This window comes from Trachypithecus francoisi, unplaced genomic scaffold (genome assembly GCF_009764315.1).
Source record: "Trachypithecus francoisi isolate TF-2019V2 unplaced genomic scaffold, Tfra_2.0 Lachesis_group1, whole genome shotgun sequence".
In the NCBI taxonomy this organism is placed as follows: domain Eukaryota; kingdom Metazoa; phylum Chordata; class Mammalia; order Primates; family Cercopithecidae; genus Trachypithecus; species Trachypithecus francoisi.
This window is the reverse complement of record NW_022681454.1, coordinates 38,147,356-38,219,444: the sequence shown is the minus strand read 5'-3', so window position 1 is coordinate 38,219,444 and position 72,089 is coordinate 38,147,356. Positions and strand designations below refer to the sequence as shown.

General features: G+C 41.2%; 1 protein-coding gene and 1 long non-coding RNA gene across 2 annotated transcripts; one reads left to right on the top strand and one right to left on the bottom strand.

Annotated features, from left to right (window-relative positions):
- Positions 1–3,377: 3,377 nt before the first annotated feature.
- Positions 3,378–5,055, top strand: LOC117085268 (annexin A5-like). Its single transcript, XM_033213965.1, has one exon. It carries the CDS (start codon positions 3,604–3,606, stop codon positions 4,564–4,566), a length of 963 nt encoding a protein of 320 aa, XP_033069856.1. The 5' UTR covers positions 3,378–3,603; the 3' UTR covers positions 4,567–5,055.
- A 48,689-nt stretch (positions 5,056–53,744) lies between these two features.
- LOC117086331 lies at positions 53,745–71,723 on the bottom strand. Its single transcript, XR_004438290.1, has 2 exons — positions 71,558–71,723; positions 53,745–54,121 (listed from the first exon to the last, which is right to left on the bottom strand). It is a non-coding gene; the product is annotated as an uncharacterized LOC117086331 (long non-coding RNA).
- Positions 71,724–72,089: the final 366 nt, after the last annotated feature.

Sequence of the window (72,089 nt, the reverse complement as noted above, 5' to 3'; positions counted from 1 at the left end):
CTGGGAAAATTGGCTAGCCATAAGTAGAAAGCTGAAACTGGATCCTTTCCTTACTCCTTATACGAAAATTAATTCAAGATGGATTAGAGACTTAAATGTTACACCTAAAACCATAAAAACCCTAGAACAAAACCTAGGCAATGCCATTCAGGACATAGGCATGGGCAAGGACTTCATGACTAAAACACCAAAAGCAATGGCAACAACAGCCAAAATTGACAAATGGGATCTAATTAAACTAAAGAGCTTCTGCACAGCAAAAGAAACTACCATCAGAGTGAACAGGTAACCTACAGAATGGGAGAAAATTTTTGCAGTCTACGCATCTGACAAAGGGCTAATATCCAGAACCTATGAAGAACTCAATCAAATTTACAAGAAAAAAACCCATCAAAAAGTGGGCAAAGGATATGAACAGACACTTCTCAAAAGAAGACATTCATACAGCCAACAGACACATGAAAAAATGCTCATCATCACTGGCCATCAGAGAAATGCAAATCAAAACAGCAATGAGATACCATCTCACACCAGTTAGAATGGCAATCTTTAAAAAATCAGAAAACAACAGGTGTTGGAGAGGATGTGGAGAAATAGGAACACTTTTACACTGTTGGTGGGACTGTAAACTAGTTCAACCATTGTGGAAAACAGTGTGGAGATTCCTCAAGGATCTAGAACTGGAAATACCATTTGACCCAGCCATCCCATTACTGGGGATATACCCAAAAGATTATAAATCATGCTGCTCTAAAGACACATGCACACATATGTTTATTGCAGCACTATTCACAATAGCAAAGACTTGGAATCAACCCACATGTCCATCAGTGACAAACTGGGTTAAGAAAATGTGGCACATATACACCAGGGAATACTATGCAGCCATAAAAAAGGATGAGTTTCTGTCCTTTGTAGGGACTTGGGTGCAGCTGGAAACCATCATTCTCAGCAAACTATTGCAAGAACAGAAAACCAAATACCACATATTCTCACTCATAGGTGGGAATTGAACAATGAGATCACTTGGACACAGGAAGTGGAGCATCACACAGCGGGTCCTATTGTGGAGAGTGGGTAGGGGGGAGGGATAGCATTAGAAGATATACCTAATGTAAATGATGAGTTAATGGGTGCAGCACACCAACATGGCACATGTATACATATGTAACAAACGTGCACATTGTGCATATGTGCCCTAGAACTTAAAGTATAATAAGAAAAAAAAAAGAGAAAGGAATAATGGTAGTTTGACATATGCTTAGAGTATATTGACAATAAAAATTTTTCCATAAGCTCTCAAAAAAAAAAAAAATGACAAAGGGGATATCACCACTGATGCCACAGAAATACAAACTACCAACAGAGAATACTATAAACACCTCTACACAAATAAACTAGAAAATCTAGAAGAAATAGATAAATTCCTGGACACATACACCCTCCCAAGACTAAACCAGGAAGAAGTTGAATCCCCAAATAGACCAATAACAAGTTCTGAAATCAAGGCAGTAATTAATAGCCTACCAACCAAAAAAAGCCCAGGGCCAGATGGATTCACAGCTGAATTCTATCAGAGGTACAAATTGGAGCTTGTACCATTCCTTCTGAAACTATTCCAAACAATAGAAAAAGAAGGAATCCTCCCTAACTCATTTTATGAGGCAAGCATCCTCCTGCTACCAAAACCTTGCAGAGACACAACATAAAAAGAAAATTTCAGGCCAGTATCCCTGATGAACATCAATGCAAAAATCCTCAGTAAAATACTGACAACCTGAATCCAGTAGCACATCAAAAAGCTTATCCACCACAATCAAGTCAGCTTCATCCCTGGGATGCAAAGCTGGTTCAACATACACAAACCAATAAACGTAATCCATCACATAAACAAAACCAATGACAAAAACCACCTGATTATCTCAATAGATGCAGAAAAGGCCTTCAATAAAATTCAACATCCCTTCATGCTAAAAACTCAATAAACTAGGTATTGATGGAACATGTCTCAGAGTAATAAGAGCTATTTATGACAAACCCATAGCCAATATTGTACTGAATGAGCAAAAGCTGGAAGCATTCCATTTGAAAACTGACATATGATAAGGATGCCTTTTTCACCACTCCTATTCAACATTGGATTCGAAGTTCTGGCCAAAGCAATCAAGAAAGAGAAAGAAATAAAGTATATTCAAACAGGAAGGGAAGAAGTCAAATTGTCTCTATTTGCAGATGACATGATTGTATATTTAGAAAACCCCACTGTCTCAGCCCCAAAACTCTTTAAGATGATAAGCAACTTCAGCAAAGCCTCGGGATACAAAATCAATGTGCCAAAATCACAAGCCTTCCTATACACCAACAATAGACAAGCATAGAGCCAAATCATGAGTGAGCTCCCATTCACACTTGCTACAAAGAGAATAAAATACCTAGGAATACAACTTACAAGGAACACAAAGGACCCCTTCAAGAATAACTACAAACCACTGCTCAAGGAAATAAAAGACGACACAAACAAATGGAAAAAATATTCCATGCTCGTGGATAGGAAGAATCAGTATCGTGAAAATGGCCATACTGCCCAAAGTAATTTATAGATTCAAGCCTATCCGCATCAAGCTACCATTGACTTTCTTTGCAGAATTGGAAGAAACTACTTTAAATTTCACACGGAACCAAAAATGAGCCCGAATATCCAAGACAATAATAAGCAAACAGAACAAAGCTGGAGGCATCATGCTACCTGACTTCAAACTATACTACAAGGCTGTAGTAACCAAAACAGCATGGTACTGGTACCAAAACAGATATATAGACCAACAGAACAGAATAGAGGCCTCAGAAGTAACACTACATATCTACAACCATCTGATCTTCTACAAAATTGATAAAAACAAGCAATAAGGAAAGGATTCACTATTTAATAAATGGTGCTGGGAAAACTGGCTCCCATATGCAGAAAACAGAAACTGGACCCCTTCCTAACACCTTATACAAAAATTAACTCAAGATGGATTAAAGACTTACGTGTAAAACCCAAAACCATACAAACCCTAGAAGAAAATCTAGGCAATACCAATCAGGACACAGGCACGGGCAAAGATATGACTAAAACACAAAAAGCAACTGCGACAAAGGCCAAAATTGACAAATAGGATCTAATCAAGCTAAATAGCTTTTGCACAACAAGAGAAACTATCATCAGAGTGAACAGGCAACCTACAGATGGAAGAAAATTTTTGCAATCTACCCATCTGACAAAGGTCTGATATCCAGAATCTACAAGGAACTTAAACAAATTTACAAGAAAAAAACCCTATCAAAAAGTGGGCAATGGATATGAACAGACACTTCTCTAAAGAAGACATTTGAGTCCCTGACGGGGGTGGGCCGGGCCAAGCCGGGCAGGGCCGGGGTGGGGCCGCTGGCCTTTCCGTTGCTTGGATCAGTCTCGGTGCAGCTGCCCGATCCTTCGGCATCCTCGTCCAGGCGTTGCCCAGCGTACCGTCGCCCGGCGCTCCGCCGCTTTCCCGGTGGTTCGGGGCACTTGGGTCCCACAGTCTGGTCTTGCTTCACCTTCCCCTGGCCTGACTCGTCGCCATGGCACAGGTTCTCAGAGGCACTGTGACTGACTTCCCTGGATTTGATGAGCGGGCTGATGCAGAAACTCTTCGGAAGGCCATGAAAGGCCTGGGCACAGATGAGGAGAGCATCCTGACTCTGTTGACATCCCGAAGTAACGCTCAGCGCCAGGAAATCTCTGCGGCTTTTAAGACTCTGTTTGGCAGGGATCTTCTGGATGACCTGAAATCAGAACTAACTGGAAAATTTGAAAAGTTAATTGTGGCTCTGATGAAACCCTCTCGGCTTTATGACACTGATGAACTGAAACATGCCTTGAAGGGAGCTGGAACAGATAAAAAAGTACTGACAGAAATTATTGCTTCAAGGACACCTGAAGAACTAAGAGCCATCAAAGAAGTTTATGAAGAAGAGTATGGCTCAAGCCTGGAAGATGACGTGGTGGGGGACACTTCAGGGTACTACCAGCGGATGTTGGTGGTTCTCCTTCAGGCTAACAGAGACCCTGATGCTGGAATTGATGAAGCTCAAGTTGAACAAGATGCTCAGGCTTTATTTCAGGCTGGAGAACTTAAATGGGGGACAGATGAAGAAAAGTTTATTACCATCTTTGGAACACGAAGTGTGTCCCATTTGAGAAAGGTGTTTGACAAGTACATGACTATATCAGGATTTCAAATTGAGGAAACCATTGACCGGGAGACTTCTGGCAATTTGGAGCAACTACTCCTTGCTGTCGTGAAATCTATTCGAAGTATCCCTGCCTACCTTGCAGAGACCCTCTATTATGCTATGAAGGGAGCTGGGACAGATGATCATACCCTCATCAGAGTCATGGTATCCAGGAGTGAGACTGATCTGCTTAACATCAGGAAGGAGTTTAGGAAGAATTTTGCCACCTCTCTTTATTCCATGATTAAGGGAGATACATCTGGGGACTATAAGAAAGCTCTTCTGCTGCTCTGTGGAGGAGAAGACTAATGTGTCACGGGGAAGAGCTCCCTGCTGTGTGTCTGCGCCGCCCCACTGCCTTCCTTCAGCACCTCTAGCTGCATTTGTATGCCAGGGCTTGACACATTGCCTTATTCATACTAGCATGCTCACGACCAACACATACGCATCATAGAAGAAAATAGTGGTGCTTCCTACTGATCTCTGATGGAGATCTCTTTGACTGCTCTAGTACTTAATTATACTTACGTTACTAAGTTTAATGCCTGGCCATTTTCCATTTATATATTTTTCTTTAAGAGGCCAGATTGCTTTTAGCCTTTTTAAAAAACTTCATTTATATTACATTTGTAACCATGATACCTTAATCAGAACCTTAGCCGTGAAATTGTGAACTCTTGGAAATGTTATTAGTCCAAGTTCGCAGCTAAACTAAACCTGTAAAATTATGGTGATTGTATTCAAAAGATTAATGAAAAATAAACATTTCTGTCCCCCTGAAAAAAAAAAAAAAAAGAAGACATTTATGAGGCCAACAAACATATGAAAAAAAGCTCATCATTACTGGTCATTAGAGAAATGCAAATCAAAACCACAATGAGATACTAGCTCACAGCAGTTAGAATGGTAATCATTAAAGTCAGGAAACAGCAGATGCTGGTGAGGATGTGGAGAAATAGGAACTCTTTTACATTGTTGGTGGGAGTATAAATTAGTTCAACCATTGTGGAGGACAGTGTGGTGATTCCTCAAGGATCTAGAACCAGAAATACCATTTGACCCAGCAATCCTATTACTGGGTATATACCAAAAGGATTAAAAATCATTCTACTGTAAAGACACGTGCACATATATGCTTATTGCAGCACTCTTTACAATAGCAAAGACTTGGAACCAACTCAAATGCCCATCAATGATAGACTGGATAAAGAAAATGTGGAACATATACACCATGGAATACTATGCAGCCATAAAAAAGAGTGAGTTTATGTCCTCTGGAGGGACGTGGATGAAACAGGACACCATCGTTCTCAGTAAACTGACACAGGAGCTGAAAACCAAACACCGCATGTTCTCACTCATAAGTGGGAGTTGAACAATGAGAACACATGGACACAGGGAGGGGAACATCATACACTGGAGCCTATCAGGGGTTGGGGGACAAGGGGAAGGAGAGCATTAGGACAAACACCTAACACATGCAGGACTTAAAACCTGAATGACGGGTTGATCGGTGCAGCAAACCATGGCACATGTATGCCTATATAACAAACCAGCATGTTCTGCACATATATCCCAGAACTTAAAGTAAGAAAAAAAAAAAAAAAGATAATTTAACCATTTGATACTTTGATACAAATGATGAAGTGAGCATTTACTGAGATCTTACTAAGTGCCACACATTGTATGATGGTTAATTTTATGTGTTACTTTGGCTGGGCCACCATCCACAAATATATGGTCAAATGTTATTCTAGATGTTTCTGGGAGGGGCTCTTGGATGAAACTTACATTTCAATCTTTTGATTTTGAATAAAGCAGATCATTTTCCATAATGTGGGTGTCCTCATCCAATCAACTGAAAGCCTGAAAAGAACAAAAAGCAGATCTTTCTTGAGCAAGAAGGATTCTCCAACAGACTGCCTTCAGACTTCATCTGTAGCATCGGCTCTTCCTGGTTCTGCAGTAAACTGTTCCTGGACTTGACTACAACTCTTTCTCGAGTCTCCAGACTGCTGGCTTCGTCTATGAGATTTTGTACTCACCAGGCATCCACAATCATAGCCAATTCCTTAAAATAAATCTCTTTCTATACAGATATGCAGCCTATTGGTTCTGTGTCTCTGAAGAACACTGACTAAATATACAGTGCGAGGAGTATTTTAAATGTATTGATGCATCTAATTTTCTCAACAATCCTATGAAGTCTGAACATGGTACTTTAAGAGGTGTTACTATTTCACAGGTAAAGGAATGGAGGCTTAATGAGATATGGCGCCCAAGGTCTTCCAACTGGTAGGTGGCAGAGCCATGATTATATTCCAAAGTTCAGAGACCAAACCTCTTTGCTTTGTTGCACTAACCCACCTTTGCTATTTCTTGGCGTTGATAATTCTGCATAGGCCTCTGCACCAGCCATTTGGAATCTGACTTTGACCAGACTCTTCCTTCCTGTCAGGGGACTCCTGAGAGACTACTTGGTGTCTGCCTTGGAACCAGAAACTCCTGACCACTCTCTGGCAAACTCAGGCTCGATTCTTTCCTTGCTAAGCCTCAGTTTCTTCATCTACAAAGGGAGGGTAAGTCACTTCACCAGCCTGTTGTGAGGGTTGAATATGAGTGTATATAGTGTCCATCTCCCCGCCTGCAGGCACTAGTCACTCAAATGCAAACACCCTCCCCTCCCACCATGCCTTAACATGCATCTAAATGACACAAGTTCACTGCAGCTGGATCTTATACACACCGAACTCCTTAGAGAGAGTCTTTCTGTATGCCATCTGTATTAGTCAGCCAGGGCTGCTGTAACAAAATACCACACACTGGGTGGCTTAAACAACAGAAGTTTATTTCTCATAATTCTGGAGGTTGGAAGTCCAAGGTTTGGTTTCTTCTGAAACCTCTCTCTTTGGCTTGCAGGTGGCTGCCATCTCCTCTGTGTGTGTGCATTCCTCATTTCTCTTTGTGTGTACAAATTTCCTCTCCTTATAAGGACACATACTGGATTAGGACCCTCTTTAATGGCTTCATTTTAACTTAATCACCACTTTAAAGGCCCTGCCTTTAAATACAGTCACATTCTAAACTGCAAGAGGTTAGAGCACATTCTGTCTATAACATCATCTTACCTCCCAGGTGCCAAGGACATGCTGCCTGGGAAACCCACTATGTCCCACCTTTCCTGCTTTTCTTTACTGAGATTGATGCACAGGACTTTTCAACATGGTTGTCCCTTCAAACTGTCCACCAATTTGGCACCATGTCTTCAGGCTTATGCTAAGAGACTAGCCAAGCTGATCAGAAATGAAAGGAAAGTGCTGCGGTTCCTTCAAATTCTATGAACTCGCCTTTGTCCATTGGTTATGGACAGTTGACCAGAACAAGTACCAGGTACTTTCATAGAAATTGCTTTAATTCTTAGTCAATAAAGTGCACAGCCTCTCCCCACTACCATCAAACACCCCCACAGCCTACTAAGAAAACTACTCCAGGGAGCAGGGAGGCATTGTGAAGTACATTTCAAACAATAGTTATAGTAAAGAACATGATCTCATGAAAACCGTTGCTCTTGACTCCAGGGACTCTTGCATTCTTTACATTGACTCCTATCTGCCTCTGAGGGAGCTATCCCTGCAAATGCCAAGGTGTCTGTTAATTCTGAATCTATGTTTCCGAGCCCTAGTGTTTTTGCTTTTGTTCTTCCTAACATCTGTTGGTTGACATCCAACATTCAACATGGAACACCCTTACTGATAAGAGTTCTAAGGCCAGGTACCTCATGGGCCACAAGCCTTCCTTAGGTCTAACCTGCTTCTGCCTGTCTTTGACTGAAGCACCCATACTAGGTCCATTCTGGGGTGCTTAGGGAAGTAGGGTCTCACTATACAAAGACAGTGTCTCATCTAGAAGAAACCCATGGGAGCAATTTCCGAGGAAGAGCATGTGGGCAGCCAGGCACCACACCTCTGCCCTCCCTCTGGGGCTCCCCGAGATCTGTTGTGCAGACTCATATCATATCAGCAGAGTTATGGCCATATTGGCAAATCTCATTTCCTTTTGCTGGTAGCCTTCTCCAAAATATTCCTGATCCATTTAGAGAATAAATGAGCTTCCCAACTCTAAGAGTTGAATTTTGTAAAACTGGATAAAACACGAACTTCTGTTTTTAAGTCATTGGAAATCATTTCAAATATATATAAAACCAAGTTTCTAATGGGTAAAACATGAGCAGAAAGGTAATTTGATATTCCAGGGGGAAAAGAAAACCTATAGGAAAAAGAAATCCAGAGTCAGAGAGTTAGAGTTGTCCCCACCATCCTTTCTTTCCTTTTTATCTTTTAAATAACACTTTAGATAGAGTATGAACTTCTATAGTTGAACCTAAACAAAGCAGAAAGAGAACAGGAAATCAATGGGAATCACATCTTAATGCAACCTTTTCTAAAACAGTTCAAGAATCCATAGGGGACTCATTCTGTATTGGATTTCTGAAAGGACTGGAGCTTGTAACCCAGTGATTGATGCCTGCCATCAGCAGCACGTCTCTCTCTTTCCTCCCTCGAAGGCTTAGACAAATTTTACCTCATTCAACAAGCTCTCAATCATATTCAGGAAATCAAGACTTCAAATGGGGCATGATTACAACTTTAATAGCTATTTCAGGTAGAACTGATTCGCATGATGTGGGATCTTGGCAGCAGTTTAATTACTTTAGGGTAATGATGCGAATCTCGATGAGGGGCCAATTTTGGCTTTACTGACTATTATGTGCGTTAATTAATATGATTAAATGTGCTGCTTTCCATGCTCTTTTATTCCCTTCTCTCTACTAATATTTGGGGCTTGTCCTCTGAACTGTTGTTGGTCAAAGTTTCCTTCCTCTCATTTTCATTGGTAGAGCAGGATGTATTCTTGAGAACACGAATGCATTTATTTATTGATAAAGAAAGTCTTCTGGAAACCTTTTGCAGAGACGAAGCAAAGGAGGGATTTTCTTGCCTTCTTCATCCTCTTTCTCTTGTCTCTTCTTCCTCTGCTTGCTTATTGTTTGTTTTTGCTGCATTTCCCACTTTATGTGATTTTATGGCTCTTCAAAATGAATTCACCTTTCTAAGCTTTGATGCAATTACTTAAGCCAATAATAACTTATGTTTGTTGATTGTTTACTGTCTACCAGAAATTTCTGTAAGTGCTTTCTTTGTCTTATTTCATTATATCAAAATAACAACATTATTCCTGTTTCCTGGCAAAAACAGCAAAGTGTGTACAAATTAGGCAACTTGCCTGAGATAACATCCTGGGTAAGTGATGGCACCAGCATTTTAATCCAGGTGGTCTGTGACTCCATAGTGGGAACTTTCCCATTATAATTCCTACTGAAATCTGGTAGTTGTGAAAATAATTTCTCTCTCTCAATATAACAGTCATTCCCACAACTAGTATTCCGCACATATACATGTTGGAGGTTTATGACATGCCAGAACCACTCTGGAGGCTCAGGGGTACAAGAAAATACTAGACAGAGCCCTTGCTCTTAAGGTAGCCATGCCTTTCTGGAGGTCATTAGTGTAGCATGTCATAACTGCTGTGGAGTGACGTCGCACAGAATGTCTTCTAAAATTATAGCAACATTGGTCATTCAGAAGGATTTGACATGTGCTGGGAAAATCTCAGTTAATTCTAGCCACTGGATTACTTCCTGCAAAAATGTAAAAAAACAAAAAATCCAAGAGGCAGGATGTAGATGACAACCTTACTATCATCAAATATTAGCAACAGCCAACTATATCCCATGGTCAGATGAAAAGCCTATGGATTTCGAAATCACATAGACCTGGCTTCAAATTTCTGCTGGGTTCCTTATTAGCTGTGTGACTTTGAGCAATTTACCCAAACTCTCTGAACTTCTGTTTGTTCACCTATACAAGCAGATGAAAAAGATCTCACCTCTTGTAGTTGCTTAGACCAGGGATTTGCCAACTTTTTCTTAAAGGAACAGATAGTAAGTATTTTAGTTTTTGCTCGCCTTACAGGCTGTCACAGCTACTCAGCTCTGCCATTGTAGCATAAAAGCAGCCATGGACAATATGCAAATGAGTAGGTGTGGCACTATTACAATACATTTTATTTACAAAACCAGACAGGCTGGATCTGACCCATGGGGTATAGCTTGCTACCGCTTGGTTTAGACCATTAAATGGGATATTAAAAGGAAAACGTGTATGAAGGTCTCTGATCTACCGTAGACAATGATTGTTTATTTTCCTTCCTTCCTGCAATTTATTTAATTAAGCTGATAGGACACAAAGGTGGACACAAACACTCTACCTCTCTCTTAAAGTGCTCATGGTCCACTTGAGGTGACAAGACATAGAAAAATATAGGGAACAATACAATTTTGGAATGGAATTGAGTGAATGGAATAATGGCCATAAGAAAAATGGTTAATGTCAAGTGAAGGAAGAAGAAAGGATTTCCAGGTAGGAAATCTAAAGGAGGAGGAAAGCTCTAAGTATTTAGAGGAAGCTCAGTGAAACCATTTGTCTGAAGAAGAGAGGGTGTACATAAGAAGAGTGAGTGGCAGTCAAGCTTAGCCACAGCAGTGTAGGGCTGATTGATGGGTTCAGGAGTTTACATCTTTACCTGCAGATATCATTCAATGTGCTACTGGGTTGTTGTTCTTTTAACAACATAGTAAGCACTCATCAGATATTTGTTGGGTGAATAAAGTCATCTGGAAGTGATTTGTGAGATGGTTGGGCAGAAAATGGCAGCTGAAAAATCACGGATTGATGGCAGCTAGCATCAGCCAGAAAGGACAGATCAAAAAGACACTGCACAGGAAGAAGGGACATGACTCAGTAACCAAACTGCAGGCAAGAGGGAGGTACTATTTAGAGATGATGCTGAGGTTTAAATCTGGCGACCAGAAAAATACTATTGTTGTTGATTACCTTAGTCTGTTTGTGCTGCTGTAACAAAATGCTTTAGATTGAGTAATGTGTGAACAATGGAGATGTATTTCTCAGAGTTCTGGAGGCTGGAAAGTCCAAGATCAAGGTGCTGGCATGTTTGGTGTCTGGTGAGAGCCTGGTCTTTGCTTACAAGATGACACCTCAAATGCTGTGTCCTCTGGAGGAGACAAATGCTGTGTCCTCATATAGCAGAATGTATAGGGGAGGAAAAAGGGTCCAGCTAGTTCCCTCTAGCCATTTTATAAGGCACTTATTCCATCCTTGAGGGTGGAGCCCCTATAACCTAACTGCCTCCTAAGGGCCCCATTTCCTGATACTGTTGCATTGGGTCTCAAATTTTGGAGGGTCACAGACATTCAAACCATAGCGGTGATAAAATGAAGGGTGTCACGGAAGTTGCTTTCTGGAGGAAACATTACGAATTTAGTCTCAAGCACTTGAATTTAGCATACTTGAGAACATCCAGGTGAACAAATTTGGTATGATAAGAGAGGCTCAAGAAAGAGACTGAACCTGGAAGCAGACAGAGATTTAGACATCAGCCTCATACATAGATGTCTCAGGAGAATGACTGAAGTCTTGATTCTGGCTGAGATTTATGGACCAAAATGAAGATCTTGTGTCGGGACTGACTCAGAGACAGGGGTTCTCCTTAGAAACCTCAAAGCAGCTCCCTAGTTCATCCTACGTATTATGGCAATAGAAGCGCTGAGAGATTGATAAGATCTCATAACATGTTTTAAAATGTAAAAACAAAGATCAGAAAAAGAATTAAATAAACCTTGGGATTCTGACGTCCAGAACCGTCTTCCATACAAACCCAAAGAAAAGACTCAGAGCGTGAACTTCTACACTATGTAAATTCAATAAGTACACCTGGTACAGAGTAATCCCATTGAGTTCAATTAATAGAAGACATGGAAATGTGTCACCAATAATAGTCATAAGACATTCTCAGCACTTTTCCACATGTGGCTAACGCAATCATAACTTAGCAAAGCTACTTTCAGATATACATCTGAATCTCTTGCTCTGTTAAATACAATTTTATGGCAAATCTTTTGCAATTTTCAGTAGATCTCAACTTGATCTACTTCTCTTGTCTTGCACCTGCTTCAATTTTCTTGCTACTACTGTGAGGGAGGGGTTTTCCGTTGACTAGAAAGAAGTGATTTATGGGGCAAGAGGCAAAAGAGATGGATCCATCTAGAATAGCATTTTTATTATATTTTCTCTAAGTAAAATCAGAAAAGTATTACCCAGAGGCATTATGATCTGGCCATGTTAGACTCCAGCTCCTTATTAAATTGGTGAGTTATGGAGAAGGTGTTACCATCTGAGACAGTTTTTGAAGGGGCTTTTCATTTTCCTCTTTCCATTTAGCTATTTCTTGAAGCTGATGAAATACATAGTACTTCGGTTATTGCAGGGTCAAGCAGAACATTCTTTTTAGGGAATACATAGCAGTGAAAGAATTGTAGGATTTTTAAATCTGGCATCAGAGCTTGCCAAGTTTAAACATCCAAATTTGTATAAAAAGGGAAAACTCTGATCCAGAGAGACTAAATGACTAAAAGACTCAGAGTGTGCTGCAGAACCAGGTCTGGAACCCTAGAATCCTGGCTCCCAGTCCATTACTGCAAGTACAAGGTTTTAGACATTCACATTGGCCACAAGCAGATTATCCTCCCATTGTAAAAGAGCATTTAGGCCACAACCAGCAGAAACACTAAGCTGCGGATTTCTGTTCATGATGCATCTACCGTGGTCATCTTCTGACATTTTCCAAGGACTGGGACAGCTTTGGAAAGCCCTCCTAGAGACCAGGTTATTTTAAGGTGGAAAACAGAAATCCTAACAAGCCCGGGCATATGCCCTTTTTTTTTTTTTTTTTTTTTTAATGGAAAAGCTGAGGGACCCAAGAGCCAACCCTGAAACCTTGATATTTAAAGCAGTTGTCTGTAGACATAATACCCTAGTTTGATCAAAGGGTTGGGCCACACAATCCCAGGGAACAGGAAGGCTGACAAGGGGGGAAGGGCTCTTTGTCCAGGAGGCCTGGAATCCGGATGCCCTGGCTGGCGGGGCTGCCGGGGAGGGGCTGAGGCCCAGTCTGTGCCCGCGTTCCTCCCCCTGCCCTTCTGGTCCCCACACCGAGAGATCAGACAGAGCCTGCTCTCTCCCCACACTCAGTATCCAATCGGTTTTCTTCAGGACATTAGTAAAATGCATGTATAGGGTTTGCTTGTATTTTTGTTGCTGTTTAATTCTACAATCAGAAAAGGTAAGCACCCCAGTTTAACTCTATGAGTCTTTCTCCCAGTATGTGGCTTCCTAAACAAATATTTCATCCATCGTTCAGGTCACATTCTTGACCTTGTTGTTTCAGGTGCCTGATAATTCTGGGCTAATGACGGCCTGGCGAGCACGTTGGTTGCCCCACCACCACCCCACCATTCTCCAGTGCGCCCCGCCCTCCCTCCTGTCCCCAGCAGCTTTCCCTGGGCCCATTTTCATACCAGCCTCTTCCCCATTAATTGCTTTTCCCTCGGTAGCCTTTCTTTTCTTTATCGAAGTGCTTGCTCTGAAGGCTTCTACTTCAGATTCCTGCCCCCAGTGCCCTTGGCCTGTTCATTATTTAATTTTGCTTTCAGTCCCCTGCCTGTCAGGCAATGTCTGCACCCTGTGATTGTTTTCATTTTTTAAAGTCTCCAAACAAAGATCACAGCCTTGTAGACACGCTTTTAAAATATTATAATGATTTCTGGTGTGCGCACACATGTGTGTGCACACAGAGATAAATTAGTTAGAAAAATGTGCTTTGGACCCACCTAGGTTCTCTGAAGCACAGAATTTGACTGATGAAAGGGCTTTATGCACTGCCCCCTGGCCCTGCTGACAACACTACCCCTAATGCCTGTCCTCCTGCTTTGTAAGTTGCTGAGATGGGTATTTTTCTCTAGTCAGTCAAACAAATACATAAAGTAACTTCTAGAGTTCTTTGTCATTGTACTAAGCTGGCTGATGGCATTTTAGAGATCCAATCTAATTGAGGGGCTTGCATTAACATGGAAGGAAGCAACACTATCTGATAGCAACTGACATAGGTCTAGTCATGCAGTAAAGCATTCAAAATAATCCGGAGAAAGGATAACAGATCGAGCCTTTGGGGATGAGTGATATCTGGATTCAGGAAAGTTCTTCTTCTGATTTTTCTTTTTGACCCCTAAACATCAGATGTGTTCAACATTATTATGGACTGAGTTCTATTCGCCCAAAAAGTGTATGTTGAATCCCTAACCCCCAGTGTCTCAGAATGTGACTGTATTTTGAGACAGGGTCTTTAAAGAGGTAATTAAGTTAAAATGCGTTCACTGGGGTGAGCCCTAATCTGATCTCTGGTGTCCTTGTAAGAAGAGATTTGGACAGACCTGCAAGGAGGGAAAGGTATGTGTGGCACTGGGAGCAGAAGGCCATCCTCAAGCTAAAAAGAGTGGTCTTAGAAGAAGCCAACCCTGGCAGCATTTTGAGTTGGGACTTGCAGCCTCTGGAACTATGAGGGAAGAAACTCCTGTTGTTTAAGCACCCACTGTGTGGTACCTTGTTATGGAAGCCCTGGCAGAATAATGCAAACATTGGTATTTCAAGACGGTGTTAGTTTTAGATGAACAATGAAATTAATCACAGAGCAATTTCCGGGCAGGAAGTGGCTTTTCTGCCCCTGTTTGGGTTTCCAGACATTTAATTCTTATTTGTGAACAAGTAGTAGATATTCAGCATGTGTTTATTGGGCACTTCCTTCATGCCACACACTGCACTAGGCCAAGGAACAGAGATTCAGAAACCTATGGCTGTATCTAGAGTCTAGATGAGTTGAGCTTCTCAAACTGGCAGTAGATACATGCTAATGACGGGTCCCCAAGGTAATCTTCTTCCTAGGACCTAATGGCCACGTTGTAATAAGACTTTTCTTCTTCAGTTACTAATTTGATTCCTAAAGTATTAGGTACATATAAAATAACCTTTTTGTGTAGATCAAAACGTTGAATTAAATGCAATATGGAATAGAATAAGATTAGATTGCATTCCGGAACAGAAAAAAGACATTAATGAAAAAACTGAGTAAATCCAAATGAAGTAGTTCAGCTAATAATAATGTGCCAATGTGAATATCTTAGTTTTTCTACATGTATCTGGGTTATTTCTATGGTTTGAATGTGTCCCCTAAAGTTCATGTGTTGGAAACATAATCCCCAGTGCAACGATGTTAGGAGATGAGTGATTAGGTCATGAGGGCTCTGACATCATGAATAGATTAATTTCATTACATGGAAGTGGGTTTGTTTGGTGAGAGTAGGTTTGCTAGAAAAGTGAGTTCAGGCCAGGCATGGTGTTTCACACCTATAATCCCAGTATTTTGGGAGTCTGAGGCAGGAGGATTGCTTGGGGCCAGGAGTTCCAGATCTGCCTGGATGACATAGTGAGACCCTGTCTCTACAAAGAACAAAAAAAAATTAGCCAGGTATGGTGTGGCATGGTGGCTCATGCCTGTAATCTCAGCACTTTGGGAGGCCAAGGCGGGTGGATTACAAGTTCAGGAGATCGAGACCATCCTGGCTAACATGGTGAAACCCGGTCTCTACTGAAAATACAAAAAATTAGCTGGGTGTGATGGTTGGGTGCCTGTAGTCCCAGCTACTTGGGAGGCTGAGGCAGGAGAATGGCGTGAACCCGGGAGGAAGAGCTTGAAGTGAGCAGAGATTGCACCACTGCACTTCAACCTGGGCAACAGAGCGAGACTCCGTCTCAAAAAACACTAAAGCAAAAGCAAACAAACAAAAATTAGGCAGGTACACACCTACAATCCTAGCTACTTGGGAGGCTGAGGTGGGAGGATTGCATGAGCCCAGGAGTTTGAAGCTGCAGTGAGGCATGATTGAACCACTGTACTCCAACCTGGGCAACAGAGAAAAACCCTGCCTCAAAACAAACAAACAACAACAACAACAAAACTGAGTTCAGACCCCTCCTGCTCTCGCACTCTCACTCTCATGCTCTCTTGCCCTTCTACCTTCAGCCATGTGATGACACTGCATGAAAACCCTCACCAGATGCTGGCCCCATGTCTTAGACTTTCCAGCCTTCACAACTATTAACAAAATAGACTTCTATTGTTTATAAATTACCCAGCTTCATGTGTTCTTTTATAGCAATATGAAATGAACTAAGACCATTGTGTAACATACTAACATTAGGGGAAATGAGGTAAAAGATGTATAGGAATTCTTTCTATAATTTTGGCAACTTTTCTATGAATTCCAAACATCTAAAATTATTCCAAAATTAAAAGTTTATTTTTAAAATGTTTGAATATTGGTGATTTTACATGGCTTAACCTAATAGGTAAAACCCGGATATTTAAATATAAAGCTGCCTGAAGCAACCTTTCGATGATACAGTAGTAGGATTTATGTTTGAAATTTAAGTATGTTTTAATTATAGATATTTTTAGATAATTGATAGGCTTTTGTGCCTTGGCAGCCCAGCTCCTGGACGCCTAGCCAGTTATATGTACAAGTAAGAACTAACTGAGCTTTCAAAGACAAAGGATGCTATAGTCATTACTGAGGGACAGCTTGGGCTGAGACTAGCTAATGGAACTTCTTTCACTTCTTTGACTAGGCAAGGATAAGCTGGGGACTCTGTGCTGATGGAATGACTGATTCCTTCTGTTCTTGGGAGTCAGTGGACACCCAACACAGCCTCATTCAAGGAGAACTGGTCACTTTCAACTCGTTTCTTCAGAAGAGGATCCTTCCTTCCTGCCCCACTGGGTCATGTAAGGACAGAAGGATTGTGCCATATCAGTTTTGGGGGATTCCACATTCTCATTTAGAGGAAAAAGAATCTGCTTCCAGTTTTACCCCTGGAACTAGAAAACTAATTTTTAATCAGACCAATACCATTTAAGAGACTTGTTTTGTTTGGCTGGCAAGTATTTGAGATTTTGAAGAATTATTTGCCACACTTCTAAATTGGGAAGTTTCACAGAAATACCTGGATATATGACTTCTCTTAAACAATCAGAATTTCCAGCAACAGTTCTAAGTATATTCCATCATAGAAAAGACTGATTAGAGCTGAACAGCTGTTGTGCCCGTTCAAAGGGTCATATGCTCTGTGTTTGCTCATAGTCTCCACACAGCCCTCTCCACTCACTCATCCAGCCACTTTCAGCATTTGAGTTTACAACCCCCAGTCTAGATCAGTGTTTTTCAAACTACAGTTCATCCCACTGTGGGAGTCATTAAATCAGTGTCTTGGATAACCAGTATGATATGGTTTGGCTCTGTGTCCCCACCCAAATCTCATCTTATAGTTCCCATAATTCCCACATGTTGTGAAAGGGACAGAATGATATGATTTGGCTGTGTCCCTAACCAAATCTCATCTTGTAGTTCCCATAATTCCCACATATTGTGGGAGAGACCTGGTGGGAGATGGTTGAATCATAGGGGTGGGTCTTTCCCATGCTGTTCTAGTGATAGTGAACGGGTCTCATGAGATCTGATGATTTTTAAAATGGGAGTTTCTCCTCACAAGCCCTCTTTTTGCCTGCTGCCATCCACATAAGATGTGACTTGCTTCTCCTTGCTGTCTGCCATGATTGTGAGGCCTCCCCAGCCACATGAAACTGTGAGCTCTCCATAAAACCTCTATCGTTTGTAAATTGCCCAGTCTCAGCAGCGTGAAAACAAACTAATACAGTAAATTGGTACCACTAGAGTCGGGCACTGCTGAAAAGATACCCCAAAATGTAGAAGCAACTTTGAAAGGTAACAGGCAGAGGGAACAGTTTGGAGGGCCCAGAAGAAGATGGGAAAATGCAGGAAAGTTTGGAACTCCCTAGAGACTTGTTGAATGACTTTGACCAAAATGCTGATAATAATATAGACAATGAAATCCAAGCTGAGGTGGTCTCAGGTGGAGATGAAGAACTTGTTGGGGACTGGAGCAAAGGTGACTCTTGCTATGTTTTAGCAAAGAGACTGGCAGCATTTTGTCCCTGCCGAAGAGATTTGTGGAACTTTGAAATTGAGAGAGATGATTTAGGGTACATTGCAGAAGAAATTTCTAAGCAGCAAAGCATTCAAGAGGTGACTTGGGTGCCATTAAAGGCATTCAGTTTTTTTTTTTTTTTTTTTTTTTTTTTTTTTTTTTTTTTGAGGCGGAGTCTCGCTCTGTCGCCCAGGCTGGAGTGCAGTGGCCGGATCTCAGCTCACTGCAAGCTCCGCCTCCCGGGTTCACGCCATTCTCCTGCCTCAGCCTCCCGAGTAGCTGGGACTACAGGCGCCCGCCACCTCGCCCGGCTAGTTTTTTGTATTTTTAGTAGAGACGGGGTTTCACAGTGTTCGCCAGGATGGTCTCGATCTCCTGACCTCGTGATCCGCCCGTCTCGGCCTCCCAAAGTGCTGGGATTACAGGCTTGAGCCACCACGCCCGGCCAAGGCATTCAGTTTTATAAGGGAAGCAGAGTGTAAAAGTAGACAAGAAAATCCCATTTTCCGAGGAGAAATTCAAGCCAGCTGCAGAAATTTGCGTAAGTAATGAGGAGCCAAATGTTAATCCATAAGACAATGGGGAAAATATCTCCATGGCATGTCAGAGGTCTTCACAGCAGCCTCTCCCATCACAGCCTGGAGGTCTAGGAGAAAAAAGTGGTTTCCTGGGCTGGGCCCAGGGTCCTTGTGCTGTGTGTGGTCTAGGGACTTAGTTTCCTGCATCCCAGCCTCTCCAGCTGTGGCTGAAAGGGGCCGATGTAGAGCTCAGGTCACGGCTTCAGTGGGTGCCCCAAGCCTCGGCAGCTTCCATGTGGTGCTGAGCCTGGGAGTGCACAGAAGTCAAGAACTGGGGTTTGGGAACCTCCACCTAGATTTCAGAGACTGTATGGAAATGCCTGGATGTCCAGGAGAAGTTTGCTACCAGGGTGTGGGGGCGGGGGGCTTTCATGGAGAACCTCTGCTAGGGCAGTACAGAAGGGAAATGTGGAGCTGGAGTCCCTACTGGGGCACCATCTAGTGGGGCTGTGAAAAGAGGGCTACCATTCTCCAGACCCCAGAATGGTAGATCCGCTGACAGGTTCTACTCTGTGCCTGGAAAAGCCACAGACACTCAACGCCAGCCTGTGAAGGTAGTAGGAGGGAGGCTGTACCCTGCAAAGCCACAGGGTCGGAGCTGCCCAAGACCATGGGAACCCACCTCTTGCATCAGGATGACCTGGATGTGAGACATGGAGTCAAAGGAGACCATTTTGGAGCTTTAAGATTTGACTGCCCTGCTGGATTTCAGACTTGCATGGGGCCTGTAGCCCCTTTGTTTTGGCCAATTTCTCCTGTTTGGAATGGCTGTATTTACTCAGTGACTGTACCCCCATTATATCTAGGAAGAAACTAACTTGCTTTTGATTTTACAGGCTCATAGATGGAAGAGACTTGTGTTGTCTTGGATGAGACTTTGGACAGTGGACTTTTGAGTTAATGATGAGTTGAGACTTTGGGGGACTGTTGGGAAGGCATGATTGGTTTTGAAATGTGAAGAGTTGAGGTTTGGGAGGGGCCAGGGGCAGAATGATATGGTTTGGCTCTGTGTCCTCACTCAAATCTCATCTTGTAGCTCCCATAATTCCCGTATAGTGTGGGAGAGACCTGGTGGGAGATGGTTGAATCATGCGGGCGGGTTTTTCCTGTGCTGTTCTAGTGATAGTGAATGGGTCTCATGAGATCTGATCGTTTAAAAAACAGGAGTTTCTCTGCATAAACACTCTTTTTGCCTGCTGCCATCCACATGAGATGTGACTTGCTCCTCCTGTCCTTCCGCCATGATTGTGAGGCTTCCCCAGCCATGTGGAATTGTGAGTTCTCCATTAAACCTCTATTGTTTGAAAATTGCCCAGTCTCAGATATGTCTTTATCAGCAGTGTGAAAACAGACTAATACACAATAGTACAAGGAGAAAAAGAAGGAGACAGAAGTGAAGAAAGATGAGGAAGAGGAGGAAATAGAAAATATCAGAATATTTACATGTGGTAAGGACTACTGTTACTTTGTGAAACCTTTGTTTCAATTGTGTTTATGTGTGCTCATACTGGGTTACCATATAAAATAAGTTTCTTTCTACGAGTTGCAATAAAATAAATTTGAAAGCCAAGACTAGTAAAAATTTAAATAATCCAACCTCTTGTTAGTCATTTAGTTTGACGTCTTTGCTTACTGTTTTTGTTTTGTTTTTCTTTAAATTACCTGCGAGGGTAGGTGTTTGTTGTATACGCATATCCATGGAATTCACACATGCATGATGTGGATCTCCATGAATGCCCATAGAAGCTTTTTGGTGTTTCTCAGACCTATGATTCATCCAATTACCAAGCTGTATAGTTATCCTTCAGTAAGTTAGATCATATTAAATAATAATCAGATGTATTTACATGGGTTATCTAGGGCAACTAATAGTCTAAAATAGACCAGCACTGTCTCATAGAACTTTCTGTGATGATGGAAGCATTCTATATCTGCAAATTCAATATGGTAGCCTCAAGCCACATGCAGCTCTTTAGTACTTGAAATGTACCTAATATGACAGAGGACCTATATTGTAAGTTTAAATTTCAATTAGTTAAACTTTAAGTAGCTGTACATAAGCAGTGGCTACCATGTTGGATAGCATAACTCTAAATTCTAGAATTAGTATTTTGAAAAACAGATGGCTATATTTCTTGTTTTTTGGACTAGACAGTCAATTGGTCTGATATAATTATTTTATTCAGGCATCACTCACTGAAGAGTGAGAAGAGCTAACATTCCATTGGCTGGGCACAGCTTACTTTTCTTGGTCCAGAGTATTACTACAGACAAATGGCCCAGCTTCTAAATGTAGAATTTATAAGTTTTTATCCCCATTGATTTCTGGTTTTTCATATTGAAAATTGGTTGAAGCAAATTATGTGTTTGAACTATATGGATTAAAACTATAATAATTATTATTTGATAACTATAATAGTAACTATAATAACAATAATATGGATCTGTGTCCTCACCCAATCTCATGTTGAAATGTAATCCCAGGTGCTGGAGGTAGAGTCTGTGGGAGGTGATTGGATCATGGGAGGAGAGTTCTCATGAATGGTTTAGCACCATCCCCTCTTGGTACTGTATAGTGAGTGAATTCTCATGAGACCTGGTTGTTTGAAAGTATGTAGCACCTTCCCCCTTCTTCTCTTCCTCCTGCTCCCAGTCATGTGAAGTGCTGGCTCCTGCTTTGCCTTCCGCCATGATTGTTTCCTGAGGCCTCCCCGGACGCAGAGGACATGCTGCCAGGCTTTCTGTACAGCCTGCAAAACTGTGAGTCAATTACACGCCTTTTCTTTATAAATTACCCTGTCTCAGGTATTTCTTTATAGAAGTGCAAGAAGAGACTAACACTAGAAATAATAAAAGTAATGAAAATAGTAGCAAGAATAGCAGACACTTAATAAGTGCTTACTATGTACCCGACACTGTGATAAGCCCTTTGTATGCCTTATTCCACTTATTCTTCACAATAATCCTATGAAATAAGAGAGATATTATCCTATATGAGGAAATTCTTGTTTATAAAGGTTAAGTAACTTACAAGGTCACTCAGGTAGTGACTGAATGAGCCAGAATATGAATTCCATTCTGTCTGGCTATAAGTCCCTTATGGTAACCACTATGGTGTTCTTACAGGGTGCAAATCAGTTCGTTTTTCCATCAATCCATTGTTTCCTTGATAAAAACATGTCCAAGATGAATTACTAGTGGCTGTGCTAGGACTAGGGCCTGGGTCCTGTGATTCTGATGTGGGTACTCCCCACTGCCACACTCTTATTATAAATTTATCATTAATGCTGTTTCGGCCACATTTGTGGAAGCATGTGCTGGTGGGCTTCATTGGAACCTAGGCATTTTTTACTCTGGGGGGGTCCTTCCTCCATAATATCAAAAATTCTATCTTCCTTTGTTGATATAAAGGCAAACATTCTGATCTTCTATATTAAACCCTTTTATTCTACCCCAAAGTTCAACTTTTTCTTTTGGTTTTGAAGAAATTGAAACATTTTCATGGGCTCTGTGGTAGGCAGTATAATGCCCCCTCCACCAAAGATAACCACATCTTAATCCCCATGAACACATGAACATGGTAACTTCTATGGTCAAAGGGACTTGGCAGATGTGATTCTATTAAGCATCTTGACCTGAGAGGGTTGTCTTGTGTTATTCCAGTGGGCCCAGTAGAATCACAAGGGTCCTCAAGGAGAGTCAGAGAAGGAGATACGATGGCAGAAGCCAGAGTCAGAGTGTGGCCTGAGCAAGACTCCACTGACAATTGCTCACTCTGAAGATGGAAAGAGCCACGAGCCAAGGACTGCAGGCAGCATAGTGCTTGGCATCATCAATGGGTAAGGAAAGAAAGAAAGTAATCAGGGGAATTCTCTTCACATTTCCAAGGAAATGCAGGATTAAAAGTGGCCATGAAAGAGACTTAAATTCAAAATTGAGTAGCCCCATGTATTGTCAGGGTTCTCTAGAAGGACAGAACTGATAGGATCGATGTATATATGAAGGGGAGTTTATTAAGGAGAATTGGCTCACACAATCACAAGGTAAAGTCCCAAGACAGGTCTTCTGCAAACTGAGGAACAAGGAAGCCAGTGGTAGATCCATTCAAGTCTCAAAACCTTAAAAGTAGGGAAGCTGATAGTGCAGCTTTCAGCCTGTGGCCAAAGGCCCGAGAGCCCCTGGCAAGCCACTGGTGTATATCTAATAGTCCAAAAGATGAAGAACTTGGAGTCTGATGTTCAAGGGCAAGAAGTATCCAGGGCATGAGAAAGATGAAGCCCAGAAGACTCAGAAAGTCTGCTTTTCCATCTTCTGCCTGCTTTATTCCAGCCACGCTGGCAGCTGATTAGCTGGTGCCCACCCAGATTGAGCGTGGATCTGCCTCTCCCAGTCCACTGACTCAAATGTTAATCTCCTTTGGCAACACTCACAGACACACCCAGGAACAATACTTTGCATCCTTTAATCCAATCACATTGACATTCAATATTAACCATCACTCCCCATGGCTGTCTAGGACCCCATTCCCCTCCCTGCCCCAAATACCTAGTAACAAGAAATTTTCAGTTGAAACCATTTGCTTTCCCTAGGCTTCGGGATTCTGTTCTGCAGAAGCTACATTTGGAAGAGGATGAGCAGCATCTGGAGAAGGTGCCCTGAACGAAAAGAGAAATGGGAACTCAGAGTAGAGAAAAACTGAAAAGGAGCAGCAAAAAATGAGCCTGGAAATACCAAGAAAGGGGGGATTTACTTATTTATTTATTTTATTTATTTATTTTGAGACGGAGTTTCACTCTTGTTGCCCAGGCTGGAGTGTAATGGCGCAATCTCCACCTCCCGGGTTCAAGCAATTTTCCTGGCTCATCCTCCCAAGTAGCTGGGATTACAGGCATGCGCCACCATGCCCAGCTAATTTTGTACTTTTAGTAGAGACAGCATTTCTCCATGTTAGTCAGGCAGTCTCGAACTCCCGACCTCAGGTGATCCACCCACCTCGGCCTCCCAAAGTGCTGGGATTAGAGGCGTGAGCCAATGCACCAGACCAAAGTGGGGAATTTTTAAAAAGAGAGAAATTACAAAAGTGAAAAGAGACATTGACAGAAGAGAAGTTGGAAGTAAGTAAGCAATTTGCAATTTTGAAGGGACCCAGGAAGAAAGGCAGGCCAAGTAGAGAAACAAAAAGCAAAACCAACGGTGGGCCTAAAAGTAAACTTCCTTTCTCTTTGTAACTGACGCTGGGTACAGAGCTGAACTCTACAGTCCAGAGGCCATCTAAGGCCATCAGTCCAAGCCCTGCACTGCTGCCATGGCCAGTGGGAGTGACACGCATGGGACGATGGCAGAATGCAGCCTGAGAAATGAGGGGTTCCTGTCTCAGCAAGGGCTGCATTTTCTCTGCTCTCTTTTCACAAAGCTGCTACTCACATCAAAGTGGCTCCCCGTGACCCATGATGCTCACAGCCTAAACTTGGAGCCCTCCCTCCCATCTCAGTCTCAGGCCTTTTTTGCAGTTGTTTCAACCGCTTATCTTTAGGGACTAGGTCTTATGCCCAAATTTGTAGATAATTTCTATGTTTATTAGAGTGTACATTATTTTCTGGTTTAATGCGTATAGCCAGTTGGCTCCAGCTGACGTTTTCACCTCTTAATATCTCATACTAAAGCACTTGAAAAAGAAAAAAAGGAGAAATTATTTTTAAAAATGTATATGCACACAAACATATATATGTAAGCACTGAATATGAATATATTGAATATAAAGATATTATGTAGGCGTACTTACATACACACATGCATACATGTATATGCACATAAGGCTTCTGTATTCAAATTTCTAGGAAATAATAACAAAGCATTGGAGGGTGATTTTTAATAAGTCCAGATTCCCTCTTTCATTTCCATTTTTATTTTTTTAAAGAGTACATCTCCCAAAAGATGCATTTCTGAGCTCTCTAACTGATTAACAAGGACCGCTCTTAGGTGAACCCTTCTCTCAGTTTTTAATTTCAGTTGACTTTTGCATATATAGTCACTTTTTTTCTGCAGGCTTTATCCAAAGAATTTTTTCAAAACAATGTTTCCCCATGCAGTTTTTCATTGTTCTAACCCCAAATTGTATTTAGTACATTGATATGCTCAGGGGATAGCGTTTTTGGCTTACACGGTTCTCTCTTCCTGGGCTGACACTGGGTGGTCTTTCAGCCATGTCTGGTTTTTAGGTATCACCAACAGCTCTGTTTTATGTTTTTCACACAGTTTCCTTTTCCATCCTGGTTTAGGGATGGAGATATTCTTCCTTGCTCTTTCTTTTTTAGTGGCTTGTTATTTTTCATGGGGGAGGGCATTTAAACGCTGTCACCCAGGGTATCAAATCTGTGCATAGATAAGCAGACAAGATGGTGAGTGATGTGACTTCTTCAACCTTATTTTAAAAATTAATTTCTATTTTTCCCTGCCCTGAAGTTGGAAGACAGAAGTGTTGACATGCTTTAATCTTTACTAAGACAATTTATTTAACAAGTACTTACACTGTGCTTATCATGTATCAGGTACTAGTGCTCAGTGATTTCCAAATTTTGACTGAATCAACAGAGCAACCTTCTGAGGATGGTGCTAGAACTCTTCATATTTTGTAGATGAGGAAATGGTGGCATGGAGAGGTAAGTAACTAGCACAAAGCCACACATCTGGTAGGTGGGGCTGGGGAGTGGGAGCAAGGATTCAAATCTAGACAATCAGGTTCATATCCAAGCTGTTAATCGATACATTAGAAAAAATAACGGGGCACTGACTTCCCACTTTAAGACTTCCTTAATGGGTCAATTCCATGTTGCCAGGACCGACACTGATTTTGTTTCTGTTCACATCAGATTCAGATTGCTTTTTTTTTTTCAAAGTATTATCTTAGCAGTACTTCAACTCGTAGGAAATGAGTCCTATTAACCTGCCCAGGTATTTTATTTGGCTCTTTCCCTGTTTTAGGCAGTCAGATGGGCTGAGTTCATGGTTCTGGGAAGTCTGATGGCATCTGCACCTCTTTTCACCAAGTTATTCCCATCACCCCCCTCTGGTAGCATTTCAAGAGTTTTTTCGTCAACATGTAAGGGTTGATTTATGTTTTGAGAGCCACACCTTTTTCAACAAAACACACACAGATGCCATACAGAAATAGAAAATGACCTTTACCCATGAAAAGAATTTTGATGAATTGCAGGAAGTAATATACTGTGCAAGGAAAATAGTCTTTTGATCTTTTCTTTTTAATGTAAATCACTTCCCATGAAGAACACTCTGAGTCTAATGAGGTTCTTTAAGTGGAGAGTACAAAGACCACCAGAGTATTAGAGAAGAATTTCACTGTGTTGGTGTCTGATCTACTCCTACTAATGGAATGTATATACTGGGGAGGGAGGAGGAAGTTGGGGACTGTTAGAGGGAATAACCAAAAGCATTTGGAGTATTCCATCAATATTTCTTGGTTATTGAACATGGGGGCTGGACTCTCTATAGCAATGTTTTCAAACTATGGACTGGGACTCATTAGTGGACTCTGAGACCATTGTTGAAAGAAATAGGAAAATTTTAAAAATAGAGGTGAATAATAAACATCAGAGTGTATGACACAGCATAAGGATAGACAGTGTTTTGTGAAATTTTTCTAAAGACATGTGTACACAGAATGTCCATACTAAGTTGCAATGTAAAATGTTCTTCTTACTGTGTATCATGTTCAAAAAAAGCTTTAAAAACACTACTAAATAGAACCAACCACAGGCATTCTTTCTGCCTTCTGAGAACTTAAACTACAAGGCAAAAATGACAATTCTTAAGGTTTTTTAAATGTTAGGGAAATTTTATGCAGGTGATTTGGAGAGTAGGAGTGAGGAGGTTGTCTCAGGAGTGCCAGGAGGGGGCTATTGCGTTAGGAACAAATGACTCTACACTTTTTGTTAATGAAGGTGAATTTTTGAGATAAAGTCAAAAAATCCTACAGGTAAAAGTCAAGAGTCTGGCAGATATGAAGCGGTGGTGGTTCCAACTTCATGGGCTGGCAGGAGAGGCCCAGGCATTTTAAATGATCCATCCAAAGTATGCTTTTGCCCACTACAATTTGGGAACCACTGACAGAGGGCTTTTTCTTTTAACAGATTAATTCCTACCATGTGTGCAAATGTGAATGTCTTCTGTTTTATTCAGTAAAACATAACATTGATCCTTCTTCTTCTTCTTCTCTCTTCTTCTTCTTCTTCCTCCTCCTCCTCCTCCTCCTCCTCCTCCTCCTCCTCCTTCTTCTTCTTCTCTCTTCTTCTTCTTCTTCTCTTCTTCTTCTTCTTCTTCTCCTTCTCCTTCTCCTTCTTCTTCTTCTTCCTCTTATTCTTCTTTTTTTAATAAAGAGATAGAGTCTCACTAGGTTCAATCGATCCTCCTGCCTTGGCCTTCCAAAGTGCTGGGATTACAGGTGTGCACCACTGTGCTTTGCCACATTGATTACAATTGATGCTTTAAGAAAAAGATTTATTTTACAGTTATCATGATATAGCTCCAGTAAAAAGGACATAAGATTTTTATACCTCTCAAAAGGGAGGCTGATAAGCCCTCCATCCACCTAAGTAAACAGAAACTCATAGAGGCTAAAAGAGTTGTCTAGGGTCACGCATCTGAGGCAAGAAGGCAGCTGTCCCCACCCCTGTCCTGGGCCCTTTCTCCCATGGATCATCTCCCGTAACACACTGAGGCATGGAGCGTTTGGTCTTGACTGCAGGAGGGACTAATAGAGTTGTACACAGGGACTTTGGTTCTCTGTTTGTGAGTCCATTCCCAGCTTTTAGGGACATTTTTACTTCCCTTGTCAGATGGGACACAGCCACACTTTCCAGGGGACTCTAGCACAAGTTTCAAGAGGTAGCTAGCCAGGACAGTACTGACTACCCCCAGGCCTGAGGTCCTGCCAGCTGTCTCCCGCACTCGTCTGACCCTATTACGGGTGCTGAATCCTTTGAAGCCAAACTGACTTTTTAAACGCTGACTTCCTGAAGTGAGGAATAATTATTTTCATATGTGAACCTGGAGAAATGTAGATAATGATGGCAATGAACAAATGCAGGTTAAAAAACAAAATTTTCTCACTGCCAAAAGAATTCTTTCAGGATTCTCTCATATTTTCCATACATTCACACAGCAAAAGAACTTAAGGCAAGGCAAGTTAACTAAGCTAGAAGAAACAACACTTAAGATTTGCTAAAATACAATGTCGAGCCCAAATCTGGTAATATGCAATACCTAAGAGTACTGAGCTTTCCTCTCAGGCCTCCTGGAATCTACGTTATGACCTTATAAGCTAAAGACGTTGTGTGTGTGTGTGTGTGTATGTGTATTATCTCTTACTGGGCTCAGAGATGTCCATTTAAAGATTGTACCTACACAAATGATACAGATATCTGTGCTTATCTGATTAATTTAGAATTGTCCAGCAATTCAAGACAAATGTTTCTCTAAGATCTGATTTGCCTCAACTGACTTTGGTCAAATAAACACAATCACTATCAGTTCTCCCTTGTCTAATGTGACATATGGACAGAGCTAGAAGTTGTCCTATCCACATATATCCGAACAGAATATTATCTGGAAAGTTATTTGTTGCTTCAGTTTAGATTTGCTCCACTTGGTTTTGTGCTGCTCACCCTATGGGGTACCGATAGTTGTAGACTGTAAGTAATAAGATTTATTTTTCTATAGCTTTTCCCCGTAGTGAAGGACTCTAACTGAAATCCACTTTTATTCTATCCTAATAACTTTATATGTCACTCCTTACTTTGCAACACACACACACACGCACTAAGTTCAAGATACTTCAGTGAGTCTGTGGTTGAAACAGGTTTCAATTCCCAAGATTTAGTCATAGAGCTTTTCAGGCAACTTATTATAATATCTATAGTAGTTGCAAGAAATGCCTCAAGGATGAGACAGGTCACATAAAGGAGTAGAGAAAGCAGGAGGAGAAAGCAATGAATAGTGGGGCCACAGGGTCTGACAGCAAAGTTGTCCGATTGAACTCTCTGTGATGATGGGCTTGGTCTAGACCTGTGCATCCAGTATGGTAGACACTAATTACATGTAACTATTGAATGCTTGAAGTGTGGCTACTGTAACGGAGGAACTGGATTTTAAATTTAATTTTAATTTAAAGAGCCAGCTGTGCTGCTGTCTCTCCCATGGGATAGCTTGGGAGAGAAGTTGTGCTCTTTGGCTCCAGCCTACTGTTGCCATGTGTGAGTGCTGGCTCAGAGGTGCCAGGTCTTCTGATTTTTCTAGAGAAATTGGAAATCCCAATTTTTATGGGAACTTCATAATTTTTTAAATATCAGACCAGTAAAATCTGACATGACTGTGGTTCAGTTTTGGTTGACAGGCATCGCTAATCAGTGTAGGTCCATTCTCCTCACCCCATTGCCTCTTGTTTCCTGTTCCTTATCCCCTACCAGGAGAACATTTTCTCCATCTACCTTCATCGGCCATTTGCAACTTGGCCCCTTGGCTGCTGCTCCTCCGCTGTCAAACACCACACTCTATTGTCAACATTGCTGACTTGTTTCCTGCCCTCTCATCGTCCTTCCCACCTCCCCTATCCCAGGGAAGCAATTCCAGTTTCTCCAACTGTGTTCCCAGAACCAAGCACAGTACCCAGTGAAGGGTGAGGAAAGGCCACATGAGAACAACATGGAGGCAAAAGGGCAGGGAGAAGGCAGAGTGGGGGTGGGGAGGACTCTTGCCCCTTGGCTAATTCCTCCTCTTCCTTCAGACTCAAAGGATGCTTTCTCAGAGAGCTCTTCCTTGTCCCTGAACTAAATTTTCCCAATTTTATTATTCTCCCAGAAAACCTTATTTTTTTCTATCATAACACATAGCAATTGGTAATTACAAGTTTATTGGGTTCCCTTCTTGCTTATTGTCTGTTTCTCCAACTGAATTATCAACGTCAAGGGGACAGGCATCTGTTCTGTGCTCCATTCAAAAGCCCAAACAATGCTTGTGGGCGCTCAGTCCATATTTATTAAACACATGAATGAATGGTGAAGTAAGCCTAGTAATTCCCATGGGCTGTGATTGCACATCCCTGCTGTAAGCAGAAGTTTTGATCACACCACTCACCCTTTCCCCCATCTCCCACCGGAGTGTTCCTACCGCCGTCAGGGAACTACCATGCCAGGTCAGAGTGACAGCTCTGATTGGTATTCCTGGGGACACCTGCCAACTGATATAAAAATAAAGTGTTTACTGGTTGACATAGGGTCTGAAAAAATGAGACCATAACCCCATATAGATGGAGATGGTTTTATCTCAATAATTCATTTTTTAATGAATTAATAATAATAATGGCCCTCATTTTTTAAGCCAAGTACGTGATGTTACCCAGTCTTTATGGAGCATGTACCATGTGCCCAACATTTAAAATTACTTCATGTATTATTTCATGTAAGCTTTGCAAAAACCTAAAGAGCTGTAGTTGTCACGTGACAGCTAAAACTGAGCTCAGGTAAGTTGCATCTTTTGCTCAAGGTTACACAAATGGTAAGTGGTCATGCAAGATCAAGGCTCTCTGTTGGCCCTCAAAACCCACTGATACATTTCCTGCCATCCATTCTCAAATCTGCCCTGAGGAGGAGGAAGAGGTACACTCATTCCTAGGTGGGAGGGATGAATAGTTCTCCCCTTCGTGGAGGTGAAAGAGGGTAGAGGTAAGAAAATGAATGTAGGTTAATTTCCTACTTTGTACCAGGCACATGTGACACTCATAGTCAGGAATTATAGTCTGTCTTTTTTTTAGGGGAGGAAAAAAAGCCCCACAGGAATCAAGTGACTATTTCTAAGGAGCAGATCCAGGCCTTCCTACATTCCCCTTTCACATGTGGATTTACCCTAATGTGAATCCCTGTGCCTAGCTCAGGTCTCAGACACTTTAGGGACAGTCCGGGCCTGAACCTTCTAGTCCCTTGCATGCTTCCTTTGATAGGGGCACCCTGCAGCAATGTGCCTGGGTATTGAACTCTGCTTAGCAAAGTGACCAAAATATATTACAGCTCCTACTCCATCTCTTAATTCTAGAGTAAATTCTTTGTTGTATCTCAAGGAAAGTTGCTATTATCCAAACATGTCCCAGAATATACAACTTTGGTAATGCTTTTGTTTCTCAGAAACCATGGAGGTGAGACAAGTACTGTTAGTTACAGGGGAGAAATCCTATTTGCTTTGCACGTATTATGTCCCTTAAAGTATGGACATTTTACATTGACATCATATCTTTCCTCTCTTTCTCTTTCCTCCCTCCCTCTTTTCCTTCTTCCCTCCTTTCTTTCCTCCCTTCTTCCCCTCCTTTCATCCTTCCTCTTTGTCTTTTTTTTTAAAAAGATATTATTAAAAGTTAGATATTGTTTGGAGAATATTTAACTTTGAACTGTCTTGACCTATTAAAAATAGTTATTGTTAAATTACTGATTTGACTATGTACTGAGAACTTTTGACAAGAGCTCTGGCTGAACTTAATTCTAGATGCACTTCCTTCTTTCTTTCTTTCTTTCTTTCTTTAGATGGAGTCTCACTCTGTCTTAATTCTAGATGCACTTCCTTCTTTCTTTCTTTCTTTCTTTCTTTCTTTCGATGGAGTCTCACTCTGTTGCCTGGGCTGAAGTGCAGTGGCACGGTCTTGTCTCACTGCAACCTCCGCCTCCCGGGTTCAAGCAATTCTCCTGCCTCAGCTTCCCAATTGGCTGGGATTGCAGGTGCCTACCACCATGCCCAGCTAATTTTTGTACTTTTATTAGAAATGGGGTTTCACCATCTTGGCCAGGCTGGTCTTGAACTCCTGACCTCGTGATCCATCCACCTCAGCCTCCCGAAGTGCTGGGATTACAGGTGTGAGCCACTGTGCATGGCCACACTTATTTCTTAATAAGGCCACTTGGCCTGCAGTCTAAGGTGGAGTTCTGAATGTGTCCCAGAATCATTCCAAAGAGTTTCTTCTCAATAATTTAACTTTTCAATGTTTCTGCAGAAAGTTCAGATGGGATATCTTATCTTTCTGCTCAAATATTTCACTGTGATTTCAGAGGGAACTCAAACCATGCAAGAGAAACAGCAGGAAGAACAGATCACCCAGATCTGTTAGTCTCAAGCTATTCCCACTATACCTTGTCCCCAACCCCCCATCTATCTCCCAAGCTTGATTTCTTTGCTGTGTTTCACCCAAGAGACAGATAATCAGCTGGTGAGCTTTCAGTCCTTTAGGTTTAACCTGGAAGCAAGGGACTAACTGCCCCTGAATTGGCAGCTAGCAAGAGAGATGAAAAGGGAAATAATGTCTATTTTATAAAACATTCACACCCCAGTTCACATGAATACTAATCTAAGCGTGCACAAATTCATAGCACATCATGTTTGAGAAAAAGATGTGAGTTATAATAGATCCCATTTCCATAATTCTAACATGCTGTAATTTCCATCTGATGAAATGTGACTATAAAATTAAAAGTGCCATTTTATGTGAGAACGTTCTAAACCTAGGCTAAAACCGGAGGAAGATATCTTTCAGAGTTTTGAATAGTGGTTAGAAATATGGCAGAAATATGAGATACTCTCTAAAATGTATCAAAAATTTAGATATAGTAAGAAAAGAAACCAAAACTTTTCGTGATCACAAAGAGAAAAAAAGTCTTTAAAGATGTTACCACGTCACTAACTCTTGCAACAGTGCCTGGCATATAGTAGGACGTCAGTATGTACTCAGTGAATGAATTCGTTGAGCACAAGTTGAAGAAGAAGGCAGGAGGGAAAGGACAGAGAGGTCTGAGAACCAGACTTTCTGAGAATCAACAGGAAAGGTCTTTTGGGGAACTGAAGAGGATATGAGAGGTGGACTTCAGAAGCAGGGTGGATTTATTAGTTTATCAGGGCTGCCATAATAAAATACTCTACTACAAATTGGATGACTTCAAAAAACAGAAATGTATTGTCTTATAGTTCTGGAGTCTACAAATAAAAAAATCAAGTAGGGCTATGCTCCTTCTGAAACCTATAGGGGAATACTTCCTTGCCTCTTGCTAGCTTCTGGTAGTTTGCTGGCAATCTTTGGCATTCCTGGGCTTACATCTGCATAACTCCAGGCTCTGCCCTTATTGTAACGTGGTGTTCTCCCTGTAGACAGAGGTCTTCAGATGCCATCTTCATGTAAGGACAGTAGTCATGTTGGATTAGGGGCCCGCTCTACTCCAGTATGACTTCATCTTAATTAAATACATCTGCAGCAACCTTATTTTCAATTAAGGCCACAATCTGAGGTACTGCAGGTTAGGACTTCTGTGTGTCTTCAACTATCTTTTTGCAAGCAACACAATTCAACTCATAATAGTGGGCACTAAAAAGTCAAAATGAGACCCACATTAGGATGACTATTATTTTTTTAAAAAGAAAATAACAAGTAATGGCAAGGATGTGAAGAAATTGGGAACCCTTGTGCACTGCTGGTGGGAATGTAAAATGTTGCAGCCACTGTGGAAAATAGAATGGTAATTCCTCAAAAAATTCAACTTAGGGCTGGGCACAGTGGCTCACAACTGTAATCCCAGCACTTTGGGAGGCTGAGGCGAGAGGACTGCTTGAGGCCAGGAGTTTCAGACCAGTCTGGGCAACACAGCAAGACCTGTCTACAAAAAATTTAAAAATTAGCCAAGTGTGGTTGTACATACCTATAGTCCTAACTACTCGGAAGGTGGGAGGGCTGCTTGAGCCCAGGAGGTCAAGCCTGAAGTAAGCTATGATCATGCCACAATACTCCATTCTGAGCAATGGAGTGAGACCCCATCTCAAAAAAAAAAAAAAAAAGGAAAAAAGAAACAAAGAAACAAACAAACAAAAAAAAACCAACAATTAAATGTAGAATGACCATATGATGCAGCAAGTCCACTTCTGGGTATATATTTGAGAAAGCTGAAAGCAGGGACTCTAACACATATTTGTGCACTCATGTTCACAGCAGCATGATTCACAGTAGCCAACAGTTGAAAGCAACCCAAGTGTCCATTGAACAATAGATGGAGAAACAAAATTTGGGACATACATACAATGAAATATTATTCAGCCTTGAAGACATTATGCTAAGTGAAATAAGCTGGTCACAAAGGGACAAATATTTTTTAGTTCTACTCACATGAGGTACTTAGAATAGTCAAATTCATAGAGACAGAAAGTAGAATGGTAGTTGCCAGGGTATGATGCAAGGGTGTATTAGTTCGTTTTCACACTGCTATGAAGAACTGCCTGAGACTGGGTAATTTATGAACAAAAGAGGTTTAATTGACTCACAGTTCCACATGGCTGGGGAGGCCTCAGGAAACTTATCATCATGGAGGAAGGTGAAAGGGAAGCAAAGCCTGTCTTACCCAGTGGCAGGAGAGAGAAAGAGAGTGAAGGGAGAAGTGACACTTCTAAGCCATCAGATCTTGTGAGAACTCACTCAGTATCACCAGAACAGCGTGGGGGAAATCACCCCCACGATTTAACCACCTCCCACCAGTTCCCTCCCTCTACACATGGAGATTACTATCCAAGATGGGATGTGGGCAGGGACACAGAGTCAAACCATATCAGAGGGGTACATGGGGAGTTAGTGTTTAATGGTACAGAGCTTCAATTGGGGAAGATGAAAAAGTTCTGGAAATGGATGGTGGTGATGATTGCACAAAAATATGAATGTCCTTATGCCATCAAACTATGTTTTAAAATGGTAAATTTTATGTTACACATATTTTTCTGGCCGAGCGTGGCAGCTCACGCCTGTAATCCCAGCACTTTGGGAGGCCGAGGCAGGGGATCACCTGAGGTCAGGAGTTTGAGACCGGCCTGGCCAACATGGCAAAACCCCATCTCTACTAAAAATACAAAAATTAGCCAGGCATGGTGGCATGTGTCTGTAGTCCCAACTACTCAGGAGGCTGAGGCAGGAGAATCACTTGAACCGGGAGGCGGAGGTTGCGGTGAGCCAAGATCACGCCACCGCACTCCAGCCTGGGTGACAGAGTGAGACTCCATCTCAAAAAGAAAAAAAAAGAAAAAATAAAATATATATATATACACACACAGACATATATATATATAAAACATCACAATTTTTAAAAATCAAAATAAGGATTCAATAAAGGGGTCCCTGAAGGCAAAGAATAGGGATTAGAAGAAACCTATGAAAGTGCTCTGAAAAAGTAAAGGAAAGGGCAGCAAAATAAGACAGTTAAATGATAATATGTTTCTTTAGTTTGGAACATAAGGAATTTTGGAGTCAAATTTCCCATGCATTGTAGTAGGTATTATTATCTGATGAGGAACTAGTCTCTAAAACCTGTGCCCTTCGGCTAGGCGCGGGTTCTCTGATTGAAAGTTGGACCACATGACTTTCAAGGTCACTTTTGATTCTTGGAGATTCTATCATTTTAGGGAACTTATCCAAGGCTGCACACACTAAGCCCAAACTGGATGTATTGTGGTTCATGGAAAGAGCCCAGGACTTACATCAGAGCCCTGGTTTGGGTCCATGCAGCAGTTTCTCTGCCTTTAATAACCCTGTGTTTCTCATCTGTGAAAGTACGCTAATAATTCTTAACTTCTCGGGGATTGTAGGGATGCAATGATATATATGAAAGCAATTTTTTACCAAATCAGGAAGCTATTTATTAGACCTTATTTGGGACTATTCATAACTCACCTCAAAAGTTCAGGATTTCTGGTAATATATAGCAAGGACAGCAATCTTACTTTACTGAGTGGCTGTAAAGGTAAAATCCATATAAATTATATGGTGAGAAGCACAGGCAAGCCCCAGCCCTCCACCAGAACCCAAAGCTCACATTAGGGGGCTTAGGCATCCTCACAGGTTTCTACCTTCATTCTACTTGTATGCCATGGATCTATAATTATTCTTTACAGCATATGGCTCAATAATACATTTTTGTTTTGCAAGAACAGAACAATGAATTTTCTTCCTAAATGAGTTTAGAGTAAGCAGTCAACACAATGCCTCATCACCTTCAGTGTTTGAGTGTGATTTTCTAAGAGGCAAGTACATGATCCTACATAATCACAACACAGCCTAAAAGTCAGAAAATTAACATTGATGAGTCACTACCATCTAATCCTCAGGCCCACTCAAGATTTGCCAGTTGTCTCAATAATGGCCTTTATAGCAAAAGAATTCAGCCCAGGATCACATATTATATTTAATTGTCACATCTCTTTAGTCTTCTTCCATTTGGAACGATTCCAAGGTCTTTCCTTAATTTTCATGACCTTAATACATTTAAACTTTTAAATAGGACAAATCCAGCCTGGTCACTCACCTTTGGAAATAAAATTGTATTGGAACACAGTCGTGTCCATTCATTTACACGTGGCTGCTTTTGTGGTACAACAGCAGAATTGAGTAGTTGTGACAGACACTGTAAGGCCCAAAAAGCCTAAAATATTTACTATAGGGACCTTTACAGAAAATGTATGTCAGAAATGAAAGGCATAAATGTTGGAAAGGAAGAAGACTGGCTTTAATTTGTTTTCTTGCTTAAGTCCTAGGAATCTATAAAATAACTATTAGAACACGTAAATAAATTTAGAAAAGTTGGAGGGCATAAAACCAGTATTTAAAATATCTATTTCATTTTTGTATGTATTAGCAACAAACATTTGGAAAGTAATATTTTTAAAATATCATTAAAATAGCATTAGAAAACATAAAATACTTAGAAATAAATTAATGAACAATGTATAGTACCTCTACACTGAAAACTAAAGAACATTGCTGGAAGAAATTAAAGGAGAGCTACATAAAGAGACACATCATGTTCACCTATTTGTCAAAATAGATAAGATACCAATTTTTCCCAAATTTATTACAGACTTAATGCCATCCCAGAGAAAATTCCAGCAAGATTTTTAAAAAAGACACTAACGAGCTAATTCTAAGATTTATGTGAAAATGCAAAGCAGTCAGGCATAGTGGTGTGCACCTCTAGTGCCAGCTACTTGGGAGGCTGAAGCAGGAAGATTGCTTGAGCCCAGGAGTTTGATGCTGCAGTGTGCTATGATAGCACCACTGCACTCCAGCCTGGGTGTCAGAGCCAAACTATCTTCAAAAAAAGAGAGAGAGAGAGAGAGAAAAGAAGGAAGGAAACGGATCTAGGGCAGCCAAAACTGTCTTAAAAAAGAAAAGCCAAGTCAGATGTCTTACACTACATGATTTCCAGACTGTGGTAGCCAACCTACAAGATGGCCCCAATGACTGATCTCCACTTACTGATATTCACATCCTTGTGTAATGCCTTTCCACACTGCATCAGGGTTGGTCTGTGTGAACAACAGACTATGGCAGAAGTGGTGGTATGTTGCTTCTGAGATTAAGTTATAAAAGACATGGTGACACCCATCTTTGCGTCTCTTTCTCTCTCTCATTCTCCCTTTCTGGTCACTGTTTGAGGAAAGCCACATGCTCCATCATAAATAGCCCTATGGAGAGGCCCATATGATGAGGAACTGAAGCCCCCGAACAATACTTGTCAAAGAATTGAGGCCTCTCCCAACAGCTCCATTAGAGGGCTTGAAAGCAGACCCTCCAGTTTCAGTCCAACGTTCAGATGACTGCAACTCTGGGCAATAGCTTCCTTGCAACGTCATGAGACCCTGTGAGAGAACTACCCAGCTTGGCTGCTCTCAAATTCTCGACCCTCAGTAATGGTATGAAATGATAAGTGTTTGCTGTTTTGCACTGCTGCATTTGAAGATAATTTGTTATGTAACAAATAGATATATTTGCCATAGACAATGAATATAAAGATTTACTTTTAACCTACAGTAGTCAAGACGGTGTTGTATTGATGTAAGGCTTGGCAAGTAGATCAATGGAACACAAAAGACTCCAGAAATAGATATCACACACATATACTCAATTGATTTTTGACAAAGGCATCAGTGTAACTCAATGAGGAAAGAACTGTCTTTTCAAAAAATGACTCTAGAAGACAAATGGTCTTCACCATAAAATACAGAGAATATTTTGAAGTAAGCAAAGGTTTCTTAGGATAATAAAGGCTCTGTGATAGTTAATTAGGGGTCACCTTGACTGGACCATGGGGTACCCAGATATTTGGCCAAACATTATTCTGGTGTGTCTGTGAGGGTGTTTTGGATTAGATTAACATTTGACTGGGCAGACTGAGTAGAGCATACTGCCTGCTCTCTTGTGATGTCAATTGAAGACCTGAATAAAACAAAAAGACTGAGTAAGAGGGGAGTTTTTTGGCCTGACTGCTTGAGTTGGGACTGGTCATCTTTTGCCCTTGGACTAGAATGTAAGGCCATCAGTTGTCCTGGGTTTCCGGCTTCAAATCTTGGGACTTCTCAGCCTCCACTAATAACATGAGCCAATCCCTTGTATCAAATCTCTCTCACACTCACTCTCTCTCTCTGGCTCCCTATATGTGTATGTGTGTATATATATCTATATATATACACACACACACACACACATATGCGCATGCACACACACACAAATACATAAATATGTTATTGGTTTTGAGAACCTTAATACAGGTACTGATCATAAAAGAAAATAAAATTGCCATGGTGGATCTCATCAAAACTAAAAACTTCTGCTTCTCAAAAGCACTATTAAAAAATGCAAAAGCAAACCACAGAATGAAACATTTACTTAACAGGAGATTTGTATCTAAAATATATAAGGAATTCCAACAACTTAATAGTTAAAAAGATAAAACATTGCATTAAAAAATAGATAAAAGATTTGGACAGATACTTCATAAGACACAGAAACTCAGAAGCATATGAAAAAGTGCTCAATCTAATTATTCATCATGAATATGCCAATCAGAACAACAATGAGAAATTATTTCACACTGATTAAAATGGTTAAAAGTATGCACACAATGTTCAAACACCCAGATTGATAAAACAAATACTTCTAGATCTATGAAAAAACTTAGATAACCACACAATAATAGTGGAGGACCTTAACACTTGGAGGAAAGCATTAGACAGATCATCAACACAGAAAACTAACAAAGAAATTCTGGACTTATATTTAACACTTGACTTAAATTCAACACTTGACTAATTGGGCATAATAGACATCTGCAGAACATACCACCCATCAATCACAGAATATATGTTCTTCTCATCTGCACATAGAACATACTCTAAGATCCACCATATGCTTGACCATAAGGCAAGTCTCAATAAATAAAAAAAATCAAAATTATACCAAGCATACTGTCTGACCACAGTGGAATAAAAATGTAAATCAATACCCAGATTTCTCAAAAACCACAAAATCACATGGAAATTAAACAACTTGCTCCTGAGTTACTTCTGGGTAAACAACAAAATTAAGGCAGAAATTAAAAATTATTGAAATAAATGAAAAAAGAGACACAACATATCAAAATGTCTGGGATGCAGCAAAAGCAGTGTTAGGAGGAAAGTTTATAGGGCTAAATGCCTACACTAAGAAGTTAGAAAGATCTCAAATTAACAACCTAACATCACACCTGGAACTAGAAAGAAGGAACAAACTACTCCAAAGCCAGCAGAAAGAAAGAAATAAGTAAAACCAGAGAATATTGAGACCCAAAATGTCATACAAAGAATCAATGAAACTAAAAGTTATTTCTTTGAAAGGATAAACAAGATTGATAGACTGCTAGCTAGATTAACAAAGAAAAAAAAAGAGAGAAGATCCAAAAAAGCACAATCAGAAATACAAAAGATCTTCAGAGACTACTATGAACATCTCTATGCACACAAACTAGAAAATCTAGAGGAAATTGATACATTCTTGGAAACACACTCTCCCAAGATTGAACCAGGAAGAAATTGAAACCCTAAACAGACTTATATCAAGTTCCAAAATTGAATCAGTAATAATAATAAAGATAAAAACTTACCCACCAAAAAAAGCCTCAGACAAGAAAGATTCACAGTAGAATTCTTCCAGACATACAAAGAAGAGCTGGTACCAATTCTACTGAAATTATTCCAATAAATCAAGGAGGGACTCCTCCCTAACTCATTCTACGAAGCCAGCATCATTCTCCTACCAAAACCTAGAAGAGACACAGTCAAAAAAGAAAACGACAGGCCAGTATTCCTGATAAACCTAGTTGTGAAAATCCTCAACAAGCTACTAGTAAACTGAATCCTACAGCACAGTAAAAAGTTAATTCACTGGCCAGGCACGGTGGCTCAGGACTGTAATCCTGACACTTTGGGAGGCCAAGGTGGGCGGATCACGAGGTCAAGAGATCGAGACCATCCTGGCTAACATGGTGAAACCCCATCTCTACTAAAAATGAGCTGGGCATGATGGCAGGCACCTGTAGTCCCAGCTACTCAGGAGGCTGAGGCAGGAGAATGGGTGAACCTGGGAGGCAGATCTTGCAGTGAGCCAAGATTGTGCCACTGCACTCCATCCTGGGTGACAGTGTGAGACTCTGTCTCAAAAAAAAAAAAAGTTAATTCACCATGATGAAGTAGGCATCATTCCTGAGATGCAAGGTTGATTCAACATACACAAATAACAGTGATTCACCACATAAACAGAATTAAAAAAAAAAAAAAACACGATCATGTCAGTAGACGTGGATAAAGTTTCTGATAAAATTCGACATCCCTTCATGATAAAAGAAAACATCAAGAAACCAGCACAAGAGGAACATACCTCAAAACAAGAGCCATCGATGACAAACCCACAGTCAACATCACACTGAATGGGAAACCTGAAAGCATTCCCCTTGAGAACTGGCACACAACAAGACTGCCCACTCTTACCACTCCTATTCAACATAGTACTGTAAGTCTTATCCCGAGTAGTCAGTGAAGAGAGAGAGAGAAAAGTCATTCAAATAGGAAAGGAAGAAGTCAAATGAACTTTCATCATGGATGATATGATTCTATACCTAGAAAACCCTGAAGTCTTCACCAAAAAGCTCCTGTACCAATAATAACACACCAGTGATATTCAAGCTGAGAGTCCAATCAATAATTCAATCCCATTTACAATAGCCACAATAAAATAAAATACCTAGGAATACATCTACCCAAGGAGGTGAAAAATTCCTTCCAGGAGAACTACAAACCACTAGCAAAAGAAATCATAGATGACACAAACAAATGGAAAGACATTCCATGCTCATGAGTTGGAAGAATCAATATTGTTAAAATGGTCATACTGACCAAAGCCATCTACGGAATCAACACTATTCCTTTAAAGCTACCAATGTCATTTTTCACAGAATTAGAAAAAAACTATTCTAAAATTCATATGGAACAACAGCAACAACAAAAGGCCCGAATAGCCAAAGCAATTCTAAGCAAAAAGAACAAAGCTAGGGGCATCACATTACCCAATTTCAAACTGTGCTATAAGGCTACGGTAACCAAAACAGTATGGTACTGGTACAAAAACAGACATATAGACCAATGGAACAGAATAGTGAGCCCAGAAATAAAGCTGCAGATCTATAGCCATCTGATCTTTGGCAAAGTTGACCAAAAAAAAAAAAAAAAATCAATGGGGAAAGGACTTCCTGTTCAATAAATGGTGCTGTGATAGCTGTCTAGCCATACGCAGAAGACTGAAACTGGACCCCTGCCTTTGGTCATATATAAAAATTAACTCGAGATGGATTAAAGATTTAAATGTATGACCTCAAACTATAAGAATCCTAGAAGAAAACCTTGGAAACACCATTCTGAACATTGATCTTGGGAAAGAATTTTTGATTAAGTCCTCAAGAGCAGGGGTCCCCAACCTTTTTGACATCAGGGACCGGTTTTGTGGAAGACAATTTTTCCATGATGGTGGGGCAGGCCGGGTGTGGTTTCAGGATGAAACTGTTCCACTCAGATCATCAGGCATTAGATTCTCACAAGGAGCATGCAACCTAGATCCCTCTCATGTGCAGTTCTCAATAGGGTTCACATTCCTATGAGAACCTAATGCCACTGCTGATCTGACAGGAGGTGGAGCTCAGGTGGTAATGCTCTCTTGCACCTCCCCTCCTGCTGTGCAGCCAGGTTCCTAATGGGCCACAGACCAGTACCAGTCCACAGCCCAGGGCTTGGGGAACTCTGCCCAAGAGCAATTTCAACAAAAACAAAAATTCACAAGTGGGACCTAATTAAACTAAAGAGCTTCTGCACAGCCGAAGAAACTATCAACAGAGTGAACAGACAATCTACAGAATGGTAGAAAATATTAGCAAACTATGCATGCAACAAAGGTCTAATATTCTGAATCTGTGGAGGAACTTAAACAATTGAACGAGCAAAAAACAAATAACCATATTAAAAAATGGGCATAAGACATGGACACTCCTCAAAAGCAGACATACAAGTGGCCAACAAACATGAAAAAATGCTCAACATCACTATACATCAGGGAAATGCAAATTAAAGCCACAAAGAGATACCACCTCGCACCAGTCAGAATGGCTATTACTAAAAAGTCAAAACAACAGATGCTGCAGAATCTGCAGAGAAAAGAAAACACTTATACACTGTTGGTGGGAATATAAATTAGTTTAGCCACTGTGGAAAGCAGTTTGTAGATTTCTCAAAGAATTTAAAACAGAGATGCCATTCAACCCAGCAGTCCCATTACTGGATATTTATCCAAAAGAAAATAAATCATTTTACCAAAAAACACATGCACGCATGTTCATCATAGCACTATTCACCATGACGAAGACATGGAATCAACCTAGGTGCCTATCAACAGTGGTCAACAGTGGGTTGTATAAGAAAAATGTGTATATATATATACACACACACACACAAACACACACTATGGAATAGTATGCAGCCATGAAAATAATGTCTTCTGAAGCAACATGGATGCAGCTGGAGGCTATTATCCTAAGTAAAGTAATGCAGAAACAAAAAACCAAATATTGCATGTTCTCAGTTATAAGAGTTAATCACTGGGTCCTCATGGACGTAAAGATGGCAACACAAGAAACTAGGGATTACTAGAGTTGGGAGAGAAGGAGGCAGACAAGGTTGACAAGTTAGCTATTGGGTACTATGTTGAGTACTCGTGTGATGGGGTCAATTATACCCAAACTCCAGCATCACACAATATATCTAGTAACAAAACTGCACATGTTCCCCCGGATCTTAAACAAAAGTTGCAATTACTGAACAGAAATGGTTAAAAGTAAAATACCTAATACTAAGTGAGGATGTAGAACAACTGGAAACTTCATACATTATTGGTAAGAGTATAAAATGTTACAACTCCCTTTGGCAAAAGTTCTGGTAGTTTCTTATAAAACTAAACATATACCTCGCTATAATTCATCAATTCTACTCCTAGGTTTTCACCTAAGAGAGATAAAAGACCTATCCACAAAAAGATTTGCATGAAAACATTTATAACAACTTTATCATAATAAAGAAAACCTGGATATAAGATACATATCCATCAATAATTGAATAGGTAAACAAATTGCAATATATTCATACAAGGGAGTACTACTCAGCAAAAAAATAAAAATAAGAAGAAGCAAACAAACCAAAACCTCCAAAACATACTATTTACATATGCAGCAAAATGAGTGAATCTCAAAAATACTATGTTGCAACAAAAAAGTCAGACACGAAAGAGTATATACAGTTCATACTGCAATAAGACATTATCTCATGGCTATTACCAAAAGACAAAAGATAAGCTTTGGTAAGAATATGAAGAAAAGGGAGCTCTTGCATACTGTTGTTGGGAAATTGGTACAGCCATTATGCAAAACAGTATGCAGATTTCTCAAAAAATTAAAAATAGAACTACCACATGATTTTGCAATCTTACTTCTGGGTATAGATCCAAAGAAAATGAATGCATGAAAATGAATGAATGAATGAGAGATGTCTGCACTCCCATGTTCATTGCAGCATTATTTACAATAGTCAAAAGATGTAATCAACCTAATTGTCTGCTGATGGGTGAATGGATAAAGAAAATGTGGTATACATAATGGAGTATTATTCCATCTTTAAAAACAAAGAAAAGAAGAAAATTCTGCCATTAGGAATAACATGGATGAACCTGGAAGAGATTCTTAGAGGGTAAGGAGGGTGCAGAAAGAGAGCAGCCCAGCCTGATGCCGTGGCTCAGGACTGTGATCCCAGCACTTTGGGAGGCCGAGGCAGGTGGATTACTTGAGGTCAGGAGTTCAAGACCAGCCTGGACAACATAGTAAAATCCCGTCTCTACTAAATATACAAAAATTAGCAGGACGTGGTGACTCATGCCTGTAGTCCCAGCTACTTGGGAGGCTGTGACAGGAGAATCACTTGAACCTGGGAGGCAGAGGTTGTAGTGAGCCAAGATTGTGGCACAGCACTCCAGCCTGGGTGCTAGGGTGAGACTCCATCTCAGAAAAGAAAGAAAGGAAGGAAGGAAGGAAGGGAGGGAGGGAGGGAGGGAGGGAGGAGGGAGGGAGGGAGAAAGGGAGGGAAGAAGGAAGGAGGAAAGGTAGGTGAGCAGCCCAAGTGGAAAAAAAACATAAATGAAAGCGAAAGTTGAATGTTCACTTGGCACTGATCGTTCACACTTCTATGTCTTCTCTTTATGATGAGATTCAAACTCTTCAAGGGTGGTGATGTGTCTCATAAACGTTTGCATTTCCCAAAGCTCCCGGCGCTGTCTGATATACAGATAGACAGATAGAAATGAGAGTGAGCTGTGATTTAGAATATTTCCCACTGGATTTTACATGTCATGCCTGGAATGACTGACTGTAAATTTCATGCGAATGAAGACTTCTATGTTTCCCAGAGCCTACCGCAGTGCCTGGCACATAGAATAATAAATATTCATTGATTAACTGAAGTGTACACTAGAGAGAAAAATAAATGCTCTCTTCTCAAGGCCCTATTGTCTCCCCCACCACCAACTCCTAGCAGTGGAAACGTTTAAATATGCTTTTTGTTGTTTTACAGCCGTTTGCATTTAAATTGGGCGTGTCATTGTCACATTTCATTAGCTATTCCTCATACCAGCCCTGTGAGGTTGGCACTGTTATCTGCATTTTACAGGCAAGGGCACTGAGAGGTGAAACAACTTGCCTGGGATCAGATGTCAAAGTGAGCTGCTGGAAGAAGTGGATTTCAGTGTATACATTTGCCTTCCTGCCTGCTTGGCCTGTCCACAGAGGTCTGTGACTTTGAACATGATAACAAAATGTAGATTTTAGACTTTGAAAATCATTTGAATGACACTAATTCCAGAAAAGACAATTGAGGTCAGATTTTAGTTTTTTGACTTGATTGATTTTATGAGGAGATTTTGTAGGTACTTTAACTGGGCTTCCTAGACCCATGGTCTTTGAAATGTTCACCCTGTCCAGAGATGCAGCACCATTCTTTCCTGCTCAGCTGCACTGCCTCTCAGAAGTCCCTCCGTCTTCAGCAACCTTCCAGGAGAGCCCACCCATATAATGGAACCTGTAAACAATATTTAAATAGGAGTAAAATCATTGTATGAAGCTGGAAGGGATTCAGGGCTTATCTACTTAAGAAAAATTTGACATGGCCCATGAGCTTCCTAAAATTCTATGTATAAACAATTATGAGTGCAGAGACATATGGCTTTTTTTTTTTTTTTTCTGAGAAGTTTAAGCTTTTGGACCATTCTTTTAAAAACTGGTTATGTCCCTAACAGACTGGGAAATTGAAGCTCAGCGAGTTTAAGAAACTTGCCTTAATCATCACACAATAAGGCAAGAACAGTGCTCAGTCCAGAACCTCAGCTCTCCCTTGTGACAGCAGAACTCTGACCATTATCTTGATTCCTGGAACATGCATTTAGCTTGAAGAATTACACCCATGGGCTCTTTAAGCCATTTACTTTATTCTAAAGAATAGATTTCTCACGCCTGTAATCCCAGCACTTTGGGAGGCCGAGGCGGGTGGATCACGAGGTCAGGAGATCGAGACCATCCTGGCGAACACAGTGAAACCCGTCTCTACTGAAAATACAAAAAAATTAGCCAAACGAGGTGGTGGGTGCTTGTAGTCCCAGCTGCTAGGGAGGCTGAGGCAGGAGAATGGCGTGAACCCGGGAGGCGGCAGAGCTTGCAGTGAGCGGAGATGGCGCCACTGCACTCCAGCCTGGGCGACAGAGCGAGACTCCATCTCAAAAAACAAACAAAACAAAACAAAAAATGAATAGGTTTCCCCAAAATGGTATCCTCTATCAAGATCAAACCACTGGCACTCCCCTGGAGGACAATTGGCTGAGGTAGCTCTTTTTATTAAGGGAAAGGTTACCCACTGTTATAAACCTCATTATTAAGGGAAAGGTTACCCTTTCCCTCAATAGCAGAAGGGAGCAACAGCAGTTTCCAGAATTCCCATTTCTGATAACTCTGCCCAGTGTGATTAACAATTCTGTTATTGCATCACCCACTAACTCCCTATGTGATACCAGATGATTCAGTGAAGACAAGCGATTTTCGACCTTGGCAGCACTTTAGATTCACCCAGAAGAGCTTTTAAAGATCCCCATGCCCATGACCAGACCACACCCTGGACCAATTAAATCCAAATCCGTGGAGGAAGGACTCAGGGAAGAGGGTTTTCTTTGTTATTGTTTTTGTTTTAAAGATCTTCAAGTGACTCCAGTGTGCAAAGTTGAGAACCACTAATAGAAAGAAGTAAGAGAGGAAAAGAAATCATATTTCTAAGGCACCTATTACATACCAGGTGCTTGACATGTGTTAGTTCATTCACTCCTCACTGACCCAGAGAGGCTGTATAACTTCTCCAAAATCACACAGCTGGAAAGTGGCAAGGTCCAGTTTTAAGTTCAGGTTATTATACTTCCTAAGGCATGCTTTTATCACAGGAACAGATGGTTTCTTGAAGGCTATTTGTAAAGCATAGGTTTAGTGAGGATTCAATGAGGTGCCACCCGTTAAGCACTTGCCACACAGTCAGTGGGCCTGAAGACTCTTTCTGTCTCCATCTCAGCCTATGCATTTTTCTTGAATGATCCTCTTGACTCATGCTATGACATGACACCAAGACACCAAGGTCAGGGAGCTTCATGTTAACCCCAGCAGCTATGCAGTTATAACACCCTTTATACACAAATCATGTTATATTCGAATTTCTTTCTTTCTTTTTTTTTTTTTTTTTTTGAGATGGAGTCTTGCTCTGTCGCCCAGACTGGAATGCAATGGCATGATCTCCGCTCACCACAAGCTCTGCCTGCTGGGTTCACGCCATTCTCCTGCCTCAGCCTCCCTAGTACCTGGGACTACAGGTGCCCACCACCATGCCCGGCTAATTTTTTGTATTTTTAGTAGAGACAGGGTTTCACTGTGTTAGCAAGGATAGTCTCAATCTCCTGACCTCATGGTATGCCCGCCTCGACCTCCCAAAGTGCTGGGATTACAGGTGTGAGCCACTGCACCCAGCCTATATTGGAATTTCATTGTATGGGGATGTTAAATTTTAGGGAACATAAACTGATGGAACGTGTAACTGAAAATATGTCCTACCTGTTACATGCATTTTACAGAAGCTCTTTATATACATTAATGCCCTGTAGTCATTTCTTCCCTCTCTCGTGATTATGGGATACACGGAATTCTTCATTTAACTGATGGGAAAGTTAACAATGGTAGCATGACCCTGTTATGCAGTTGAAACCTGGTGTAAGGTTTCATTCATCCGTCCATCCATCCATTTATCCATGCATCCATGACCTTCACAGGATAAGGTCAAGGTACTGTGCCCTACCACTTGTAAAGATTTGCTGTCTCTTCCAGTCTATACATGAGAGTCATAAACCATTAAATTTTTTTTTATCAATTAGTGGCACTCAGTAATGGATGGAGCAGGGTCCTCTTCAGGGTGAGACCTGTTTTGGCATCTGAGGAGTGGAGGCAATGACTTTGTCCACCATGTCTCTCTGTGCTAGCTAGTGCTGAAGGAATCACAGGCCAGGCATTGTCCTAGATTGCTTTGTGGCAGGTGAGTCAGTAAATGTTCAAACCAGGCAGTCTGGATCCAGAGTATGGTTTCTATGTACAGCATTAATCCTTGGGAACCACAAGAGAGCTGGGGGACTGTCACAGAGGGAGAACCTCAGAGGAGAAGGGCATAAGGCATGTGGCTGAGCATGTTCATGCCCCTTTCTTTCCTTTGTCCCCCGTTCCTCCAAATCACTGTTCACCAACCTCTTTCTGAGAAAGAAGGAACCACGAAGAGTCAGAGATAGTCTTTTCTGAAGAGAGGAGAGGAGAAGGACCAACAATTTATCTCCTCTTCACACTTCATTCGTTTCTTCAGCCTGCATTGAGTGCTGGCTATGTAAGTGACCTGGGTTTTCAACTCTTTGCACACGTTAACGTAGAAAAGTGCAGTCACTTGTCCAAGGTTCACTGCTATGAGGGGTGACCCTGGAGGGGACCCGGGCAGTCTGATCCTACAGTTGTGCTCTGAGCATAGGCTAATGCAGGCACCAAAACTTATCAAACTGATGACATGCTGTGCCAGGCTTCTGACTTCTGGTAGTTTCTACTCATTTAAAGGAATTTTTAGTAGAGCTTTTTGGTAGAATATAATAATTCAAGTAAACTGAAATTAAATTTTCATCAGAGAAAGATCAGTGGCCTTATGTATTAGTCCATTCTCACATTGCTATAAAGAAATACCTGAGACTGCATAATTTATAAAGAAAAGAAGTTTAATTGGCTGATGATTGCACAGGCTGTACAGGAGACATGGCAGCATCTGCTTCTGGGGAGGCCTCAGGGAGCTTTTCCTCATGGCAGAAGGCAAAGGAGGAGCAGGAGTCTTACACAGCAGGTGCAGGACAGTGTGGGGGAGGTGCCACCCATTAAACAATCAGATGTCATGTAAACTCACTTATTGTGCCATACCAAGGGGGGATGGTGCTAAACCATTCATGAGAGCCCACCTCCATGATCCAATCACCTCCCACCAGGCCCCACCTGCAACATTGGGGATTACAATTGAACATGAGATTTGGGTGGGGACACAGATCCAAATCACGTCATTCTACCTCTGGCCCCTCCCTAATCTCATGTCTCCCTCAAATTGCAAATTACAATCATGCCTTCCCAGCAATCCCCCAAATTCTTAACTCATTCCACCATTAACTCAAAAGGTCGAAGTCCAAAGTCTCATTTGAGACAAGGCTAGTTCTTTCAACCTATGAGTCTGTAAAATCAAAAACAAGTTAGTTACTTCCGGCTGGGTGTGGTGGCTTATGCCTGTAATCCCAGCACTTTGGAAGGCTGAGGTGGGTGGATCATGAGGTCAAGAGATTGAAACCATCCTGGTCAACCAACATGGTGAAACCCCGTCTCTACTAAAAGTACAAAAATTAGCTAGGCATGATGGTGCATGCCTGTAATCCCAGCTACTCAGGAGGCTGAGGCAGGAGAACCACTTGAACCTGGGAGACAGAGGCTGCAGTGGGCCGAGATAGCACCACTGCTCTCCAGCCCAGGTGACAGAGTGAGACTCCATCTCAAAAAAAAAAAAAACAAATTAGTTACTTCCAAGGTATAACAGAGGTACAGGCATTGGCTAAATACTGCTATTCCAAAAGAGAGAAATTGGCCAAAAGAAAGGGGATACAGGCCCCATACAAATCCAAAACGTAGTAGTGCGGTCATTAAACCTTAAAGCTCTAAAATAATCTTATTTGACTCCATGTCTTACCTTTAGGGCACATTGTTGCAAGGGGTGGGTTCCCAAGGCCATGGGCAGCTCTGTCCCTGTGGCTTTGCAGGGTTCAGACCCTGAGGCTGCTCTCGTGGGCTGGTGTTGGATGCTTACAGCATTTCCAGGCTCAGGGTGCAAGCTGTTGGTGAATCTACCATTCTAGGGTCTGGAGGAGAGTGGCCCTCTTCTCACAGCTCCACTAGGCAGTGCACTAATGGGGACTCTGTGCAGGGGCTCCAACCCCACATTTCCCCTCTGCTCTGCCCTAGTAGAGGTTCTCCATGAGGGCTTTGCCCCTGCAGCTTCTGCCTGGATACCCAGGCTTTTCCATACATCCTCTGAGATCTAGGTGGAGGCTCCCAAGCCTCAACTCTTGCACTCTGTGTGCCCTGGGGCTTAATACCACATAGAAACCCTCTGAAGCAGTGGTCTGAGCTGCACCTGGGCCCCTTTGAGCCATGGCTGGAGCTGGAGCATTTGGAATGCAAGGGGCAGTGTCCTAAGGCTGCACAGGCAGTGGGGCTCTGGGTCTAGCACTTGAAACCATTCTGTCCTCCTAGGCCTCTGGGCCTGTGTTGGGAGGGGCTACCAAGAAAGTCCCTGAAATGCCTTCAAGGCCTTTTCTTCATTGTCTTGGCCATTATCATTTGGCTCCCTTTTTACTTATGCGAATTTCAGCAGCTTGCTTGAATTCCTCCCCTAAAAATGGGCCCTTCTTTTCTACCACATGACCAGGCTGCAAATTTTCCATACTTTTAAGCTCTGCTTCCCTTTGAAATATAAATTCCAATTTCAGGTCATTTCTTTGCTCACACATGTGAGTACATGTGTTTAGAAGCAGGCAGGTCACATCTTGAATGGTTTGCTGCTGAGAAATTTATTCCAGTAGATACACTAAATCTCCTCTCTCAAGTTCAAAGTTCCACAAATCGCTAGGGCAGGAGCACAATTCAACCTAGCTTTTCCCTAAGGAATAACAAAAGTGACCTTTTTTCCATTTCCCGATAAGTTTCTCATCTCCATCTGAGACCACCTCAGCCTGGACATCTCTGTCCATATCACTATCAGAATTTTGGTCATGATAACTCAACAAGTCTTTAGAAAAGTTCCAACCTTCCTTAATCTTTCTGTCTTCTTCTGAGCCCTCCACACTCTTCCAACCCCTGCTAATTACTTAGTTCCAAAGTCACTTCCACTTTTTCAGGTTTCTTTTTAGCAATGCCCCACTCCTTGGTACCAATTTTCTGTATTAGTTTGTTCTTGCGTTGCTATAGAAAAATATGTGAGACTAGGTAATTTGCAAAGAAAATTGGTTCATGGTTCCACAGGCTGTACAGGAAGCTGGCAGCAACTGCTTCTGGGGAGGTCTCAGGGAGCTTTTACTCATGGCAGAAGGCAAAGCAACAGCATGCGTCTTACATGGCAAAAGCAGCATCAAGAGGGATCATCACTTGTAAACAACCAGATCTCATGAAAACTCACTCATTGTACAGTATCAAAGAGGGATAGCACTAAACCATTCATGAGAACCCCACCCCCATGATCCAGTCACCTCTCACCAGGTCCCACATCCAACAGTGGGGATTAAAATTGAACATGATATTTGGATGTGGACACAGATCCAAACCATATCACTTTAAAACAGAAAGCCTCCTTCTGGAGAAGCCTCATTATGCACCTTTTTTGTTTCTGTCAATCCTGCTCTGGGTCCTTGTCTGAGCTTTGCACTCATATGTTTGTTCCTTGTGTTAATGAGGGTGCCACTAGCTGCTATTGCAAAGCTCTAATATATAGCTTGCTTAACAACATCAGCTTTTATTTCACATTTCACATTGCCTTGAACCTGGGAGGTGGAGGTTGCGGTGAGCCGAGATCATGCTATGGCACTCCAGCTTGGGTGACAGAGTGAGACTTCGTGAAAAAAAAAAAAAAAGAAAGGCATTACATTGATAATTTTAAAAGTTAGAGTTATTAAAATGTTAAAAAAAAAAAAGGTTTTTGCTTTGACTACTTTAATGCTCTCCTTTCTCCAGCCACCCTTCCACCCACTTAGGCTGCAACAGTCAGCAATTTCACATTCACTGAGCCAAGGGAGTGAGGAAGAATGAAGAAACCTGAGAGGAGGCTGCGCCCTCTTAGGTGGTAGGAGTGGAGAGAGGGCAGTGTGCCAAAGGACTGGAAATCAGCTTGCTTGTTCAGTCAACCTCATCTAGATCTCTCTGGTCTGAGGTTCTGGCTGTGAAAGCTTATCAGCAGAGGCTCTTGCAACTTCAGTACTTCTGGCCCTGCTGCTACTTTTTAGTCTGTGCAGAACTGGCCCTGGTATTTCATTTGGCTGCTTTGGTCTCAGCAGGCCTTCCCAAATAAATGACATACCCATGAGACCTACTGAGGGAATGGACTAGATTGTCTGGGTGCAGTTCCTGGCTGTGCAGGTACCTGCTATGGTCCTTGGACCAGTTACTGAATGTCTCTGTGTTTCTGCTTCCTCAAATGTAAGATGGGAATAATAAATAATAGTATATATTTCATAGGGTTGTTATAAAAGATTAGATGAGTCGGTATTTGCCAAGTGCTTAGAATATGCCCATCACACAGTAAGCATTATACAAGTATTTGTTTAAAAAATAAATATGAGAAAGGCAGAAACAGCCATAAGCTGTCTGGGCCCCATTTGTTTGAGGTTACAACTTACTTGGCATAAAGCTGAGGCATCTAAACCTACAAAGAGGGTGGAATTTTCTTTTGTTCCATGCTGGCTGAACCACGTGGTCCCAGCAGTAGGAAGGAAAGCTTAGGAAGCTAAGAGCCATGAAACAGCTGCTGAGTGGCAGGACTTCCTAATGGCTTTCTGTGTAGCAGATCAGTTAAGTCTAACGAGGCAGGTGCTATCACTGCCCTCATTTTACAGATGGGGAAACTGAGGCTCAGAGAGGTGGAGTAACTTGGCCGCAGTCACACACTATGAGTGGTGAAGCTGAGATTGAACCCCAGCAATGTGTGACTTTCAAGTGTGCATATTCCATTTTAAGAATGATGTTTACACAGGGAGACTTCACTTTACATGGTTCAAAAAGGTTAAAGTATACATCAATCTCTAGTTTAAAGATAGTGAGGGCACTTTTATTTAACACGCCCTAGTAGCAATTTTTCCTGTAAAATGTTTAATTTCTCTCTGTTTAATTTAGTTTGGCAAGTTTGAATTTTTACATATTGTGTTTTCTTACAGTGTAGTGCACCTCTATTGTTCAAAAAAATAAATTTCAGGCCTGGAACTTAGTGAAATTCTGAGGTTTTGTGGGTTGTCCTTTAAAAAAATTTTTTTTTAATCTCTTTTCTTCCTTTCTTCATTCCTGCCCACCTTCCTGCCTTCCTTTTTCCTTGCTTCTTTCTTTCCTTTCTTTTCTTCTTCCTGTTCCTCTTCCTCCTCCCCTCCCTCCCTTCCTTTCCCTCCCTCCCTCCGTCCTTTCCTTTCCCTCCCTCCCTCCCTGCCTCCCTTCTTTCCCTCCTTCCCTCCCTCCCTTCCTTTCCCTCCTTCCCTCCCTTCTTTTCCCTTCCTTCCTTCCTTCCTTCCTTGCTTAAGTCAGGAATACATGATCTAAAGATCTCTCTGTGTCCTTCTAAAATAGCTGAAACTCAAAGTCAGTAATTACTAGCAAAAAATGATCATTTTGTTGCCAGTTCTGGGCACATTATCTTGAAGCTCAAAGCCTGGCCTAAACCAACTGAAATTATAAATAATTAACATCATGAATATCTCACAGGTCCAAATTCCTCCACGAGTAACCGCAGAATTCCTTTCTGTTCTCTGATCTGTCAGTGCTACCATTGCAAATGCCAGTTCCAAAGACATAGAAGCAAATATTGCCCAATGTTTTTATTAATGACTATGATCATGTTCAAGCAAATTGTGAATGTTCAAGGCACATTCCCTGTTCTTTCTCTTTAAGAAAAAAACTCACTAAGCCCCACCCTACCCCACCCTTAGCTTTGAAAGGTCTGAAGTCAGTGGTGCCTGAGATAGAGCCAAGATAAAACGAATTGAAAACAAAATGAGTTTTTTTTTTTTTTTAAACTTTTGTTTCCAGCTTATAGACACACCCACCTCAAGCTGCAGAATCCCAGGGATCTGACCCAGTGTCACCTCCAGCCCCAGTGGGGCCTTCTCCTAGGCCCTGGGCCTTTCCTACATAGGCTGAGGCCCCTCCCGGATCAGTCCCTACCCCCATTGGGGGCGAATTAACTCTTTCAGGGGAAGACGCGTGCTGGCTTCCAACATGCCAGTCTCCTACTCTGCAGGCTAATCTTTTCCCCTTTTATGCTTTTGGCTTCATACTAGTCCTCGTTCTTCTGCCAGGGGGTTAGAGGGTGCAAATAGCCAAGAAGCACTTGCAAGAAGGCTCTGAAATTCACATCTTGTGGGTAGGGCCAGCAGTAGGCAGGAGAGACCTGGGTGAGAGATTAGGTGAAACATTAGCCACAACCTTTTGGATTCAGTCCAGTGTCTTTCAATTATTTATTTATGTGCTTTGGGTACTGGGCTTATTTGGCATGAGACAGGCATCCATTAGAAGATTTCACAATGATTTGCCATGTTACAGTTCTAAACATGCGAACTCATAACCAAAGAAAATTTATGTTTTTACCGCCTTTTCCTCCCACCTCTCCCTGGGGAGCTGCAGGAAAAAGCAATCCAAACGAATTAATCAAAATGACTAGGTAATGCTCTAAAAATAATAAACGTCGCTGTAGTCTGGATCTTTTTCAAGTTTGAGCTTATTTTGTGAGCTTGAATATCCATACGTCAAAGCACATGTGTATGTATATATTTTTATTAGAGGGGTGTGGACTATTGCGTGAGGACAGGTAAGTTACTAAGACACACACATGCAATTGCTCTCATAATACTAAACTGCATTTCGACTAAGTTAATTAAGCTACTTGGCCAATGAAGAGGCAAAGGGTAGGTGCCTTAATGATTCCTTAACTTGTCTCATAAGCCAGCCTTGCAAATTAGGATAGGCTACAGAACTTGAGCTCTGAAAACAAAGCAAGACAGAAATTGAGGTGCAGACTTAGAATGATAACAAAAAAGAAAAATACATGTTGTGTCTCCTTGAGCTTCTCTTACCTACTGCATAAGACATTGCTAGACAAAAACAAAAGAACTGGAAAAAGTTGAAAATTTATTCAAAAAGGTTAGTAAATAATAATAGAAAATAAGCAAGCAAGAAACTATTATTATCATCATATTTTCAAAATATCTTCTAAGAGATCAGCTCCAAAAGAACGTTTTAATATGAAAAGAAACCTGTAGCTGAATCCTGAGTTTTCAAGGTCTTCATGTATTGTGAGAAGACAGTTAGATCAACATTAGGGTGAGGCCGAGGGGGAAAAATCTGTATTGGGAGAAAGGAAAGTGGTGATGATTGGAGTAGAGTCTTTTCTTATTTTAAATGATGCAGTTCTCTGATTTTCCACTGACATTTTTCCCTAATGTATGCCCCAAATACCCACAAGCAAGATGTTTAAAAATCTGGATCCAAACCATCCACAGCCCTTGATGATAATTTATCCATGTCAGGCAGGGCGACAAGGCCCCTGTGACTGTGAGAAAAAATTAGGAGCAAGGATTCCCCAGCTTTATTGTGCATGTCCTTCGTCTCTGGATCTGATCCCTGATGTTATTGGGCTAAATCACAAGGTTATTTCCCACCTAAGAAATCTCATCTGGCTTGAGAATGCTTCTTAGATAATTTCAGCTTCTTTATTCTCCAAAAAAGGTTGATCGCAGTGTTACTAACCCCAACCTACTTTAGCCAGCCGCCATTAATCATAGCTGGCAGGAGAGACTAGAGGGTCATGGGTAATTGAATTCCAGCCAACCTTCAAACCTAATTCAAGTCAACCCTTTGACCTCTTTGCTGACCAAATCTGCTGCTAGAGGTAGTAAATAAACACTGCTTTTTAATTAGAAGAAGCATTTTTCGAGAGCCTACTATGTGTTAGCTTTGTGAGAGAGGCAACCATTATCTCACTTCATTCATTCATTCTGTCCACACTTCCCTTGGAACCCAGACACAAGGAATTAACAGATAGTGGAAAGAAGTATAAAGGTCAACTTGGGGTCAGGCCAGTGGGAAAATATGTGCTTTGCAGACACCCTGACTTCCTATCTTTGAAAGAAGATAGATCTTTAGCATCGACAGAAAGCCTGAAGCACTTTCTGCACAGGAAAATGGAATGATAAACATTTTCCCTTTTCTCAAGAAGCCATGTAGGATCTTCTGATTCCAAAGACTTCTATTCAAGTCCTTCCTACACCATATTTGACATGCAATGTTGGGTAAGTGAGTTTACCTCTGTAGGCCTCAGGGCCCTCACATGTGACAGGGAACAGGGTGTGCACCACTAACCTGGCAAGGCCATTGGGATACAATGTGTAGGGAAGCTCCTTATAAACTGTTAGGCTGCAACCACACAGGAGACTGCTGCCAATGGCTCTTGCACACTCGCTGTTAAAGATGCCACCCAGCAATGAGACCAGTCAAAGACAGGGCTGGGGGACAGACACCTAGACAGAGAGTACACACTCATTTTAAATAATGAAATTTTAGCTGGATTTTCTCATTCAATTCACTTCTTTTGTTTTGCTTCGTCTCTGGGTCACCACCACGCCTAAGAATATACATGATCTGGTCTTTTTTTTTTTTTTTTTTTTTTTGCCAGAAAGCTTTTGCGGCATTTAGAAGTCTCCAGAAAATATGAAACTTCCTTTTCCCTTTCAGAGGAGGCCACCCCACACTTTACCACCTATTTCTCATCCTCAGACAATTAGAAACCAGCTCCCCAAGGACTAGCAATGTTCCACTATCACCAACCCTCAAATTTCATAATAAAGCGAGCACTGAATTGCTATGATTAATATTCTCAGCAGCAATACTTTTGGGGTGAAATGGTGAGTCAAGGATGTGCAGAAGTTTGCTCACAAAAAAGCCAAATGTGCTTGAATAATTTACTCTCTCATTTTAATTCTAAAATGATATGAGGCCCCTAAGGCTTAGCAAGCAGCCGGGGGACCTGAGCAGCCTGGAGAGGCTGTGTTTAAGTGGTAATGTTAATGGAATTATCCGTTGCTGCTGGAGAACTGTCTGCTGTCGAGAGATAATTACGCAGGCAAAGATGAGGTATCATTGAAGATAAACACTGAAGCAGGGACCTCAATGTTTATTTTCCATGCTAGGGCGTAATCTCCTCCGTTGTTTAACTTCATTAGCATCCCTGCTAACCCCGGGCCACACAGTTCCACTTAAAAGAAAGAAATTAAATAACCCAAACATACATGTAATTGTAAACAAAGTGGCAGAAGATGTGGGTTGAGCTGTTTTTGCTGCTACAGTCAGTGGCAAACAAGCCTTCTCTTTTACCCTATCCGTCTCCCTGTGCAATGAAAATGAGAGCAATGTTTGTTGAGTGCTCACTGCGGGCCATACCTTGTGTTAAGCATTTTATATACGTTGTCCTATTTAATGTCCACACACAACAATTCCAGGAGATGAGTACTAGCAGAGGAAACTGAGTGTCAGAAAGGTTAAGTGACTTGTCCAAGATCACAGGACTACTGAGCCATCGAGTGAGGGTTTCAACCCTGCAGACAGGTCCCAGTTATTCACAGAAAATTACCGGAACATGCATATTCCACATGGAACTTCAGGTTGGTCTTCTTGACTTTACAGCAGAGTCCAGGCGATTTTATTACCACTACACCTCCCACTACTAACTTTATTGGAAGGACTGCCAAATCTCCCATCCAGTCCTTGAGTCCTTGGTCCAGTTCTGTATTTCTGTTTTATTGAGAAAGAATTTGCATTCAACCCCATGTGGTGAAGACCCAGCTTTTTAACTCATCCCTGAAGGCCTTCGCATTGGCCAAGTTCCCGGCCTTCTTTGGCCAATCTGTAAGCAATCACTGTCTCCTCACCCCAGGCTCTTTCACCCAAAACTTATTATTATGAAAATTACATGCAGAAAACCTGAAAGAATATTTCAGTGCACAGCTGTCTAGCCTCCACCAGATTTAACAATTGTTAACATTTGCCATGTTTAATTTACAAACCAATCTTTCTATTTTTCTTTCTGAACCATTTGAAAGTTGGTTTCAGAAATCATGACACTTTGACCCTAAATGCTTCCCGGCATCTCTGAAGATGGTAGGACGTTTCCTGCATGATCACATTAGCATTATCAGAGCTGAGAAAATTAACAATAATTCCCTTGCTATTATCAATTATCCAGTTCATAATCATAGTCATTTCTTAACTGTTCTCCAATTATCTCTTATAGCTGTCTTTTTTTTAAAAAAAAAAAAAAAAAAGAAGAGGTATCTGCATTGTATTGGCAGTAATGTCTCTTTAGTCACTGGTAATCTGAAACATCTCCCCAACACCTTAATTTTTTCCCTACCATGATTAATTTTTAAGGAATCACTAGTGTTTGAACAGTTGAATTGCTTTCTGTTCTGAATGATCTCAAGTGGTCTGTATTTTTAACTCTCAAACAGCGCTTAGCAAGATGGTGGCTCCAAAATCTCTACATGGGAAGGGCTTGAGGAGAGATTGCAATCTGGTTAAGGAGTCCTGGTGCCGGCCTTTTGCATAAGAAACCCATGTTTTAAAAAACTTAGATTGCTGATTTTTTTTTTTTTTTTTTGACATGGCTGCTGCCCTAACATAGAGGCAGTCTGTACTATAGGAGAGGTGATAAATGGTAATTTGTGAATGGTACAGATTCTGAGCAAATTGCCTACGTTCAGACATCAGCTTTGCTACTTTCAAGACATGTGACCTTGAACAAATTACTTAACCCCCTTGTTACTCAGTTTTATCATTTGCAAAATAGTGATGATAACAATAATAGAATCTAAGTCAAAGAGTTGTGCTGAAGTGAACTAATAAACACAAAGCACTGAGAATCCTGCTTGGAACAGAATATTATCTATAAATGGTAACCATTATCATTATTAATATTCTTTCCCTACTTTCTATCAACTTCCTTCTCCAGTTACTTCTTAGAACTGGAGCACCAAACATTTCTGGCTGCCTGCTAGTTTTGCCTATTTCCTTTTTACTTTATGTTCGCTTTATTCGAGTTGGCCCAAGGAATTCTGGTTTGCCTTCAACCTCATCTTCATATCCATTTGGTTCTGTTTGTAGCTGAGGAGCAATAGGCTCTATCATATAACCAAGGTGTGTAGTAGGCTATGCCATCTAGGTTTATGTAAGTACACTCAATGATGTTTGCATAAAGATGAAAAGGCCTAACGATGTGTTTCTCAGAATGTATCCTCATCATTAAGAGATGCATGATTATACTACAAATAATAGTAGCTAGGTTCACTTCTTATTTTCCTCACAAGTCCTTTAAACATATTTAGGCCGGGCGTGGTGTCTAGTGCCTATAATCCCAACATTTTGGGAGGCCGAGGCAGGTAGATCACCTAAGGTCAGGAGTTCGAGACCAGCCTGGCCAACATGGTGAAACCCTGCCTCTACTAAAAAAGAAATACAATAGATTAGTCGGGTGTGGTGGTGTGTTCCTGTAGTCCCAGCTACTCGGGAGGCTGAGGTAGGTGAATCACTTGAACCTGGAAGGCAGAGGTTGCAGTGAGCCAAGAATGCACCACTGCACTCCAACCCGGGCAACAGAGGGAGACCCTGTCTCAAAACAAAAACAAAAACAACAACAACAACAAAAAGCATTTCTAGAACGTTCTAGAATCGTTTAAAACTTTAGCAATGACTGCTTATTTTCACAAAAGTGTGTGTATCATATTAGAATAACCATTACTGAAGAATGGGCATTATAATAGTACCCACCTTACAGGACGTTAAAACACTAAATGTGTTAATATTAGTAAAATGTTTAAAACAGACCGTGGATTTGTATTTGGTAAATAAATAAAAATAAAGTTGTTGAGAGATCATGATGGAATCAAAAGAGATTAAGACTCAGAGAAGATGAGCTTTGAGAGCTTTGAGAGGGGTAAAGGGAGGAAAGCAGAAACTGGATCTTGACTCAATTACCAAATGAATAAGGAATCATTTGACGAAATTCTGGAGAGGTCAGAGGGAAAGTAAAGATTAACTCTGACTACTTTATAGTTTTTAAAAAATGACCTTCTTTATTTTCTTTATTCTGAGTTCTGGACTCTATAATCAGCCGACTCCAGAACAAGCATGTCAGCATGTTGTGTGTATTGGGAAAGAAACTTGTTGGGAGGCAATTTTCCGTGAGTTTCTGTAGTTTCTGCACATCTTGTAAGAAGAGGCACTGAGTATCTTCGCTCTGAAATATCTTTTCGAGAATGTGTGTATAGTGAACAGCCTTGGAAAATGGAGATAGTCACCCTCTCTTCAGGCAAAGGGCAGAATTTTTACTACTATTGCAAAAGATTCAGGTTCCCTAAGTTCAGGTTCCTCTTCTGCAACAAAACTCCCTGTGTGAATGGTGTCCACCTGGCCCTTTTCTCTTCACCCTGAGAGAATTGGGTATCAAGAAGCTAACAAATGTTGATAGTGTAGCTGCTACTATTGGTGTAAGTACTAAGGGAGATTTCAGTATCATATAAAGGAATTACTGTTGTCTTCCCCATCCCTTCTTTCTCATCCTCTCTCAGTTAGGCTACTACCTAGAAATAATAACTTTTCTTCTCTCTTCTTAATCTCTTCCTTGCCCTCACCTCACCCCAGTTCCTGCATAATTTCAGCCCCATGCCCCATTTCATCAAGAACACAGACTGTACCTTTGACCTCCCAAACAACAAATGGGCCTATTTTTGATCCTGGACTGGGAAAAGGAACCTCACAAGGGAATCCCTCCTTTTTGACTTTTTCTCTTCCTTTCTGCCTTTCCAAAGCATTCCTATTTAGTGACTTCCCAATGGCTATGGACTTAGAAGGTCTCCATTTGCTGCCCTTTTGCTATTTTCTTTTTTTGCCCTAATCCATTTTTCTCTTGTCTTTGGTCTTTTCTAAGCCTTCCTGAGGCCTCTTTCATGAATGGGGAGTGTATCCCAGCACCTGGCCCAGACCCTGGCTCATGGCAGACACCCCGTCACTGTAAATTCCCACACTCTCATGCTCTGCCCTTCTCCTTTTCTGGACCATCCTAACCTTTCTCTCCTGCATCTCTTTTCACTCTTAAAGTACTTCAAGGGAGAATCTAGAAGATAAAAATAAAAGCAAAAACTGAAACACATTAAACACAACATAACTTTATTTTCAAGATGAACAATAAAAATACAGAATGTGTGCATTTTTTGTAAATGGTTTTCTACAGATGATAGTGGTAATCTAATAAATGTTTATAGGACAAACAATTGTGGTTTCACAGCCTTCTACTCCTTGAGCATTTAAACATTTCTACAAAGCAATTTCTGTCACCTACATCCAGCACAAGGGTAGTTTTGGATGATTAAGTTTGGACCTGTTGTACAGCATTTGGGGACTGATATAAACGCATTGCTCTGGTAAAACGATCTTTTTCAGCTAGTGTGGTTGTTGAAGTATGAGTCAGTTGGGGGAGCTTGGGGGAAAAGACTGGGAGATACCTGGATGCCTGTGCATGTGGCAAGCTCTTGGGGGAAGGGAAGAGGGAGGATACAGACTCGGTATGCCCAGACAACTTTCTCAACATCAGATAGCAGATTCATCAGGTCTTTGAACCCAGCCCACCTAGGGATCAGGAATTAGAAACAGGGAGCATCATTTTTAAAAAAAAACAAAATCCACATTGGGAAGTTTTGTATTTGTATAAATTACATGTGAACATTGTAAAGACATTAGAAGATATAACAAGGAAATTAATTTAAAAAATTATGCATTTATTTTGCTACTCAGGTGTAATCACTGTTAACATTTGGACAATAGTTTTATTTTCAATGTGTATGTATATTTTACACACATATGTATACCACATAAGTGGGGGGCATATTATGCATTCTCTCATAGATTCTTTTTTATTTTGCTTACATTGTCCTATGGCCAAAATTACGTATCAGCAGCATAGTTTTCTTTCATGTCACTGTCCCAACCACCTCACTAGATAGGTGTTATTATTTTCCCCTCTTTTTTTTATTTTTTATTTTTGAGACAAGATCTTGTTCTATTGCCCAGGTTGGAATGAAGTGGCATGATCACAGCTCCCTGTAACCTCAAGCTCCTGACTCAAGTGATCTTCCTACCTTAGCCTCCCGAGTAGGGAGTACTACAGGTGCGTGCCACCATGCCCCAGCTACTGCAGCATAGTTTTAAATGGCTACATGGTATTCCGTTGTGTCGATAGTTTTTAAGTTATAATACCTACTGCCTATTTTATCCATTTTGGTTGTTTTCAAGTCTTAATTTTTTACTGTCATAAGCAATGCCATAAGAAAAGCAAATTCAAACTACAATGACATATCATCTTATACCAGTTAGAATGGCTATTACTAAAAAGAAAAAAAAAACAGATGTTGGCAAGGATATGGAGCAAAGGGAACATTTATACACTGTTGGGAATATAAATTAGCACAATCTCTATGGAAAATAGTATGGAGATTTCTCAAAGAACTACAAATAGTAATACTATTTGTTCCAGCAATCCCTCTACTGGGTATCTACACAAAGGAAAAGAAATCATTATATCAAAAAGATACATGCACTCATATGTTCATCGCAGCACTATTCACAATAACAAAGATATGGAATCAATCTAAGTGTTAATCAATGGATGGTTGGATAAAGAAAATGTGATATATGTACACAATGAGATACAATTCGGCCATAAAAAGGAATGAAATCATATATTTTGCAGCAGCATGGATGGAACTGAAGGCCATTATCTTAAGTGAAACAACTCAGACACAGAAAGATAAATATCACATGTTCTCACTTATAAGTGCAAGCTAAAAATGTGTACACATAAACATAAAGTATAAAATGATAGTGGAAACTCTGAAGGGTGAGGGGTTGAGGGGGAATGGACGATGGAAAAATTACTTAATGGATACAATGTACATTATTTGGGTTATGGATACACTAAAAACCCAGACTTCACCACTGCACAATATAGCCATGTAACAAAATTGCACTCATATCCCTTAAATTTATACACGAATAATAATAATAATAACCCAAAACTATAGTGCACATCCTTATCTTACTTCTTTGAACACTTGTCTGACTATATTCTTGAGAAAAATTTCTAGAAAGGGAATTTTAAGCCAAACAGCATGCATATGCTTAGAGCTTAGATATGTATTACAACCACGCCCTCCAGAAAGTTTCAATCAATTTTTAGTCCCACCAGCAGTCAGATTGGGTTTTTGAACAAAGTTCAAGCTCCATTCTAAGGAGGAGTGTGAGAATTGCTTTCTGCTGAAAATCACAAGATGGCTTGAAATATGGGCAGAATGAGAAATACTGTTGTTCATACAAGGCTCTTCTTTAATGCTGTGACCTGAGTCACTTCTACGATAAAAAAAATAGTATCCTGGTGTAGGTGGATGTAATATACATTGATCATGAAAACAACAAAAGACCAAGAGTTTTCAAACTCTTGGAGAGATAAACTCAGTACAAGAATACTATGTCAGAAAAGTAAGTTAGCAAAAGCAAGTGTATCACTTTTTAAAAAATTACTGCTACACAACAAATTACCACAAACTTAGTGATTTAAAACAACACAGATTTATTATGTCACAGTTTCCAGCAAAGCTAATCTGGGTCCTCTAAAAGGCTGCAATAAAGGTGTCATACAGGGCTAGGTTCTCATCTGGAGGTTCAACTGGGGAATGGTGTGCTTCCAAGCTTATTTAGTTTATTTATTTAGTTGTTATTCATTTTCTTGCAGCTATACAACTCATGGGAACTTGATTCCTCAAACTTGTCAAGGAAAGCAAGACACTATAGCATGTTTGCTAACAAGACAGTCTTACATAATGTAACATGATTAGAGGAGTGATATCCCACCAGTTTTGCCATATTTCATTGGTTAGGAGCAAGTCACGGGGTCTAACTATGCTCAAAGAGAGGGAATTATGCAATTATACAAGGATGTAAATTCCAGGAGACAAGGATCATGAGGCTACTTAGAGTCTGTTCATCATAGTAAACAACTCTGAAATCTCTCTCCTTAGAATGCTTTCCACGTGAGTAATCAAGGAAGTTGAAAACTTGGGAAAACGTAAAATCCAAAACTCATTGACTAAAAAATATTTATTCTAGGTCTCTCATTTCAAGTGGAGGCAGATAACACAGCAGTCTATAAATAAAATGTGGCCTATGATAAATGTGGTATTTTCAAAGGTGTACAGCGGAGCATGTGTTTTGTTTTCTGGGGAATTCACTTCTACATCCTATGACTAAGATATTTTCTCCCAACTTTGTCTTGTGGAATGAGGTGGCGTATTCCCAAACCCATGTCGTGATGACCACAGTTGAGACATTTTCCATATGAGAAATTGTGCTAGCTATTCTTATGTCTCTAATTACTATGTCTCCCCAAGACCTAGCCATACGTCTCCACGGCCTTTTAAAAAATACAAAGGGAGCCAGGCAGCTAAAAATATTCTTTTAAAAAAGTAATATAAATCATGTTATTCAAAAGGAACTCTAAAGGAAGTCCCTACTGATATCCACATTTTTCTCTTTTTAAACCTCTAAGGAAAGTTCATGCTCTGTATTTCATACTTTCCTCTTTAATCCACTTAATTATGGCCTGAGTTGTAAAGTGGCTGTAATATATTTTCTTAGAAAAACATTGTGCATTTGATGCACCTTCATATTATAGTTCGTAATTAACATTATTTGACATTGCATCAAACCCTTACAGGGGAGAGAGGAGAAGGGAAGAAGATTCCTCTTTCAGTATTTAATCTTTAGTACCTTCTCATCTTCCAACTGATTTCCTTCCTAGACCTTCAGTTAGAGGAAAGCAAACTGTGGTGGTCCATGAGTGAGTAATAGATGATCAAGAAGGAGTGTGAGCTTCTCATTCAATGAATACCACAGAGGTTTCTGAAGACTTGAGCTCTATGTATCTGCTTCATCAATTACATTATTCCTTCAAAGGAAACAAAAAAGGTATTTTTTTAGTCACAGTGAAGATGGTGATGGTTGGATAAAAATGTTTCCTGGGTGGTGGCCAGAGCTCGCCTTCTTCCCCTTCCTGCTTAACTTCCGCCCCTGCCCCAACCCTCGACCCACCCATTCTCTAAGGCAAGGAAGCTGCCTGGCAGTCAGATTAGCCTGAGAAACCCTGAAAGGAAGTAGAGGAAATACATTCCCCAGGGGGCTCTCAGTGCAGAGTGGACCTGGCCGGGAACAGTGTTTCGGGTGTTGTGCTCTTCTTGGACAGGAGAGGTGAAAGAGGAACTAAGGAGGGGAAACAATGTGCTTGGATTAAAGGGTCTTGGACTGGGAATGGGGTATGAGAGCTGCAGAATAAGGCAGGGGCAGGTTGGACCTTCTAGTAACAATTGCTCTAGACTTTACACTTGGGCCCCTTTAAATGTTAGAGGGTGTTATTGTTGAAGACTGGTGTTCCTATTTAGCCTGGGCTTATTTAAGTGTTCTATCATTCTGACCCCTTATAAGCATGTGTTAGTTTCCCAGGGCTGCTGTACCAAGTTCCACAAACTAAGTGCCTTAAAACAACAGAAATTTATCGTCTCAAATTTCTGGGGGCTAGAAATCTGCAATCATCCACCTTCTGAAACTAGGAAAATCCTTCTTTGCCTCTTCCTAGCTTCTGGAGGTGGCTGGCATTCCTTGGCTTGTAGACACATCACTGCATTCTCTGCCTTTATCATCACATGCATTCTGTGTGTATGTGTATTTTTGTGTGTGTCTATGTAGGTGCATGCATGTGTGTTTTCTCCCCTTTTCTTTTTTTGAGACAGAGTCTTGCTCTGCCACCCAGGCTGGAGTGCAGTGGTGCGATCTCGGCTCACTGCAAGCTCTGCCTCCCGGGTTCACATCATTCTCCTGCCTCAGCTTCCCAAGTAGCTGGGACTGTAGGCACCCTCCACCACACCTGGCTAATTTTTTGTATTTTTAGTAGAGATAAGATTTCATAGTGTTAGCCAGGATGGTCTCAATCTCCTGACCTTGTGATCCACCCACCTCGGCCTCCAAAGTGCTGGGATTATAGGCATGAGCCACCGCACCCAGCCCTTCTCTTATAACAAGGACACTAGTCATATGGAATTTAGGGAGTACTAACGCAGTATGACCTCATCTTAACTAATGGAAACTGCAAAGACCCTATTTCCAAATAACATCACATTCTGAGATTCCTGGTGAACATAAATTTTGGAAGGATACTCTTCAACTCAGTACAAAGCAGAACATATATACACGCACAATTAAAGCTACTAGCCAATTAACTTGAGTTTTGATGCTCTAATGAGTTAGAGTTGGAAAGAAAGCCAGTAGTACTCCACTTGGGAAAGGAACTGAGCTGAAATTTTCAACGGCTCTAGGTTTTTCCAAGCCAGGAGACCTCACCTTGAGCAATGTGCTCTACTTTCTGCTGATTCTATTCTCCAACCACCTCCTTCCTACACATCCTACACACACTCACGCTCCACCGCTAACAAGGAGAAGCAAGACTTCGATGATCATCTACATCTTTATCTCCAGCACCCATAGACAAAGCATTTTGCTTGCACTGTTTTGAAGCAGCAGGCCACTGGCCCCTTCAGTGTCCAGCATCACAGAGGTAAGGTTGGCCAGAAGCAATGTTGGGGGACTAGAAGACCAGGGGCTCCTGGGCTATCTTGCTGTAGGAGCCCAGGAAAGTGAAAAGAGTACAATGATGTTGGAATACAACTCCAGGAGTTGAAAACTCCCCACTCCCCTTAGTTAAGGAAGACTTACAAGAAACTAATTTACCAAGTGCCAGAAGATGTTTACAGCCATATTTTGCCCAGCCAAGTGGTCTGCATGATTCAGGACAGGTAGAGTTCAGTCTCAGACTTACTCACACCAGGCTCAGATGTGCAAAGAAAATGTAGCATCTTAACTCTCTATAATTTTATGGTCTTTAAATGTTTCCTAACCCCCACACCACTGACTAATGAGAGATTCTGGTAAACTGAATTTTAGACCAATCTGGTAGACTCAGGCTATTCCAGTAAGCAGTCTTTTCTGAGTGAGTCAGTTTTTCCAATTTGCAGTATTCTTCCTGGTTCTCTCTAAGATGGTATCTGGGAATGTGGAAGGAAGGTACTTTGGGCCAGTGGGGGAGAGGGAGGCCCCTTGAATTGTGCTAGTCCATAGCTGTGAGCTAGCTGGCATTTGTGGGGGTGATTGGACTGCTATTGACACAGGCTGCTTAGAGGAAGTGTCCTGCTGACGTATGCAGCTAGGGCAATTGTGGTCTGTTTTCTCCTGGCTTGGACAGCGTTCAAGATCCTCCCGGCTGACTCAGCCCCACCTCAGCCCTCTCTGGCACACTGGACTCTCTGGGACTCCTTTTCAGGCCCCAGCTTGGTGGACAGATCCAAATATACCCTAGCATGGCCATTCTTCCTTGTAGGGCCAGGGGACAGGTATAGCAGGCCTCCCGAGAGCAGAGCCTGTGGCTCCATTTGTCCCAGTCTGAGTTTCTTCACCCTCTCTTTGATATTCTTAGTTATATCCTCTGGTCTGGACCAAGATAGGAGCCTGAGAAGGATGCAAAGGAGGTACAGCATTGCTGGACTGCCCTGGCTGGCTCTACTCTCAGAATCATGGGAGAGGTCAGAGACTGGAGATGCAGTAAAGGTTTAGATGAAAAAGGAAAGCAGCAAGAATCTTAAGAGAAAGTCACTTTGTCCCCACCCCATCCCTCATATTACTGTTTGAATATATACTCCGTAATATTGGGCATGGAGAAGAGACAAATGATGGCAGTAAAAAGGCAAATCAGAAATTAAGCACTGAACTCCAGAATATGATGGGCATATTCTGAATCTGTAGTGCCCACCATTGCAGCCGCTAGCCACTTGTGGTTATTGAGCATTGGAAACTCCCCAGTCACATATATTGTGACTGGTGTTACTCAAGATTGAAATTTTGAATTTTATTTAATTTCAATTAATTTAAAGTTAAATTTAAATAACTGCATGTGGGTTGGGTATGGTGGTTCATGCCTATAATCCCAGTGCTTTGGGAAGCCAAGTTGGGAGGATCTCTTGAGACCAGAAGTTCAAGAGCAGCCTGGGCACCATAGTGAGACCCCTGTATCTACAAAAAACTAAAATAGAAAATAAATTAGCAGGGCAGAGTGGTACAAGGCTGTAGTCCTAGCTACCTGGGAGGCTGAGATAAGAGGATTGCTTGAGCCTAGGAGTTCAAGGCTGCAGTGAGCTGTGATCATGCCACCTGCACTCCAACTTGGGTGATGGATTTATATTGATTATATGATTTATATTGATAATAAAGTCATGTAGTGAGACCTTGTCTCTAAAATAATAATAATAATAACTTTTTAAAGGACACATGGATAGTGGCTACCATATTTGACAGTTCAGTTCTATACATTAACCTTCTACATGCCCTATTTTGGTGGTCTAGTAAGGCCCATAGACACCTCCTCAGACTGTGAGATTTTAAATTATTATTATTATTATTATTATTATTTTGCGGGGAGGAGGTCTCACTCTGTCACCCAGGTTGGAGTGCAGTGGTACAATCACGGTTCACTGAAACCACTGCCTCCCAGGCTCATGCAATCCTCTCATCTCAGCCTCCTAGCTGAAACCACAGGCACATGCAACCACACCTGGCTAGCTTTTTGTATTTTTTGTAGAGATGAGTTTTTGCCATGTTGCCCAGGCTGCTCTTGAACTCCTGATCTTACGCAATCTACCTTGGCCTCCCAAAGTACTGGGATTACAAGCATGAGCCACTGCACCCAGCCAGATCAATGTTTTTAAGTGCATAAAATAAAATATATAGGATTACAATGGAAATCAATTAATTTAATATTTGTGTTATTCTTTAGCTTTTAATTAGATTTTTAAAAGTAATTAGAAAATTCGTATGGTATAGTACTCTATGTTGTTCTTTATTAATGCATTAAATATCATTCTATCTGTGAACCTAATAACTATCACAATTTTGAAGCAGCAATGAATATAAATGGTATCTTGACATATCTGATGCATATCATAATGTAATGTGAAAATGCCTATGATTGACATTGATAATAAAGTTATGTGTACTGCTAATACTACTGTAGCTTAGGTTCAGTTAGGAATTAGTGAAATAAACTTGTGATTTTTTTTTTTTCCCATCTAAGTTCACAAGGTCCCTGGATTCTCTTCACAGGTTGGAGGTACATGGACCCAGGTTAAAAAGTCCCACTCTAGATTTTTGTAAATAAGACAGGTTGATGAATAAAGTTAATTTCTTCTAGAAATATGTATGGAATGCCTACTACATGTCATACATGTCAGGTACTGATCTAGACACTTGGGCTGCAGCATGAATAAGAGAGACAAAGTTGGAGTTTTCAAAAAGTTCGTATTTTAGTGGAGGAGGACAATAAATCAACATTCAGAGAGTTTCAAATGGTAGTAAATGCTGTGAAGAAAATATAATAGAGAGATCTAATAGAAAGTAACTGGAGAGAAAAGTGGCAATTTTAAATTGGGTGATGAGCAAGGCCTCTCCAGGAGGCCATTTGAGTTGAGGCTTGATTGAAAGATGGAGCCAGCCTCGCACAATCTGGAGGCAGCACCTTCTGAGCACAGAAGGCCCTGTAGCTAAAGGCCCCGTAGCTAAAAGGGGTGGGTGTGATTGGAACAGGATAATGGACAGAGGCAGCACTGTAGAAGATTGAGGTCAGAGAGGTGGGATGGGGTGGCAGGGGGAGGCCAGGTCAGGGCTGGAGCACTGGGTTTGTGAGTAGTCATCATAGACAGCTGAGAATTTAGATTTTATTCTAAATCCACTTAGAGTCAAAGGTGGATTACATGACGCTCTTGGTAAAGGATGGAATAAATGGGGAAGTGGAAGCAGGGAGTTCATGCAGAGCCTGATGTAATAGTGCAAGTGTGATGGTGGCTGGTAACTCAGAAGGGCATAATGCAGAAAGAGAAAAGTGAATGAATTTAGAGAATCTTTTCAAATAGGGCTTATTAGCCACAGGCAGGAAGCATGAAGCCCCAACCTGACTCAGGGCAGTGTGAATTTCCCAAATGAAAGAGTGGTGGGGGAGACAGATTTGGGGGCAGAGTGAAGATTTCTGTTTTGGTTTAATTAATGTCTTTTAGGTATTAAAGGGGAGAGGTTTGAATCTATAAATCTGAAGTTCAGCAGAGAGGTTAAGGCTGGTGCTATGAATGTTGCATTCACCATCATCAAGATGGTATTGAAGCCAGGGGACTGAGAAACATCAACTAATAACAGTGTTGTACAGAAAAGAAAAGGGCGGGTCTGAACCCTAGGGAAACCGAGTATTTAGGATTCATTTTTTGATTATTTACTGTGCACCTATTCTTGGTCCAGACGTTCTGCTTCCAAAGGAAGTGCACCATTCTCCAACTAAAAACAGCTCTTCTGCTGATCTGGTAAATTGACTGTGGGTTAAGATTATGACCCCTACAAAGACCTCTAGTAAAGTATAATCGTACTTTTGCAAGGATCCATTACCAAATATTTCCATAACTGGTAACATCACAATGAGCCCTCCCAGGCATTTGCCTTTTCTTTTGTTGTTGATTCCAGTATCTGAATCTCCTTCCTACATTTGAAGATTTCCCCCACTTTACGAGTCCCACCTTGCTCTGTAGATTCCACGGGGAGCTATCTTAGGGAGTGATCTGAGGCTTTGTTTCTCAGAACACATTCTCCACGCCTGGCTTGCTGGCCTTCCTAGAGATCCTACGAGCTACTTATTATCCTTTAATACATTCCTTTTCTGCCAAACCAGTGTTGATGTTTGGGTTTCCCAGGAAACAGACTCCCAGACAGAAATTTGTGTGCAAGGAGGTTCTGCGGGGAGTGTCCTCTGGATCAGCATCCGTCCCCTGGATCACAGGGCAAGGGATGCAGGAGAGGGCAGAGAGAGAATTTGAACTGTGATGACATTCCAGTAGAATACTCATCTGATACCATGAGGAGCTCAAGAGCTGGAGGGTCCTTTAGGGGGCTGGGGTATTTGTATCCCTTCTCTTATCCCTGGTTACTGAATACAGGCTGCCCCAGAAAGAGGGCATGCCCTTGGATGAGATGACTTTCTTAGGCTAAGAGCCACATCAGGCCAGGAATACAGCTGAGACCTATCATCCACTTGCACTCTCAGTCACCACAACAAGCTTTACAGTTTACAAATCCATTCTTCCCCTGGATTCTAGCAATAATCCAATCACTTTCTTCATAGTTCGAATGAGAAACTTAGGCTCAGAAATAATAAATGAACACCTAGAACAAGCTTGTCCAACCCATGGCCCACAGACCACATGCAGCCCAGGATGGCTTTGCATGCTGCCCAACACAAATTTGTAAATGTTCTTAAAACATTATGAGGTCTTTTTTGCTCATCAGCTATCATTAATGTTACTGTATTTTATGTGTGGCCCAAGGCAATTCTTCTTCTTCCAGTGTGGCTCAGGAAAGCCAAAAGGTTGTACTCCCCAAAAGCAACCCAAGTGGCACACTAGATATTACTGACAGTAAACATCCACTCCTACCCTCCTAGTATCTGGAAGGCAGCCAGGGTTCTGAGTGAGATTTCAGTTCTGCCAGTGAAATGCCTTTGATCTAGAAAGAGGTAGAGGTGAAATGCAAACCCTCGTCTTATGATTCCAAATGCTGTTTCTTTGCCTGCACCCTATTGAACATTGAACAAACAAACCTTTGAGATGGGCAAGCCATCCAAAAGCCTGAGTAGGGCCTGGGCAGTTCAAAAATATTGAGCCATATTACTTTTGGATCTTTCTTCAGGAATTCTTAGAATTTGGGACAATGAATTCCAGTTGGAGCCACCATTTGTGAAGGAATCTCACCTTATCCTCCTATGGGAAAAAGAAAAAAAAAAAAAAGCCACTAAACAGCAACCAAAGTGCCATACTAGATATTATCTGTTGACAGTAGACATCTACTCCTACCCTCATTTGTGTTTCCTCTAAGGGTCTGGAAGGCAGCCTGGGTTTTGGGTGAGATTTAAATTCTGCCAGTGAAATGCACTTTCGTGCTATTTGGAAGGCAGAGGAGAGGTGGAGACTGTTTTCCCACAGCTGTGACAGCAGACAAGAATGTGCCAACAAAAGCAAGTGGCAACAACTGGGCTCTGCACTCCACTCCCTGGTCACCAGTGTCTGGAGCAGAGGTGGCAGGAGCTCAGGTTTTCTGATCTCTAGCTTATAGCAACAGTGGTTGATCTTGAA

Excerpts from the sequence above, each read along its gene's own strand:
- LOC117085268 (XM_033213965.1), top strand. The coding sequence starts at position 3,604 with ATGGCACAGGTTCTCAGAGGCACTGTGACTGACTTCCCTGGATTTGAT.